At 46.8% G+C, this 71,457-nt stretch overlaps 2 protein-coding genes and 2 pseudogenes across 4 annotated transcripts; 1 reads left to right on the forward strand and 3 right to left on the reverse strand.

The window, feature by feature from the left end:
- Positions 1–9,022: 9,022 nt before the first annotated feature.
- On the forward strand, positions 9,023–17,149 carry LOC119322873 (protein RCC2-like). Of its 2 annotated transcripts, none has more exons than XM_037596412.1 (17): positions 9,023–9,322; positions 9,564–9,625; positions 9,692–9,759; positions 9,931–10,052; positions 10,428–10,533; positions 10,724–10,775; positions 10,855–10,972; positions 11,062–11,092; positions 11,268–11,291; positions 11,379–11,506; positions 12,797–12,878; positions 13,004–13,123; positions 13,231–13,284; positions 13,370–13,439; positions 14,039–14,078; positions 14,251–14,343; positions 16,499–17,149. In XM_037596412.1, exons 1-17 carry the CDS (start codon positions 9,112–9,114, stop codon positions 16,720–16,722), a joined length of 1,605 nt encoding a protein of 534 aa, XP_037452309.1. In that variant the 5' UTR covers positions 9,023–9,111; the 3' UTR covers positions 16,723–17,149. The 2 variants fall into 2 exon arrangements, with proteins under 2 accessions (XP_037452309.1, XP_037452315.1); XM_037596418.1 differs by having other exon boundaries at positions 16,502–17,149.
- Positions 17,150–18,986: 1,837 nt separating this feature from the next.
- On the reverse strand, positions 18,987–27,963 carry LOC119322887 (calmodulin-interacting protein 111-like). Of its 2 annotated transcripts, none has more exons than XM_037596435.1 (14): positions 27,701–27,963; positions 26,377–26,452; positions 26,217–26,266; positions 25,765–26,087; positions 25,216–25,377; positions 24,288–25,123; positions 24,012–24,201; positions 22,653–22,860; positions 21,693–22,150; positions 20,865–21,291; positions 20,090–20,170; positions 19,776–19,966; positions 19,473–19,680; positions 18,987–19,379 (listed from the first exon to the last, which is right to left on the reverse strand). In XM_037596435.1, the coding sequence occupies exons 4-13, from the start codon at positions 26,056–26,058 to the stop codon at positions 19,510–19,512; spliced, it is 3,018 nt and encodes a 1,005-aa protein (XP_037452332.1). In that variant the 5' UTR covers positions 26,059–26,087; positions 26,217–26,266; positions 26,377–26,452; positions 27,701–27,963; the 3' UTR covers positions 18,987–19,379; positions 19,473–19,509. The 2 variants fall into 2 exon arrangements, with proteins under 2 accessions (XP_037452332.1, XP_037452325.1); XM_037596428.1 differs by having other exon boundaries at positions 25,765–26,099.
- Positions 27,964–31,838: 3,875 nt separating this feature from the next.
- On the reverse strand, positions 31,839–38,787 carry LOC119350225 (annotated as a pseudogene).
- A 10,621-nt stretch (positions 38,788–49,408) lies between these two features.
- Positions 49,409–51,132, reverse strand: LOC119322901 (annotated as a pseudogene).
- Between the last annotated feature and the right edge of the window lie 20,325 nt (positions 51,133–71,457).

The raw sequence follows: 71,457 nt of genomic DNA on the forward strand, positions 1-71,457 counted from the left end.
TTCTATCATCATGACTAGGATGCATGACAAGTTTCGTGACTTTTTGCCATTTTTAGAATTTCCTATAATTTTTTCGGTCAGAAAACGTAAAACACTGACCGGACGTGAAGCAACATGCTCTTTGTTTCGAAATACGCTCACTTATTGGATTCCGTGTGTGAGTGGGCATACTGACTCACATGCAAAAATTCAGGCCATTCTGAAGATATCAAAAAATCGACCTCCTTCTCCGGACACCGTTCGGGTAGGAGCAAAGGCCCCATTCGAAAATGAGTTTTTTTTACATCCTTCAAATGAGCCCAATTTTTTTCTCTAATGTTCTATCATCATGACTAGGATGCATGACAATTTAAATCAGATGTGACAAATTTTATAAAAATGTAGGTATTAATGAAACAAACTTGCGTAAAGTGCTAAACTATTAAAAATAAGATAGATAGTAAATATATGATTTGAGTTTACAATGCTCAGGTAACACTATCACAGCTGTCCGGACAGTGTAACACTGTCCAGGCAGCGGCGGTAGCGCTGCCCGGGCAGTGCAAAGTCAATCCATATTTTTAGTAACTATCTTATCTGCTATGATGCATGGAACCGCCTATTTAAGCCGGTCAGGGCGCCCTTCGACGGGCGAGGTGGGACTAAAAACTACGGCGCACACCGCCCCCTGCGCCTTTGCGCCTTGTATCGTCCGTGCGCGCCTCTCAAACCGGCCCACAGCGTCCCTCTACGCCCTTTGTTAAGTTTTTCTTTTCTTTTCTAATGTTTAACTCATTTTTTATTTTAAAAAATTATTTTCATTCTATCTATTTTGCTAATATTATTTCATATTTTTATTGCTTCATTTTTATGTACTTTCTTTCATTTTTATAATTTTTTCAGTTCAACATTACTTCTGTTTTAATTTTCATTTTTTTAACAGAACCTTTTCATAATTTTTTGTACTATTATTTATTTTCCACCTTTGTTTCATTTTTTATTTCCTTTCCTAATGTTTATATTTTTTTGCATTCAAAGTTTAACTCATTTTTTTGCTTTATTTATATTTTTTTTGTTTCATTTTTATAATTTTTTCAATTCAACATTACTTCTTTTCTAATTTTTTAAGAGAACAATTTCATTGTTTTTCATACTTTTATTTATTGTCCACCTTTGTTTCGTTTTTATTTCCTTTTCTAATTTTTAGATTTTTTTAGTTCTAACTTTAACTCATTTCTGTTTTTAAAATTTATTTTCATTCTACTTTGCTAATAATATTTAGCTGTCCTCTTGTTTTCTTTTTTATTTTCTATCCTAATTTTCAAACTTTTTTGCAAACATAATAGTATTAATTCGAACATTCAATTTGCAAACAATAATTTAAAACCATGTAAACACACTCGATATTTTAGCATAGTTTTCATAAATATTTTACATAATACTAGAAATTAAACTTGACTCAACTAAACAACATTAGGAAAATAATTAAACATTACTAAATGTTATTTCAAAAATAACCTAAACTAAATTACTCGTCCTCGACGCCGCCAAAGTCCATCTCGTCATAGAGCCCGTCGCCGTCATCGCCGTCGTCGCTGCTGCTGTCGTCCAGGTCCACCACCGGCGCGGCTGGAGCGGTCGGTGCAGCCATCGAGTCGGCCACAGCGGCGTGGTAGCCGGGGAAGTCCGACGGGTCCTCCGGGTGGACGACGACCGGGGCGAGCTGCATGTACTCCTGCATGAGGGGTGGCGGCACCGGCGCGTTCTCCGACTCCCGGATCGCCGTCAGGTAGCCCGGCATGTCCTCCGGGTTGCCGGCCTCCGCCGCCAGCCGCCTGTACTCGGCCAGCAATGCCGGCTCATGTTCCGGCACCGGCTCTTGCGGAGGGGCGCGGCTGGACCCGGCGGCGTCCCACGCGCGCGTGCGACGATCGTCGCGGCGGTCACCGGCGAGGGTCCCGCGAGGCGTCGGGCGCAGGCCGACGTTCATGCGCGCGCCCACGATTTCGCGGGTGGACCGAGCCTCGCCGCGGCAAAACAGCGTGTAGCCGTGCCCCGGCGGAGCGGGCACGGCGCCGGCGGCCGCCTGCGCGCGGTACGGCGCGACGACCTCCTCGAACGTGCGCCCGTCCTAGAGCTGATGCCGCCGCGCGCGGTTGTGTTTCGTCGGCGGGCGCGGGCCGGCGTACGCGTGGAGGCGGCGCAAGTGGTCGTCGGCGAGGCGGTCCGCCCAGCCGGGGTTGTTGGGGGCGTACTGGGGGTCGGCGAGCTCCTCCGATGAGAGGCGCACCCGGTACAGGCCGACGGCGCGGGCGAAGAGGTGGGTGCCGACCTCGGGCACCGGCGCCACCGGCATGCCGTCGATGCTCAGGCACCACCTCGTCGGGAGGCGCACGTCGGGAGCGGCGGGGATGACGAAGTGGGCGAGCTCCTCCGCCTCCTCGAGGGTCAAGGTGGAGCGGGCCATCGCCGGCGAGAGGGAGAGGTAGGGCGCAATAGGGGCGACGCCGGTGGCAGGGGGAGAAGGAGAGGGGAGGCGAGGGGCGGTATGACAGCCGCGACGGGGCGAGGCGCGTTTATAGGCGTGGTAGGCGGGGTGGGTGCCGGCGATCAATGCCGGGGCTAGCCGAGCGGTCAAGGGCGCAGAAGGCCAGGCGGCGGCGTGCGAATCGGCGCCGGCGATTAATGCCGAGCTGTCAAAGGCGCAGGAGGCCAGGCGTCGGCGTGCGCAGGCGGTCAAGCGGTGGCGTGTGCAGGCGGGTGTGGGGCGGTGGCGTGTGAATCGACGCCGCCCGCGGACCGACTCCGTCGACGGGACGTCTCACTGCGCCGACGTCAATGGATTCCCACGCCGTACCGCGCCAGATTAATGTATTAGCCTAATTAGGGTTTAGTACCTGTGGGCCCGCCCTCCTCCTCACGCAGCGTACACCGCCCACGTACGGGCGTACAGCGGGCCGTACGGCCACGCACAGTCATGCGCCTCGCTACGCCGCGGTACGCCGCCCCAAACTTAATTTCCCATCCTACCCCTACTCACTTATCCTCACGAAGGGGTATCTTCTAATCTCGACCGTTGATGTGTCCAGGGGGGGTTGTACCGAAGAAGAAGTGTTCCTTACGAGAGTGCATGACGAAATCCATCTCTGGAACCTGGCAGGCGCTGGAATTCCTTTTGATCGTGGCTGAGTTTTTTTTTTTGAGATCAAGCATTGCTTGTATTACTTAATGGTGTTGGGGCATATCGCCCAGAGCACAAGTGGCCACAAGGCCAGGTACATCAGAGTCCCACTCAATAAATTGGTTGGGTAAGTACATACGACCAAGCTTAGCGAGTTCATGCGCTACGGTGTTAGCCCTACGTCCACAGTACATGATTTTATGTTGCGAGAACCATAGCTTCAGTTGAAGTTTGGAATCCTCGATCAAAGCAGCATAGGCCGAATAGTCCACCTTGCGCAGGTCAAGAGCCTCCACCAGTAGCTGGGAATCAGACTCGAAGATCACCCTGATCAGTCCCAGTTCAGCAGCAAGGGCAATTCCCTGTGACGTAGCAAAAGCTTCAGCACCAAACGCATCCTGGACATGATCCTGGCGGCCTGCACGGGCGCCGACAATTTTGCCTTCCCCATCCCGTGCCACCACGCCCCATCCTGTGAACGAGTCACCCGGAGTGAAGGCTCCATCTACGTTTATCTTGATCATGTCATCCCCAGGCGGTCTCCATCTGTCCAGCCGCCCCGGGTTTTGACTTGCGGACTGAAAGCTTCAGCATACTCCATTCCATACGCATATTCAGCATACTCCTACGTTTATCTTGATCCTGGCTGAGTTGTTCTAGGAGAGCAGGCGTTTCCCCCCCCTCTTTCCTTCTTCTTTGCTTTGGGTGCCTCACCCGCCTGGGTTTCTCTTGTAGCCCGTTTTTCTCCCCCTGATCAATGAATTTGGTAGACAAACTACCAACATTCAAAAAATAAATTTAGTAGTATCAGCAGAGTATCTAAATAAATCCCATCTGAATAAATTCTTCAGTTCAGTTAACCTGCACGGCCGCATATTCAGTTAACCTTGCCTGCATGCATCGTCCAGATGCAGAGACCGGGTGTACATCCTCTTTTTTGAAAATAACATATTCAGTTAACCTGCATCGAACATATTCAGTTCAGAGGCCATCTCCTTGCTCCCGCAGTCCCGCTCCCCTGGCGCTGCTGCTGGACGGCCATGCGCGGCTACCCCAACATCGGGGTCCCGTGGATCCAGCCACCAGCGGCGACTCCTGCTGGGTGCGGGTCGCTGGATCCAGCCCTCCTTCGAGCATGCTCCCCCACAAAGTTTTCTCCCTTCTAGCAGGACTATCTTATCACTTGGATTGGTAAGAGCATCTCTAGCAGACCCTTTAAAATCGTAAACTGTAAAACTAGGATACGGTCGAAAAAATGCATTTTAAGGGTTCATTTTAGCTACGGCTGAACAGATACTGTAAAACAAACTGTAAAACTAGGATAAAGGGCTCCTTCCTCCAGTCCGGCCGCTGCCATCCCTTCCCCCAGCCGGTCGCGCCGGCCACGCCGGCCGCGCCCAACCCCGTCGGTTGTGCCCCATCGATCGCCGGTCGTGCCCCGTCGCCTATCGGCCGCGCCCAGCCTCGCCGACCACGCCCCGTCGCCTTCGCCGTCCGCGCCTTGCTCAATTGCCAGCCGCGTCGGCCGAGCCGTGCTCCTTTTCCTGCCGCATCGGGAGATTTCGGCGGCCAGGCTGAGGTCATGGGAGGCCACGACGATGCCAAGCTCGTCCAATTCGAATCGGCGGCGATCAATTGCAGCGTCCAGCGGCCTTTACCGGTGTGCGGTGATGAATTCCGGCGAGTTTAGGGCGGATTCTGATCCGCGGCGGCGTGTTTGCTCCGACGAGGTTTGACCGGTATATAGGGCCCCCTTGGTTCGGCTTTCCAACCTCCAAACATAAGGGGTTCGAGTGTACATTTTCGGTGGCCCTTAACAAAATTACGGGTTGGACCACTTTTACGGTTTTTGCTCTGGACACTTTTTTCGACTAAAACTGTAAAACCTAAAAATTATAAGGGTTTTACACTTATACGGGGTCTGCTCGAGATGTTCTAACAGCTGGGTCAAATAAAGGTTTGACTTCTGATCAAACCAGCACCAGTACCCACACCTCTGTACCATGCCACAAACGAGCGCAAAAATGATACTCCTCAACAAGACGAGAAAAGATCGAGCAAAACACATGTCAAACAAGGTTCGTAACCTCTGTACCTTGCCCGTGAGCAGGTCAGGTACCTCCTGCCAGTGGGCGTTCGGTTCCCCCGAACCCACGGTTCGGTACTTCGGTGTTTTAGTTTTCTCGGTTCTTAGAAAACATGGACCGATCGGTCTCTAGCAATAAACAAAACCGAGGCTTCGGCGCCCTCGTCGATTGGTTCGGTACTCGGTTTTGCATCGAACAGACCGAAAAGCTGGCGGGTTGGGCTGGCCGGATGGGATAGCTGCTATACTTGTTTGTCGCGGTTGGGCTAAGAGCATGCTTGAATCCAAGGGACTATTTTTAGTCCGACTAAAACTAGTCTTTTTTAGAGGCTAAAGTTCCAATCACCCGTGACTAAAAAGAGGGTAGAACTAGTCTTGAGACTAAAAAAATTAGTTAGGGGAACCCTACTAAAATGTGGATTAGTCATCTCTCTTTTCATTTAACTTCTCTCCTTTAACACATGCGAGTTCTCGATTGGAGGATTTAAAGCATAATAAATGCTCATTAACTCAATTTTAGTCTATTTAGTATTTGTATCCAAGTATGAGTGAGGCTAGCAAGTCATGAGACTAAAACGTATCCAGACACCTTCTAAGAGATATGGTTTGTGTGGGCTATATAACAACACATGTTATGCTCAAAGACAAAAAAAGATAACATGCTGTGAGCGAGACAACACGCAACAACAAACAGCACCTAGGTTCAATAAAAAAAGAAACCAGGCGGGCGTCCAGTACACGTGACGAGAAGCATGGAGGGAACCTCGGGACAGCCGGCCAGTCTATGGCACTATTCGCCGCTCAATCACATTAACGCGCCATCATTTCATTTGATCTTTTTCAGGGGTAATTGATGTTCGTTGGTTGGTAGCACAAAGCGTACAAATGGGAATTAATTTATGGAGACGCGTGAGAATGTTGGTGGTGGGCCTCGGTGCTTCGGTCAATTCGGTTGATCGACTGTGCAAACCGAAATCACCGAACAAAGTTCGTTTTCTCAGAATTGCTAACCGAGCATGGTACCGAACAATTCTGTTTCGGTCACTTCAGCTTCGGTTCAGGTTAAATCGGTTCGGTCGTTCGGTTTTCGGTTTATATGCCCACCCCTATCTGTCGGGGTTTGACTCGTCAGTCCGGTAGGTCAAACGAGGCGCCTTGTAGTTGTGGTAAAAATACACAATAGGCTCGTAGTCCATAGGGCTCAGACGGTACGTAATGGGTGAGTTCCCTCTGCCCCGAAACCAAGATGATGCAGAACTGCTTCGGCTCACCGAAGACATGTTGAATTGGGCTTGAAGATGAGAGTTGGAGAGATGGGGGCGGGATTGGGGTTGCGTTTTATGCGCTCTGTATAGAAATGGTGTCAACTCTCCTCTAATTCTCTGGAAAAAACCCTATGAAAGCCCAATATCTGGGTTAGGCCTAAATCCCACATACTCAGAACCGGACAGGGCATGTCCGAAATATTCGTCATGATAAACTTACATCCCACGTACTCGAAATTGTACGCCGCGACACGTCGGATCACCATGAAGAGAGCCATGGGCCGGTCCAATTAGCGCGAGAGGCACGGTTTTACTTTCGCGAGAGGCACAGTCGTTCCTCTGAAAAACAGAAAAACACATTTTTTCGTTCGCGAGAGGCACGGATTTGCTTCAGCAAGAACGAAAAAAAACCGTATTTTCATTTCTTTTTTTTCGTGAGAGGTACGATTTTGCTTCCATGAGAGGCTCGGCTTTGCTTCAGTGAGAGGCACGGTCATGCCTCTCGGAAACGGCTTTCGGAAAAGAAAAAAAAAACTTCTGGTGTGGTTTTTTCATGAAAAAAAAGTTCGTCAAAACTTATCAACATAGGATCTAGTTTTGAAGACCTCGACACGAGGTATCCAATGGTGAAAACGGTTCGAGATTTGGACACACGGTTCAGGAGATAAAACATTTTGAATAAATGAATCTATGAAAAAAAAGGAAAATGTGACAAGTGGTGCATGCCACTTGTTGCATCCTTGGAAGGTGGAAGTGATATTTGAAAGGAGTACTCCTCAATTAGTGATTTCGAGCAAGGCAGTGGCAAACCCCCTCGCTGAAGCGAACAACCAGTTGGGCCGGCCTACGGCTGCGGGAAACACTAGCCTGTTTTCTGTTTAGTTTTTCCCTTCATGTTTTTAGTTTTTAGTTTTTTTACTTTTGTTTATACTTTAAAATATTCAAATGTATGTATTACATAAAACACTCTTCAAAAAACATTTGAAAAATATTGAAAAAGTGTTTTAAAAATGGTGAACAAATATTTTAAAAATGTTGCACAAGTATTTGAAAAATGTTGACCATGTATATAAAAATGTTGAACAAGTATTTGAAAAAATGTTGATCATGTGTATTAAAATGTTGAACAAGTATTTGAAAAATGTTGAACAAGTATTCAAAGAATGTTGAACAAGTATATAAGAATGTAGAATAAAAAAACAAAGAAAAACAAAAAATGAAACGAAAAAACAAAATAAACCTCAGGAAAAATATTGACCATGTATTAAAAAAATGCTAATCTTGTATTTAAAAATGTTAATCAAATATTTGATTATTATTTTTTGGAAACATGTATATAGAAAAAAAAATTTGACCTCATATTAGGAAAATGTTAAATTTGTATTATAAAAGTGTGAAACTTGTATTAGAAAAATGTTGTTGACATAGAGAAAAAATGTAGAATGAAAACCAAAAGAAACAATGAAACTAAAGAAATGAAAAATGAAAAAGAAACAAAATAAACCAAAAAAACTTAAGAAACAAATGCAAAATATGGAAAAAAGGGAGAAGAAAAAAGAAAAGGAAAAAATGTGGAGAAAACCGAATAAATTAGAAAAAACGGTGCAGAAAATAGGCTCATTTACATTAATCGGAGTTGCTAGCGTTGCTATCTCCTATCGAGGAGACCCGTGTTCAATCCCTGTTTGCAGGTCATTTTCTCCCATTTCCCTTTTTTTTAATTATTTTCTCCCATTTTCCGTGCTTTTTTTTGTGGCAAACACGCGAGCTTTATTACCGTGTCACAATGTTTATAGGGACGAACAAGAGGTCTTCAGAGTGGTCTAACCAAGTATGGCGACCAGAACCTAGAGTAAAAGAGTGTTTCGCGAGATTGTGTGCCTCTGACATTTGAGGCCCTAGTCTCAAAAACCAAAGAATAATAACAAAATTTCTAGATAAATCTATGATTTCATGTATAATGGCTCTGTAATGTGCTGCGCTTCTTCCTTCTATTGAATCGACCGCCACCTTGCAATCTGAGGATACTATGATCCTGCTTATGTAGAGGTCACTGGCCAGTGCCAGCGCCTCCCTGATCGCCATTGTTTCCAACACCGTTGGATCATCAATGTAGTTGAACTCGTCCGCCGATGCACCCTGATAAACTCCAGCTTGGTCTCTACAAACCGCAGCCACTGTACCTCGGCCTCCTGCCCTAAATACCGCAGCGTCGACATTGACTTTTACTAGCTACGTGCGCGCGAATGGGCCGGCCCAATATGACACGATGGAGGAAAAACCGTCAGCAAGAGCAAACTACCGTCTCGCTTAATGCGAGAGATAGTCGCAGCATCGGAGTGGACCCCCACGTTGTCACAGGCCCGGACGTCGATCTCGGCCCGTACTACAGTAGACACGGGCCATGTCACTTTGGGCCTGTCGCTTCATGGGGGAGGGAGCGAAGCCAGCCGTTGCGGCAGGGCAGAACACCCCGCGAATCGCGAAAAGTTCCGTTCTACGGAGCCGCACTCGGTTTCAAACCCTCTTCCCCACTCGCTTCCACAGTTCTCCGCTTCCGCCCACAGAAGCTAGGGTTTCCGGTCGGAATCGCGGAGAGGATGCCGGCCAGCGCGGCTGCGGCCGCCGCGGAAGGTGAGGAGAAGACGGCGGAGGCGGGGGGCAGGGAGCTGCTGTACTGCGGCACGGTGCGCTTCGACATCATGGGCCGGAAGGTGAAGGGCGGGGTGCAGGGCAGAGGCAACCTGGTGTCCCCGACGCGGCTGCGCCCTCTCGTGGGCGTGGATATCCGCTTCGTCGCCTCCGGCTGTGGTGAGTTCCTTCCTCCCCTCCTCCGCCTCTGAAATGAGTTCCTTACTTTCGTCCACTGTATTTCTTCATCTAATATGAGGAGGCCTGGGAAGTAGTGGGAACTCGCCCAGTTTGTGCGCGGAGATGCTGTATCGGTGGATGGTCATAGCATTTGTTCAATGCTGTCAAAAATAAGTAGTATTTGTCAAAAATTGAGTTATGGTCATATGGATTTTGCTAATGGATTCCTGCATTTTGCCAGCGGCTTGCCACTGTGTTGCTTTGAGCGCGGACGGCCGTTGCTTCTCATGGGGTCGAAATGAGGTATAAGTATGAGTCGATGCTTAATTTTTTGTTATGTTTCTTACTTAACACTGTTATTTCTAGCAGAATGGGCAGCTGGGGCATGGGGACACTCTCTTGCGTAACCTGCCAACTGTTGTTTCTAAACTATCAAAGTGAGATTCCTCTGCATTGCCCCTCATTTTAGTTTAAAAAGAAAGGTGTGTATGGTATTGCTGAACCCATGAATATGTACCATCCAACATACTTGAACTGAATAGCCCAACAGCGTTATATGTTTTCTCAACATGTTTCTAAATGCTAATCAGCACTTGTCAATTCTGCAGATACAACATAACCGCAGCAGGTGTTGGAAGAAATCATACGGTGGTCGTAACTGACGAAGGGAAGTCCTTTGCATTTGGTGACAACAGACATGGCCAGTTGGGGACGGGTTCACTAAGGAGTGGTTGACTCCCTCACCTTTTCCTTTACTTTTATGATTGATAGATGACACAACTAGAAGTGCAACAAATACAACTGGTGTGCGGAAATATCATTTTGTGCTAGGAGCATATGAGACATTGCATTAGTACTATAATCGACAGTTTTTGTTCTGTTACGGTGTTATCTGTTCTTGAAATCTACCTGTCTGGGTGATAACGAAACCAATAAAAATATTTATGCCATGAGCATACAGAACTTATATTGTTCAGGACGATGGGGTAGTTCTGACAATTTCATGGGAATTTGACCATATGGGAAGCTCATTTTCCTGCTGGGTTCTAACATTGCTGTTATTTTGTGTTGTCCCTGACTACGTGTTGTTCTAAATTTGGTGCAGGAACTAAGGTGTTGCCAGTCCCCTGCCTTGTTACTAAAGCAACTAATGCTGTTTGTGGTGCTGAATTTACTGTCTGGCTGTCATCAGTTGAGGGCTCTTCCATACTGTATGGCCTTGCTGAAACTATGAAACTTAAAGATTAGCAACCTCTTTCCTCTTTCAGAATAAGCAAAAGGCTTTGATCATCTTCTCATGATAACACCTTTCGTTTAGTATCTTATTTGGCTGTATTTAGTGGTTTTGTTCTTGTTCGTCAAATTTTTTGAATATGTATTTTATTCTTCTGTTCTATTCAGTACAGCAGGTCTTCCCCAGTACGGCCAACTTGGTCATGGAAGCGACAATGAGGTTGATTGCTACCCTGTTAACAATCACACCTACAAATTTGCTATCATCAGTAATTGTGATTTGATTTATGATGTTACAGTATAATGCCAATGCATCATCGGTAAGGCTAACATATGATCCCCAGCCCCACCCTAGGGCAATAGCTGCATTATCTGGGAAGACCGTTGTCAAGGTTGCATGTGGAACAAATCATACAGGTTCTTTTCCTTTCTTTATTTTTCTTGTTAATTCGAGTCTTGAGGATCAGTACTGATATTAAAACCTTTGCTATACTTGGATGTTGCAGTTGCAGTTGATTCAAGTGGTTTTGTTTACACGTATGTTCCTTCTCCACCATTTGTTTGACAATGTTACAAACTTACAATCCAGATGGTTATGACTAACTAGTGTCTCTATACATGTTGTATAAAAGTCCATTTCGGCATACATAAATATGATTCCTTCATGTCACATTTATGTTCTCTCACATGGTTCCTTTTTATGTTTTACCAGCTGGGGTTTTGGTGGATATGGAAGGTAACTTATTCTTGTCATGTATGATGTATCTTACCGTATTCATGATGTATCCTACATTGTTCATCTGTCCACTTCCTTACGATGTAGGTTGGGACACAATGAACAGAAAGATGAGTGGCAACCACGCCTCATTGAAATATTTCAAAAGAACAATATCCTATCTCCCAGTGATATTATCTCAGCTGGTTCTGCAAGTTCTGCGTGCACAGCCGGTGGTATGATGCATATATATCTGATGCACTTGCTATTTTATCATGCACTCTGGGATAAAATTACCACAGGAGTTTATTGCTTGGGCGATATGTCAAAATATACTAGAAAAAGATAGTTTTGAGAAATATAGTTTGGCCTAGGGTCACATATGAATCAAGCAGCTCTTGTGATTGGTTTACCTTGCACCTTAAGCTGATATTAAGTTATGTTTGTGTTGCATGTCTTGGTGAGCTGATTATACAATTCAAACATCCAAGTGAGATGGCATAGGACAATTGAGTTAGCAATGGAACTTAGCCTGTTAAAGACCAAACCTCTCAAGCGTGGCAAACATTATTGTATCATATGTTAGCATTTTCTCTGTGTTCGCATACATATGCCTGAAAGTTGTCAAACGTTGTTGCCTTTTAAGTTTATTCTTCTATGCGCGTTACTACTTGAAAAGGAGCTCAAAACTTGGGTACTTTCTGATAATATTGCTCTTAAATTATTTCAGTTAAAGGGAAACATCGTGTAAACGTTCACTATCATTTTCGTTTTCCTGTCATACTGCCGATACATAATTTCCTACTCCCTCCGTCCTAATTTACATGGTGCTCATGTATTTTAGTGTTTAACTTTGACCAATGAAATGATCCCCCGCAAAAAAAAAACAACTTTGACCAATGAAATGTAGATTATGTGCCAGAAAAAATGTACCATTACGAAAAAAGGTTTCAGTGGTATAATTTTTATGGCACATTACTTATTATTATTGGTCTAATTAAATCACAAAAGACAAGGACGACATGCAAACTAGGACGGATGGAGTGTAAGAGCAGCTTTTTATCATTAAAGTGGGGTGCTATAGACAGAGGGTCTAGATGTGGCTGAAGATGCAATGATATGTGTTTTCAGATATGTAAATCAAATACTATTGCACTGAGCATTTTGTAGAGCAAGACTATTCATGGAAATATCTGGTCACTTGATGTTGTGAGCATCAAATCAGATTGTCCTGTTTTAGGATGGGCATACCACTCTGGGCAAATAATTATCCAAACTAAGGAAGAACAATAGTCTTTATTTTCTATTGACTATTTATGATGTTTGGGTTTAGTTGCATTACAAAAGGAGTCATCCTCTTTTTCATCTGCAAGTTAGATCTCATATCGCATATGGTTGGAAAATAGTATTGTCGACTGTCGTTGTACCTTTGCGCTCTTTCAATGATTGATGTGTTGTTGATTGTGTTGCAATATTTGGAACAGCTATATTTTAATTAATCATTGGTCATTTGGTTTGATTTTTAGGTCGTGGGCAGCTGTATGCGTGGGGAAAGTTGAAGAACTGGGGCGATGAGTGCATGTATCCAAAGCCAGTTAGAGATTTAAGGTTCCTTACAAACTGTGAAACACCATAGTGATGAACAGCGTCTTAGAGCTATTCTCATAATCAGCTTTCTGTTGAAATAGTATTATCCTCACTTATCTTTTTAATAGATGATTTGTTTGCTTCAGCGGTTGGAACATCCGCTGCATGGCTTCTGGCGACATGCACCATATTGTTGGTGCAGAGGATTCTTGCATAAGTTGGGGTCTTTCTGAATATGGAGAGCTTGGTTATGGCCCTACACAAAAGTACATCTATTTAAAATGCTAATACCATGTGAAATACAAGTCTTGCAACCGCTGAGATTTCAACCATTTAACTTCTCTGACCAGTTATTGTTATGCATTATATACAGGTCATCTGTAAATCCTAAAAAGGTTGACATTCTTGAAGGAATGCATATTACAAGGTAATTGCACGAAATCAACATGTAAATGTAGTGGCAGCCTCTATTCATACTATTATTCTATACTAAGCTCAGAACAATTCTGCAGTGTTGGTTGTGGAGTTGGGATGTCTCTGATTGTTGTAGACAGGGCAAATATTGGTGATATGCTTGATCAGGTAACTAAGTGGGATTTCATGCACGAGCTGTTTACTCGCTTGAAGTTACTGACAGGGTAAAAATTTAATGCAATTTATTAAAATTATTTGTGCAAAACAAAAGAAACGGGTTGAATAAATCAGCAGCATGACTTTGGGTAATGTAGTGAGCTATGTCTGTTAACATGCATTAAACATCTCCGAAACCAACTAATCAAAGCATATTAATATTAGCAACAGCCAGGTGATTAATCACAGACACATGCTAATGACGAGGAGTTAACTTTTAGGAGGTAACAGTGAAACAAGAATGTCTTGGAGTTATTGATCCATAAACCTTTTTTGAGAAGTTGTTTGTCAGTTTAAAAAGTGTTATTTACTCATATACCCGCCTCCCTCTTCTCTTTGGTTGCCAGTTGTCACATCTTGTAGTGCTTAGATTGACAATAACATGTTTCAACACCCAGGAATGTGACTAGTTTACTTACTACCTTCTTTTTACGGGAACAGTAGAGTACTCAACAGGAGATACTAGTTAACTATACCCCATAATATGGATGTTCTTTTACGTCCTTCTATTACCTAGTGTCTAATAACATGTATTATTACTTTTGTCTCAGCTGGATAATTTTGATGGTGATATTGATGCTCTCTTTCAAGGTGTGCATTCTCTTATGTATTTTTACGATGACAATTATTAAAATTTCATTTGTCTGCGAACTTGGAAATTTGATGGGCCAATATCATTCTAGTCTTTCTTGATCTGTTGCAAAGGAAACTATTATCCTTGCCCAAGATATTGAAACTAGCTAACTGTTACTCGGCATTTTAGAGAACACGAAAAAGCTCTACTTTCTTCCGCGCCGAGACATTAAAGAAAAACCAAAACCAAAGACGAGCCAACATCCCGCAATCAAAGAAACAGGTACTTGCCAGGTCACCTCCCCTTGTATCGATTATACAGTATTTTTGTAGCCAGTTTCCCCATTTAAGTTCTCGGTTTATGTATTTATATTCAGACATCATCAAAACATATATGCATGTATCTCAAAATTTTGACGTAATATGAGATTAAATAGTTAAATACTACAAAACAATCTTGAACATTAAATGCTAAAAGGATGTTAGTGAAATCATGACTTGGAGATTTATCATGAAATTCAGAAGTTTTAAACTGCAAAAGGAAGCAACTAACAAGAAGGACCAAAATTTGAAATTGATATATAGTGTAGTGTATAGTACTCCCTCTGTTCCACTTTATAATGCGCCTTTGTGTGTAGCGTTTATACCAATGCGTGAGCTGGCGTTCTCATTTGGACAGGAATTGCCCTCCGACTGCTTGCTCTGTCACAGCACATGGGTGTATGCAGCTGCGTTCCTGTGAACAGCCGAGGGCTACTTTTGTCCAAAGCAGCTTATGTGCATTATATTTCGGAATCTAGGCAAAAATCTATGCGCATTAGAATATGGAATGGAGGGAGTAGCAGGAACCAACAATTATAAATTAGCAAGTGCATTTGTAAATAAGCAAATGTGCAGTAGCACATATATTCTTGCACCTCCAGTGTGCAACCATGCCATCACATATTCATACGGAAGCAATTTAGCGACATCACTGCACGCCAATCTCTGCTTCAAATTTAGTGATTCACACATGTGCTGCAGTCTGCAATATCCGGTCTACAAAATGGCATCTTGATTATACCACTTAAAACAGCCTGGTAAGCAGTAACCCCATGAAAACTTGTTAATACTCAGTTCTGGGTGCTCATAACATGGGTGGGGACTTTTTACTAGTATATGGTCTACAGGTCTAGACTTCTAGATGGTCTTGCCGACTTAGTTCCTTGCTCATAACTTTTTTTGTATACCCTCTTGTCCAATAAAATTAATTAGCTATCCTGCCAATAGTTATTTGGTGCTTAGTTTTAGTCTGTAGAGTTTGGAACTGGTATGATTGTGGCCTTATGTGTGCCAGCTTCTCCACATGTGAAGGTTAAAAACTTCTTAAAACAGCACCAGAGGGATCATAGAAGAATCGAGGAAAGTATGAACTGCAAATTCTGCTGTTACATCTCAATGGCGTTCCCTAAATTATTTAAATATGGCATGTACATGATGCACAGGTTACCATGCTGAATAGCCCATTACCCCCTTGTGCCACAATTTGTCGAGCGTAGTTCAAGCTGGCCCAAGTTTAGCTTAGTTTTGGGTTAAGAAAATCACAGGAGCCAGGAGAAAAATGAAAATATCTAGTAGGTTGTTGGTCATTATTAGTTTTGGCCTGTTCACACAATAGAATTATCTATGCAGCAGTGACCGCCACAGATTCAGGTGGCTGGTTTTGACATTCAAGTATCTCTCCTCCTAATGTCGACCCTAACGCTTTCGGTACAGAGAAGATGTTGATAAATTGAGATGTTCTCCACTGCCATGCTTTCAGCTCAACAATTGGTCAATCGTTTGCTGCATTTTGGTCTTTAAATTCCCTTCTTCTGTGGCCAACTATGTCGAGCACCAGCACTTAAGATGCATGAAATTCTGCATCCCATTCTCACTCACTCGAATAACTTGTCGTTATGTGGCCAATACGTTGGTCAGCCCGTTTCTTCTAAGGTTTGGGCAACTTTTCGCAGATCTCATGCTATTTGCTATCAGACTGGAAAACAGAAATTGCATTAGCGTGCAAAAGGTAGCCAAGGGTCGCGGTACGATGTTTGTCAACATTAGCCATTGTTGATCCAATTACAGTGCTCTGATATAGTGGGCTCAATTTAGCTTATAGCTTTCCTGATCATTTTGGTCCATCCAATTCTAGTGCTTCTTCCATGTGCGAAACATATGTAGTGCTCGTAAATGGCAGTCATGTACCAGATTTTCAAGCAAACTCCGTAGTGATGGTATGCCTAATAAGATGCTTCTCTCCTACTGTGCCTTCAGTGTAAAATGGTAAAACTGAAACTGAGTTGGGTTTACATTGGAATTGTTGCTGACTGCTAAAATGCCTACCATTTTATCTTTCACGGTCGCTAAACTGAAATCTAAGCGTGGATGGTTTTGAACCGTTTGTTTCACTGCAGCAGAAGAGACACCGGAGGTGGAGCAGGTAACCAAGGCGGCATCTCCCGCCACCAACTCACGCTCCAACAAGCGCAAGAAAGCCTCGGAACACGCAGAACCAGAAGCCGAGGACGGGATCAGACAGGCACCCAAGGAGGAGGCAGAGTGTGGAAGTCATGGTCGCGGGCGGGGCAGAGGCAGAGGCAGGGGGGCCAAGACGGCGACTCCGAAGCCAGTGCCGTAGGGAAGGGGCAGAGGCCGAGGCCGCCCTAAGAAGGGAACCGGGAGCCCTGGCGCTGCTCCTCCGCAAGCCGGGAGCTCGGGGCGAGGTGGGAAGAAGAGCGGGAAGCGAGGGAGGCCTCGCAAGTGATCGGCCGGGTGAGCCTCGGGCTTGGCAGAGTTTTTTTTGGTCAGATCAGCTGGCAGCGAGAGTGGTTGTTACTCTTTGGTGCTGCCATGCCACGTTGCTGCAGGTCCTAGTCATGCCATAGTAATCTGATGGCTTTGAACTCCTAGTCTAATGGAGATGGCAAGGGCTGGATTCATTACCCCCTGCAAATTGTGGATGCCAGCCATGGACACTGTAGGTACGAGCAGTGATGCTCTGGCGGCTTATGTTTTGTGAAGGAATGAACGGGCAATCCTGCAAGAAAATTTACCTTTTGCGAGAATGGACGCAGAACAGAGTAGCAAGAATGTTCAGTTTTGTGGCGCGAGAATCCCGGGGGCCGATGTTACCTTCCGTCAGAACCAAGAAAGCAAAAAATGTGCGTGATAGTACACCGATGAACGTCGGCGTCAAACCATCGAACTTACTATCTCGGCCGTCGATACGAAGATCCGAGTCCAAGCCGCTGATTACAAATAGTTTGCTACGGGCTGGCCGCTAGGGCACAAACGCCACCGAAATCAATCAACCAACGCCGGCACGCCGCCATGGCGTCCGCCGGCGCGGCTGCGCCACACCTGGACGACGGCATCGTCGCCACTACAATGTGTTCCCTTTCTTCAAGTGAGAAAGGCTACTGGTGTTCTCTTGAGAAACCATCCATCTTTACCGGTTGATGTGCTGATCAAAAGGTGCTCGATTTAAGATGATAATGTTAGAATAAATCCGAGGCGTTCCGTCGATCTACCGAGGACCAAACAATCACACAAGCACGACACCGGGATTTGTTAACGAGGTTCACCAATATGGCTTCATCCCCGGGGCATGACTACGGGCGCTCCTCCCCGTGACACCGTCACAATACCGCACCCTGGCCGCCCGGGCGCCGGCACACACCGCCGGCTCCCCCGCTTGCCCGTGCTATTATGTTGGCATAGGTTACATCGTGTGTCTACCCCCGCTATATAAGAGAGGCCTAGGATACAAGTGTCCTACTAGGACACGACTCCACATCCTATGTAAACACGATACAACTACAAGTTCAACTGTAACCTACCTTGTACACTATATTTGACACAACTCTAACAGATAATGCACTGTAACATGGTCCATTCTTAGATTATTCGTGAGTTACGACTAGAAGGAAGGTTCAATTTCACATTGTTAGTTTTTTAAATGGCCACGTGTTGTCATAAAACAACAAACTTAAGATATAATGATCAGCACATTGTCATAAATTTGCAACGTGTATATCGAGTGCGGCTTATAACAGGTGCAACAAATTGTTGACAGCAAAATAATTTGCGCGTGGCAACGATGATGATGTGAGTGATGTCGGCAAACGCGGCAATGGTTGCAGTAGACAGGCTCTTCTCCGGCGTATCCGCGGAATGGTCTCGGTTTGTTTGCTGTTATGGAGTCAAAGCTGCAGTGGTGAGCCCTGCGGTATATGATGATTGGCTGCAGGTAGCCCGTTTGGCGATCTTTCGTGGCGTTAGCCGTGCCTGGTTTTTGTCCTTGGATGTTCTCGGTCAAAGTTGGGAGCTGCGTTGCCTAGTGGGTGGCTGAGTTTTCGCGCGGATTTTCATTCAGCTTCGCGTCCGCTAAGGTGTGGGTTGTGTCAACGATCGCCTACGGTGAAGTAGGAGTCGTTTGCTTGAAATTTAGGGATGGTGATGACGCCTCTAGGGAAGGAGTGATGACGATGACGCATGCGTGTTGTCTCGACGAGGCCCTCTTTGGAATGGTGTGTGTGGGATTTCTTATGTGTGCCACTCAACAGTTGTGATGGTTTTTGCCCGGTTCTTCATAATAACTGGGCAATCTGGTTTGCGCAAATTTTTTCTTGTTGATGAACGCAGAAATTCTATCATTTCAAAAAAATAATAATTCAACAACACTTCCAATTCTCGAACAAAACAGGAATTTGGCCGGCTTCATGATGGCCGTCGCCGCCAGAGAGCGCCAGCACTAATCAAGATTGAGGGGGCGCTTGCGGCTGTGAGACGCGGAGCCGGCTGCGTCCATGGCCGGAGTGGCGGGAGACGAGTAAGGGAGTGGGGATGTTGCAAGCCTGACAGGCGTCAGGCAAACTGGTTCGGGCTTTTCACCTCGCAATCTTGTTTTCACGGGCTCTCCAGCTGGGATTCCAAACTCTCCGCGCCAAAGTTTCGCGTGCGCAAGATTCCTCAATGCCATTACTGGCAGTCAAGATGTGCACGCGTTCCTCGGTCTCTACAACAAATAATTCTACACACTCCACGGGTACATGAGTAGCAAAAAAATTGCACCAGGCAATTGTGTTCAGTAATCAGTATCCTCTCTCTTTCAAGAGCCACCACTACAAAATAGTACTACTAGATGGAACCATTGGACATCCAAGGAAAAAGATGCAACTCTTGACTTGCACTACCAGCCTCTACCAGAACCAAAAAGTATTCCAGCTGCAGGAAATGCTGGAGAGGATCATAATACTGCGACTGTCGACATAAATTCCTTTTTCCTTTCGTTTTCTGGTATTAGCGGAACAGATAAAGTACAAACAACATGTTAGGACCAAATGATGAGTGATCAAGGTAATAAGGAGGAGATAAGGAATGGCTTACAGTGAACTGCTCTCCTCTATGTACAGATATAGGGATACTAAATGGCAGTTTCGGTATGTATTCCCGTCGTTGTTGCTTTATCTGTGTCATCAACGAGTCGGCGGAACCGCGCCGCAAGTTCTTGGTAAAACTGCATATCTGACGGATTTACTCGGTCGATTGCCGACTTGAAGTGTACAATTGCTACTTCTGGGATGTCAAAGTTTTCCTGGTGAAAATCCAAATAGTTTGTCAGCAAGCTCCTAGTGAAGAAAACACATCTAGTCCTTGTATACCAGAATGGGCAAAGGGCAGGTAGCATACATCAAGAGCAGCTACGGCGGCTTCCCTGCAGACGAGCTTTATGTCGGCGCCGGTGTAGCCTTCTGTGAGTCTAGCAAGTTCGTTTAGATTGACGTCATGACTGCAAGGAATGCTGCGTGTATGAATCCGGAAAATATCCTCACGGTCAGCTTCATCTGGTGGTTGAACATCAAGCAGTCTGTCGAAACGACCTAGTGCATATATCATTCATGAAGTTAAAACCAACAAAAGATAGAAAGCATTGCATGTGTAACCCAACAAGGAACATAGACCATAAAATGCATGTGCATCTATGTGTAGTTAAGACAGATGACCTGGTCTCAGAAGTGCAATATCAATTTTGTCAGGACGATTCGTAGCTGCAATAACAGTGACGCCAATCTTCTGGTCCAAGCCTGTTGCAATCATAGTAATTAGGCCTTGTACAATGGGAGGTGCTTAGAGAAATAAACCAGGCTTTTCTTAAGCACCGGTGCTTATTTGTACAGGATAGACGCTTACTAAGCGTCTCTCCTGTAGAAATAGGCACCGGTGTTTCAGAAAAACCCGGTTAATTTTTCTAAGCATCTCTCTAAGCACCTCCCATTGTACAAGGCCTTACGGATGATCAAAACCTAACTGGCAAAGATATGTAACATGAGTCTAGATCGTAGGTTATCAGCATGTCCAACTAAGAATGAAAAGACAAGCAAATAGCACAGAGCCCAGTAACTAATAAGACAGTAAGATACCGGGGCCTCAATTTTGACTAGTAATTGTCCATTTTAAAGAATGTAACCTAGGTTTATTACATAAGATTATTCGGTTCATTGTATCAAGAAAGAACATGTGTGGAATCAATCAGTAGAACCTAAAGAAATAGTAGAAACGTCATATCTGATCTAATTTACATGCTTGACTGCTTGGTTTATGTAGCCATCAATTTAATCAATGACAGCCTATAACAGAAGAGTAACCCACTTTCCAGTATGTAACTACTTAATAAGAAATCAATGATTTGATCAAATAAAGACTGAGGTAACAAGTGACCAGTTGCTGGACTACCATCATGGACCAACCAACAGTCCCTAAGGAAGTACTAAGGCTTACCATCCATTTCCTGTAGCAACTGACTGAGTACCCTATCAGCAACAGATATGCCATTACTTCCATGGCCACGAGTTACTGCAAGCCCATCTATTTCATCAAAAAATAATATTGCAGGCGCATTATCCTTAGCCTTCGCAAATAATGATCTTACTGCCTTTTCAGAGTCACCAACCCATTTGCTGAAAAGCTCAGGACCCTTAACTGCAAGGAAATTCATTTTTGCTTCAGAAGCTACAGCGCGAGCCATCAATGTCTTACTGCAACCTGGTGGTCCAATCATTAGCAATCCTCTAGGAGGGCGGATCCCTAAGCGTTCAAACGCGTCTGGGCATTTCTGTGGCAACTGGATGGCTTCAATTAACTGCTTCTTGATCCTGGCTTGACCACCAACATCTTCCCATCGTACCTTCGGAAGCTCTAGCATTACCTGTACAGGAAATGATGGAAGCATTAACATTGTGCTACGTTCTGCAGAGCACACACATATTTTACTGATGTTGGTGTTTATTTCCCATAAGATAATAACACACCAGGGTGCATCTTAACCAACCAAATCAAGAACACCTTACATGAAACTGAATGTTATACCAGAATCTCATATCAATTGTTCTGAAATGTGCAACTTTTAGTTTAGTTTTCACTGCTCGTCAGTTGGAGTCCATGATGCAGATATTGACACAAACAGATGAAAAGAAAGAAAAAAAGCAAGAGAGAAGAAATGATGCTTACAAGATAAGAACTATTATGAAAGAAATTACAGCAAGTAATAAGAGAAGAAATCTGAGAAAGAAACACTAAATGAACATATAAGGTGGGTAAAAATGATACCTCGCGCATTGCACTTGGTCTAACTTTCATTTTAGCTTGTTCAAAGTCATCTTTAATCACCAACAATAACAAGTCATCTTTCTTATCATCCAGCTCGCTACTTTCTATGATATCGCCTCTATTGGTCCAGCAATGATCCTCCATTGACACGGTTAACTTTGAGAGAGATGATGATAATGAACTTATTTCATAACCCAAAAGACCATCAATTTCTTGAATATTAGTCTTTTCTGCATTTGTGTCACGATCACCAAGTAGTTGGGTTGAACTTTCTTTTACACTGATATAACGGCGAAGAGCACTCAATGCAGCCTCATTGCATAGTGCAGCTAGATCAGCACCCACGAATCCATGAGTGGCAAAAGCAAGAGACTCAACTTCCTCACTAGTGAGAGAGTGGTGAACTCCACTTAGAAGGTGGTGAAGTATGTCCAGCCTCTGTCCTGGAGATGGTACTCCTGCAAGTGAATCAACAACTGATCAACTTTGACTTGCTCAACAATTTATCAACTGGACAACCCTATTATTTCAAAATTAGGCTTATCATCGGTGATAGTCAGCTTGCATTTGACGCTATCTGTAAGCAGTCAACCTCAGTTTACCCGAAGTTCTGAAAACAGCTAGTACTAAAGTGATGCGGATAACAGTATATGGGGCATGATGTCTCTTTAAGTACCACAAAGTACTTAAAATGCAAGATAACAAATTGTCTATTTTTCGCCAGGGGAGGAGGGGGGGATTAATCAGTCGCCTACTATTATTTGTGGATACCACCCTAAATGGATGATGTTACCAGCAAAAGGAATCCTACATGTATTCGGCACATATACTAGTATTGGTTTTAGTTGGACACAATACCTTTTGTTAGGGGATGATTGCACACAATACCTTAAAAAAGAACAGCACTGACCTAGAATAGATATAGAACTGTGGTACATGAAAAACATCAGAGATCTCTACCTATTTCAATTTCTTGATCGAATCTTCCTGGTCGTAGTAATGCACGATCAATACTTTCAAGACGATTTGTAGCAGCAATCAAGATAACACGATCATTACGGCCAATCTCATCCATTAGTTTTAACAGAGTGGCCACCATTCTAAGAGACAACTCCTCGCCTCCATCCTTCCTGGCTGGAGCAATCGCATCCAATTCATCAATAAATATCTAATATCAATGAAGATACATATTATCAATCCTCAATATTGTTATTAATTAAGACATTACATACTTCCTCATTGTAATATAGAGAAACCATTGGTAATTAAATAATTCAATTCATAAACATCAATAATCATATTGCTAATCATTCATAAGTCCTCATCGAAGTATAGAGAAACCATTTGTAATTAAATACTTCATTCAATCCATAAACATTGATAACAGGAGCTATTACTAAATTTGATCACTAATAACTCAAGAGATAATGGATGATAACACCTAGCTTACACAAAATCTAGTTCATAAGATATACTCCCTCCGTTTTTATTTACTCCGCATATTAGCTTTGGTCAAAGTCAAACTTTCTAAACTTTGATAAAGTTTTTAGACAAAAATATTAACATATACAATAACAAATCAATCACATTAGATTCATTGTTGAATACACTTTCACATCGTATAGATTTGCTATTGTAAATGTTCATACTTTTTTCTATAAGGTTGGTCAAAGTTTATGAAGTTTGACTTCAGTCAAACCTAATATGCAGAGTAAATAAAAACGGAGGGAGTATTTGTTTTTTATCTTCTTCAATTTTTGTATCTTCTTCAATTGCAGTAACAGTGTTAAATTGATTTTAAAATGGTAGTAACTTCCTATGTTTTTAAAGCGTCCCTAAGGCGACGCCTAGGCGACGCCTAGGCGTCGAAGCGCTCCCCCTCCGCTTTGGAAAATCGACCGCTTTGGGCGCCTAGGCGTCCAAAGCGCCCGCCTAGGCGTCGCCTAGGCGCCAAAGCGCCCCCCCTCCCTAAGGCGGTAAGGCGTCGCCTTAAAAACATAGGTAACTTCTAACTTCACTTAAAATGTTAAAAAAAATGGTGTAAAGGATGAGGTTCCTCTAAAAGATGGATGACCAATGTTTTCATCTAGAATACTAAGGGTAACCATCTGAGGATAGGAATCATTTTAACTCAGGTTCTAGAAGTCATGAACAAAAAGATTGCTCATTTTTCTATCCCACATGATACAGGGTGAGGGAGAAAAGGTTAAGAAATTGTGACATTAGCTTCCTAAAAAGGTACTAGTAGACTAAGAATATTTCAAAGTGCTGTTGACATGACAATGAAAAGAAGTGGTTGGCATTAGAAGAAAATCTAACCATAGCAGGTGCAGCTTGCTTAGCTGAAGTGAAAACATCATACAATGTTTGTTCACTTTCACCGTGATACTGACTAATGATCTCTGGTCCATTGATTGTAAAAAGATTGGCTCCCAGATCATAGGCACATGAAGAAGCAAGAGAGGTTTTCCCTGTTCCAGGTGGACCATAAAGAAGAAGACCTTTATACCTGAAATGAAACAAAATAGTATATTGTTAACTAACAAATAAATGTGTTTGCAATCTAGGGGGAGGGGGGACAAGTTCACACTATACCTTGGTAAATCATGCAAACCATTCCTTGGCAGACCAATTTGGTCTGCCAGCGAAAACGAAATCATTTCTTTTACTTTTGCTGACACTTCAGATAACCCACCAAGCCTTTGATCATGATTGGCATCTTCACTTCCTGTATCAGCACAGATGGAATATTCTGGTGGGAACCCTAGCTTATCTGACCCAAACTCCTTTGAAGATGACAAATCAGAAAGGTGCACTTTTGTGGTTCTCTCGACAAGGAACAAAGCAGGGGTTTCAACCAATTTACCAGAGACATCTGCATTAGACATTGAATTTCTTTTCTCATGCACTACATCCAGGGCAGAACCATCTGTTTCTGCTCGCAAAACTACGAACATAGATACTTTCCCGCACATTGAGAGAGGGACATAGTTTCCTTTCAGTAAGTGCCTACCATCAAGCCACCGTGATGCAGAAGTCTGCAGCAAGTCATTTATTTTATCATCTGCTAATGCTGATTTTGCAGTGGCTGGATCCAAGCACAATGAAAAGCCACTGTTAGATGCACCATCATGGGATTCATTTCTGCATGGAGGAGTTGAAGGAATCCTTTTAGGTGACTCCATAACCATCACATTTCTTACAGGAAGGCAATCAGACTCCGACTTATTATGACTGGAGGGTACAACTTTCGTTGGAACTAGACTGAGATAAAGATCGCTGCATTTTATCACACGCAAAAACTCGCCAGAATCAGCTCGCTTTGGGGCTTGGGATGTATATAGGGGGCTAATTAGCAAAGAACGACCTACTACAGGGTATCCCAGTGTGCAGGCAAGATCCCAAGAGAGCTTGATGCCATTCTTTTGAACCTGATAAGAGTGACCATCCAATCAGAAACTTTTACAGTTTGGCATTCGCGGCATTTATACACCAAGAGAAGAAAGATAACAAAGGCACATACCTCACGTGAAGGGAAAACTGTGGCAGTCACAAAGTTCACCCCAGCTTCATTAGAGATGAGATCATTGTCCACATCAAGATTAAAGAATCTGTTGCACTCCTCAAATAAACTATCAAGTGGGAAGCCATCTAAACTGTTACTACTTGAAGAAATGAGTGACACCTAAGAACAAGGAGACGAAGCTCAGATGACTTGAACAAAACAACACATAGACACTGGTAAGCTGAAGTTTTATCTTTATTGGAAAATCCATGGGAAGCTCGAATGTCAGTTCTACAACCAGGGTACCGCAATCCACTGTATGTGTTAATCTTATTTTCAGCAAGCTGTAAATATGACTCTTTGCGGCCGTATTGAAAAACAGTGTGGATCAATCAACGTATATTCAATTGACCAGATGTTACGCCAGTAGAGCAAAAGATACATCTACAGTCAAAGGTGGGCACACAATCGAAACTGTAATAAGCAATAATTGATGCTACATGGAGCATGGGTTGCATTGAAAACACAAGTGTAGTGCTTAGTTAACAAGTTCAGTGAGGAGCATACAAAGACGAGGCACCCAGGCCGTAGCCCGGTGCTGGCCATGGAGGGCTCGGCAAGCCAGAGCCTCCCCTCGCCGCCGCGACTCCCGCCCCTGGAGACCACATCGGAGACGGTGCCGGCGAAACAGCCCACACCTCCGCGGGGTACGAGCGCCGGGTACCGCGCCGCCGCCGCTGCAGCGGTGGACGAGAGGTCCAGGATGCAGTCGCCGGTGTCTTCACGGGCGCGAGAGGGAGGGGTACGAGGTGACGGCTGCGGGGATGCCGACGGCTTCTTCTTCTTGCCCTTCGAAGACATGGCAGCAGTTCCGGCAAGCTTCTGGGAACCTAACACCGATACTGATACATGGATACATAAATTTGCCATTTTGGAAAAGCTTCAATATGGGGATACGTTTTGCTATTCTTTTTAATTCACAAAAAATATATGTATAGAAGCTAGGAACAGCAGATCACCTTCTTGCTTGCTCTCCTGAGCTAAAATGCGCCGATACGTGTATCAGTATCTACAGATACGTAAATTCGTCATTTTCGAAAAGCGCCAATAAAGGGATACGATCTACTATTTTTAAAATTCACAAAAAAATATGTATAGAAGCTAGGAGCAGCAGATTACCTTCTTGTTTGCTCTCCTGAGGATGCCGAAGCAGCTCCAAGCCTCTCCAATTGACAATGTTGGTGCCCTGTTCCAACTGCAAGTTCCAAAGGGATAGAATTAGGGTGTGTTTGATTGAGCTGCGAGTTCTGAGAAAGCAGCCGTGAGCTGCGAGCTGTGAGAAAGCAGCTGTGAAAAGGCTGGAAGTTGTATGGTTGAGACAACAGTGAAATTGTAGATTTGGCATGAATTGTCCGTAATGCCCCTCGGGGCTGAAAGAATGTTTATGTGCTAAGCAGTGACTTTTACATTGTTAGGCATTTCAACAACCATTTTGGAAAGGAAAATTAGACAATTCATGGCTAACATATAGGAAATTCAATGATTATATTGTAGTGTTTCATACTTCATGCGTATAAATATTAATAAAAAAGATATGGACCATACAGAACACATATTGTTCACATAATGATGGCCTTCATCAACATAGCTAACCTATCTTGCTCTCACAAAACACGCATTGGCTATCCTACTACGAATATTGTTCAAGATATCTTCGCTCTCCTCCTCTTGAACGTGATCCGCTTGTGTTGGTGACACCCCCTTTCGTAGCACTGGGAGGTACGCACACATGCAATTCAATACCTTCCTAGCATATATACTGAAACATAAATTAATGTTAACATCAAACCCAGAAAATGAAGCCTTGTGTAACATTGCTAGTGAGGTTGACTAGGTGAAAACCTGAAGAATGATTGACTAGTGTAACAGGAAACACATAATTGTAGGAGAAATTGTTATATTGTAGGAGTATGAATAAACAAGAAAACCAAAAATGAAAGGCTTGCAGCATGGCATAACACGAATGGTGGAACCTGAAGATCAATCAACTAACATGCAAATGGAGAAACAATCACTTTAAACGGTAGTATTTTAGGTCTGACTGTTCAAATCAACAACACAGCGTAATAGTACCACCATATTCCCAATCACAAACAAGATTTGAGACATCAATCATGGCAATAATACCACCAACTAAAATTCAAACTACAATTTGTAAACATTTGCCCCTACAAGCATTATCACAAACACCTATCAAGCAAAATCCTTTCACATGTAAACTTGAACATGCAGTGGAAATATCATGCAGCAAGTACTCATCAAGAAATAGCCATCATTATACTCACAATATCCAATCTACAGCAAGTACTCGTCCAATACAAAAATCAGAAAATCAGAAGAAAAAAAATGAAGAAACAAGGATGCAAGAGGAAGGAGGGAGGGGGAATGAGGGAAGAGAGAGGAAGGAGGGGGAGGGGGGGGCAGACGAAGGAGTGGTGGCTACCTGCCTAAGGACTGGTCTACGGCGTAGCTCCGGTCGGCGGCGTGCTGGGCGGGAGCAGCTGCTCCAGGGAGGGAGGCGCTGCTTGTGGGAGCGGCTGCTCGGCAGAGGGAAGCGCTACTGGGATCCCGTACCGACGGCAGGGCAGCGGAGGCTTCGGCCGGCTTAGTGCGCCGCGGCGGCGGGCCGGCGGCGGCTAGGAACTAGGGAGCGTCAGCTCGTTTGCTTTTCCGTTTCCTCGACTACGATTTTTTTTGGTTGTACTTGACGGAGGAGCACCTAGTCCAGCTTGGCCTCTGCGGGCCCACCTGGCAGCCACGCACGTAGGGCCTTGTCCTTCCCCTCCCCAGCGCACCCCTCGGTGCACTCGTACCGACAGTTGGTCTGGTGCCCCTAGGTGACGGCCAGTACAACATTGCCACGTTGGCGGAGATGCTCTTGAGCATAGAGTTTCATCCGGAGTAAGTCGGAAACACTCTCACCCTCCTAGTACATGAGGACCTTCACCTATAGGCACCACGTGGTCGACATGGCGCGACCATCGATAGAAGCCAGAAACTCTGATGGCCTCACGGTCATTTCTCCCCTGATGATGTCCGACTGGATGTTCCACATGAATGTGTAGTTATTGTTGGCCAGGCAATGGATGTGTGTGTTCTTCTGGACAGCTAAGCTAAGGATCGGGTTAATGGATGGCGGTGCTTGGTAGCGTGGAACAAGATTTGCAGACCGATCGGCTTTGGGGGGCTGGGTGTAAAGAACCTGCAATTACAAGCGCTGGCACTTCGTGTGTGATGGGAGTGGCTCCACAGAACGGACCTGGATAGACCCTGGCAAGGAATTCCTTTGAATGTTACAAGGAGACGAGGCAGGTGTTTGATATCTTGATTAAAATCACGGTGGGAGATGGAGCCATGACCCTATTCTGGCGCGATAGATGGATACATGGCTTCGGGATTGCGGATGTGGCCCCTCTGATTGATAGCCGCGTCCGAGCTAGAACTAAGAATAGGAGGACAGTCTGGGAGGCGTTACAGGATGGACTGTGGACAACGAATGTTGAGGGAGATCTATCGTTCACGGCTCATATCCAACTCATGCAACTCTGTCATGTGATTGCCTCTGTCCAAAGGGATCCGCTGGCTGCTGATAGCTTCACCTGGCCTTGTGATCCATCGGGGAGTTACATGGCGCGATCAGTATATGGCAGACTCAACCAAGGGTTGGGGCGTGTATCGTACGCCTCGTGCATCTGGTGGAGTTGGGCCCCTCTCAAGTGTAAGATACATGTGTGGCTAACGGTGCAACATCGGATTTGGACGTCTGATCGAAGGGCAAGACATGGCCTACATGACCAACCTTCGCAGTGCTACTTGTGTTTACAAGAGGAGGACAACGCCGAGCACGTCCATATCCAATATGTGTACTCAAGGGAGGTGTGGCATAGGTGCTTAGACGACCTCAATCTTCAGGTAATGCGACCTACACAGCAAGACTCCTTAGATTGGTGGCTCTCAGCTCGGGAAAGCTTCCCACGCCGAGAGAAGAGAGGATTTGACGCGTTCATTATCGCGGTAGCTTGGTCGCTCTGGAAACAAAGAAATGCGAGGGTCTTCAATCGGGAGCACCAATTCATGTCAACAGTTCAGCTGCACGATCACATCTTAGACGAGCTCAAGGAGTGGAAGGAGGCAGGTCTCGGAGTAGGTGTTCTTGAGCATTTTGTAAGAGAGTAGACTCTTTGTATCTGTAGGTGTTGTGTGAACTGCGCCCATCTATGTTCGCATAGTATGGGTTGCGTCTTGTACATTGCTTTCTGCCTTCTATAAAAATATGGTACGCCTTTGGCGTACTCTTAAAAAAACTGTTAGCCAGGCCCCACCCAAACTCCAGCATATATGACACTTATGTAGTTGACGTACGCGACGGCTCTAGCATCGTGCACATCCATCGAGCCGCTCGACGAGGTCGACCTGCTCCTTCAAGTGGTTGGAGCTGAGTTTGTCGAGCGGGGTGTGGCGAGGGGGGGCGACATTTCTGGCATGTAGATGTAGCGGATCGATGATGTACAAGGGCGGAAGGATGGCGTGCATGGCATCGAGAACCGGCTGATCAAGGGCGTCAAAATGTGTTCAGAAGGACGTCGTCAAGGAGCGACAACCTTCCAGCCTTGCGCATGACGTTGTTCGACATGAAACCTCACGGGAGACGGTGCAGATCATCGTTGGAAGTCGCCCAGCCATATGTCGTTGCACATGTCGCTCATGTCATCGACCGACGTGTCGAGATACCAATTGTTCCTTAGCTGCTCCTCATTTGCAAAGTTAGGCAAAGGCAAACAGTGAAACAGTAGCCCTAAATGGAGGTTGGGCAAAGGTTATCAACCCGCTCTTCCTCCTTGTTCTTCACTCTTCCTCATCTTTTTCATGTAAAGAGCAATCAATTTCAGTAATTTCTTCTTCCATTGGTACCTGCAAAACATAAATCTCTTCTCAGACGACGAAGACTTTCTTAATATCATTAGTAATATAAGGATTCTTATTGAAATTTTTTGAAGCAATATTTAAGTATAGCAAAGTTTTTAGATTTACAAGGAGCATCATTAGTTTCAAATTTAGGCAAAGAGGCAATTTCATAAGCACCCCTAAAAGCAATAGATTCTTTAGTTTGTTATATATCATAATAATCATATGCATCCTCAATATAAAAAGCCAATGTGTCATTATCATTGTACTCAGATTGGAACCGAGGGTGTTTAGTATCCTTCCTAAAGCAACAAGTTGTATGATCTTGAGCACACAAAGTTCTAGAATAACAGTGCAACCACAGGTTGGTCCGGATGCTTTGTTGAATTTGTTGCGCGTGTGCAATAGGAGTCAGGGTTTTATTTCTGTGCGAGACGAGAAGCGAATGACGCAGCAAGGCACTTCCAACGTTGACAACAATCTCAACTGTGCGGCTTAGACAGGGGGTTGCCCCGGTCGACCGACACAGAGTGCTGGCCCCCATCTTTTTTAACAATCCCCGTGAAGCTTTGTTTAATGGGCGTGTCTAGAACTCAGTCGACTGAGACTTAACGAAGTCTCAGCTGAGTGACGTCGGCGTGGTTTTTTGCTACAAGCCGGCACGACTGGATGTTACAAACGGGGACAAAAAATGTTACGATGGTATTGCAAGCAATAATAATAAATGCGACAACCATTATAAATGAACTGCTATAGCCGTCAATGAAGGATGTTGCAACCGGTGATATGACGTGTCCTACAACCGATGAGGGACGACATGCTCAATAGAGACAGTTTAGTTAAGAGGCAAACTGTTTTTGATCTAACTTGTGTGTTCTGCTCTAAGCTGGAATCTTGCTACCATTTATTTTTTGGCTGTGTTGTTGCTACTGAATTATGGAGATCTATCAATAGGCTAACTGGTTTTGCGGGGGACATCAAGATGATGTCCTTCTCTTCCTGTTGGTCTAGAGGAGATAGATTTGCTGCAATCAATATCATACATGCAGCTGGCCTGTGGGCTATCTGAAAAACTCGCAATAACATGGTTTTTGATGCTATTGTCTAGCCTGGGATGCAGGCTATATGGCGAAAAACTGTGTGGAATCTATCTTCGTGGGAATGCCTACCCTCAGTTCATGCCAGGAACGAGCTGGAAAAATGGTCAAGGGAGCTGGAGCAACTGGCGAGGAGCCCCCCTCTTCTGATGTGGCCAGATCCTGGCTGAAGTGGGACAATGCTCACTGAAGATCTTCTGGTAGCTGGGGAGTAGATGTAAAATGGGGCTCCCCTGTACCTAGGCAACTATGGTGTAAACACAGGTGAACTTTCGTTTATGTAATAGGCCAGCTAGTTTCTGTTTTGTACTTTCCCTTATGGGGCGCATTTCTGCATTACGGCTGAGGCAGTGGGTTTGTTGCTCCTCTATGTGCTACTTTTGTAAGATCTAAACTCTGTGTTTCATTTCCTAATGGAATGGAGCTGGGGCATGTTGCCCTTTTCCTCTAAAAAAATGGATATTGCAACTGGTTGAGAAAAATGTTGCAAACGATGACATAAAATGTTGCATGGTTGACTAATACTTAGTGAAAAATGTTGCAAATGATGACATAAAATGTTGCATGGTTGACTAAGACTTAGTTAAATGACTGATTTTTAGCAGGCGCGTTGTACTTTGCAAGGAGCACGTTACGAATCACCTCGTCTAGGTTGGCCTCTGTGGCCCCACCTGGCAGCGATGCACGCAGGGCCTTCTCCTTCCATTCTGCCCCACGCCGCTTCATCACCCGTCCCTTTTCCCCCACCATCGCCTCGCATATCATAGCCGCCACTTCCGCCCGCTTCACCTCTGATGAGGACATGGCTACCTTGGATAAAACCAAAAATATTGCATACATGCATATTTGTCACGTGATTTCTAGTGCAAACTATTCAATAATCTATTTATGTTATCCAGAACAAAAATACTTCACATACTTTTGTGTTTTGTCTAATTGCAGGTGTATGGGACATTTGTACAATCCACATATGAAGATAAGGGAAAAGTAGAAGTTTAGGTGCTGTTCAAAAAGTCCTCTCACGTCGCTTTTGGGCCAAGAGAAGATAGAGTCCAAGTCTCTCACGTTCTGGATTCAGATTCAGACTGCACAGACATACCTGACTCAAAACGCCAACAACTTTTTCATACGGACTCCGAATTGGGTGATTCTTTTTTGTTAGAAAGTAGATTTCATGCTCTTTCCAACCCAATTGGAATCACCTTAAAATCCGTCCGGAGCGTTGAGTTACGGACAAAACAATCTGATGCTACACCAGAATCCGAGTCAAACTATAAGTCCAAAGGTCTTACGTCACCTCCACTTGGTCCCATTAGCCTTGTACGACCTAGGGTTAGTTTTAGGCTGCCTTGGGACGTCCTCCCACCTCCTTGGCCGCCACCCCTTGCTCCTATATAAGTAGATCCATCTAGTAGCTTTTCCCTTGGGATTTGTTTAGTTAAAAGTTAGCCATTGCAACTTCTTGTACTTCGTTTGTGTCCAACGACCAGACCAAGACCGCTTACGGATCCCCACCTTTATCAGTACTTCATATATATTCCCTATATTCAGATTGCTTTATTATATTCTTGCTTGTTCTTCGATTGCTTGCAGGAATAGACCTTCATGGTCAGGTTGATCGTGCTCCGGCATGGTCAATAACCTCTCGGAGTTGGTTTAGCGATTGCTAAGGCGCAATGTCGTGCACGTTTGTAGTCGGATCGTCAAAGTCATCTCCACCAAATCGATAGTTATCATCTCATCGAAAGATCGGGACACCCCGCCTCTATCAAGTGGTATCAGTTTTCAGGTTGCTCGGTGAGAATTTCTAGTTTTCCTAGATTAGATTTATTTTCTTACCTATTGTCCAAAAAAAAGCCACAAAAAAAGTTAGATCTATTCATCATTTGTCCTAGCCAGTCCAAGCCTTTGCAATTTTCTTTTCATTGTTTGCATTATTGAATTATTGGTTGCATTGTCGTGTCGAGTTGCTGGTCTTAGTGTCTAGTTCCTTTAGAGTTTCGAGTTCTGTTCACATTAGTCACGCCGCCGCTGCATCATTATCCCTTCCGCTGTCCACCATCCCATCCATCAATTTCCACCATGTGCTACAGACTGTTCATTGTCATAATCATAGTTGAGGTCAGTCACATCTTCGCCTGATCCAATCTGCATCTTATCTAGCTTGTCTTGGAAAGAGGGAGAAAAAAAGATAGAAAACAAAGAAAAAAAGGAAATAAGAAAAAGAAAAAGAAAAAAAGTGTGAGAAAAAAAAAGTGAGAAGAAAAAAATTCAGATCTATCTAGAATCAATCCCGTACCTGAATTCGGATTGGAATCTATTTTGCACACTGTTCAGTAAAACAGGTGTGTCTTCCTCATACGAAGTCCGTTTTGGCTCCGTGAGTACTCAAAATAAAGCTAGCGACAAGCCGTATCTAAATAGTTACAGAAGCTAGTTCAATATTTGACACCTCAAAATCGTCTTCTAAATGGGTCTTTTTGCCCTCCGAAGTTCGTGAACACAGCTTGTTCCAATTTTTCAGGCCAGTTTTAGAATTCTTTGACTCCTCATATCAATTCGGAATTGAGTGATTTTTTTTGCATTGGAAAACTTGAGTTAGTAGCATTCTTTGAAAATTTACCAAAAAATTGGCTCAAACTTTTCAAGAGGAAAGTTGGAGAGAGTTGTTGTATATCCTGCTTGGCAGTTGTTTTTCATTATTATCTTCACTGCCGTTGTGATCTACACTTATATCTTGCTGTCCAGAGCTACTTAGTATCCTTCATTGATGTTAGTTGTGCTACGTCGTGACCTCATTAGTGTTCTAGGCTCGCGTCTCTAGTCTGGTCTAGCCTAGGACCAGCACAGTACCGTCGTTGAGCGTTTATTCAACATTGCATCTTTGAATTAATTATTGCTACTTTTTTTTGCTACCATATATAGCCAACCCAGCTCCACATATTTCTACACCGTGTATACATATGTTCACCTGGCAATCGCTTTACACAATCTTCAGAGTTACTTGACACTGCTGGTTGCCTGTCACCACCTGCCGCATGGTAAGAACTTGTAAGATATTGATATTTGCTTTACTGTGAGCACTTTACAACCACACTCTAGTAGTTCATAGGAACATTATTCTCGAATTTTGTTTCTTGTTTCTGTTGGAAATATGCCCTAGAGGCAATAATAAATTAGTTATTATTATTATATTTCCTTGTTCATGATAATCGTTTATTATCCATGCTATAATTGTATTGATAGGAAACTCATATACATGTGTGGGTACATAGACAACACCAAGTCCCTAGTAAGCCTCTAGATGACTGGCTCGTTGATCAATAGATGGTTACGGTTTCCTGACCATGGACAATGGATGTCGTTCATAACGGGATCACATCATTAGGAGAATGATGTGATGGACAAGACCCAATCTTAAGCCTAGCACAAAGATCGTGTAGTTCGTATGCTAAAGCTTTTCTAATGTCAAGTATCATTTCCTTAGACCATGATATTGTGCAACTCCCGGATACCGTAGGAATGCTTTGGGTGTACCAAACGTCACAATGTAACTGGGTGGCTATAAAGGTGCACTACAGGTATCTCCGAAAGTGTCTGTTGGGTTGGCACGAATCGAGACTGGGATTTGTCACTCCGGTTGACGGAAAGGTATCTCTGGGCCCACTCGGTAGGACATCATCATAATGTGCACAATGTGACCAAGGGGTTGATCACGGGATGATGTGTTACGGAATGAGTAAAGAGACTTGCCGGTAACGAGATTGAACAAGGTATCGGCATACCGACGATCGAATCTCGGGCAAGTACAATACCGCTAGACAAAGGGAATTGTATACGGGATTGCTTGAATCCTAGACATCGTGGTTCATCCGATGAGATCATCGTGGAACATGTGGGAGCCAACATGGGTATCCAGATCCCGCTGTTGGTTATTGGCCAGAGAGCTGTCTCGGTCATGTCTGCATGATTCCCGAACCCGTAGGGTCTACACACTTAAGGTTCGGTGACGCTAGAGTTGTTATGGGAATTGGTGTGCAGTTACCGAATGTTGTTCGGAGTCCCGGATGAGATCCCGGACGTCACGAGGAGTTCCAGAATGGTCCGGAGGTAAATATTTATATATGGGAACTCCTATTTTGGCCACCGGAAAATGTTCGGGATTTTTCGGTATTGTACCGGGAAGGTTCTAGAAGGTTCCGGAGTGGGGCCCACCTGCATGGGGGATCCCACATAAACATGGGTAGTGGGGGCAAGGCCCCACACCCCTGGTCAAGGCGCACCAAGATCCCCTCTTAGAAGGAATAAGATCATATCCCGAAGGGATAAGATCAAGATCCCTAAAAAGGGGGGATAACAATCGGTGGGTTAGGAAATGATGGGATTTCTTTCCTCCCACCTTTGCCAACGCCCCAATGGACTTGGAGGGCAAGAAACCAGCCCCCTCCACCCCTATATATAGTGGGGAGGCGCATGGGAGCTTCACCCTTGCCCCTGGAGCAGCCCTCTCCCTCCCCAACACCTCCTCCTCTGTACTAGTGCTTGGCGAAACCCTGCCGGAGAACTGCAAGCTCCACCACCACGCCGTCGTGCTGCCGGAGTTCTCCCTCAATTTCTCCTCTCCCCTTGCTGGATCAAGAAGGAGGAGACGTCCCCGGGCTGTACGTGTGTTGAACGCGGAGGTGCCGTCCGTTCGGCACTAGGATCTCCGGTGATTTGGATCACGATGAGTACGACTCCTTCAACCCCGTTCTCTTGAACGCTTCCGCTTAGCGATCTACAAGGGTATGTAGATGCACTCCCCTCTCTCTCGTTGCTATTTTCTCCATAGATAGATCTTGGTGACTCGTAGAAATTTTTTGAATTTCTGCTACGTTGAGTTACCTGGTGGTTTGAGCACATCATCTATTTTAGAGAATCTTGATACTGTCATGAATGCGTCATGTGATCAAACAACTGAAATACCAACAATTTTGAGTGCGCCCATTGAATTAACCGTTGATGTCAAAGAACCATGTGAATCAGGAAATAATTCAGATTTGGATCAAATACATTTTAAAATAATTGTGCCAATGTTTAATCATTTTGATATGACCTCTAATCTTGGTGATCATTCTGTGTCAAATGAATTATTGCATGTTTTCTTATTTAAGCATGTTGTAGCATGTAAATTTGATGCACATAAGGTTTATTCACCAATGCTGGGATGGTTTAATGATGAATATTGCCAATCTTTTGATATGAATAAGAGCTTCACTTATATGTGCAAATTGAGTTGCAATATTTTCATGCATTCTACTTATGATAATATTTTGGCTTTATATTTTATAATCTATGAAGGTTCCTCATATATACATGTGTCATATGTGCAACAATCAAGGAAAATAAAAATAGATGACGTATACATATACATATGTACACCTTGTTTGTTTTGTTAGCCACATTTCAGATTAAGCAACGCCGAGGACGGCTTTGTTTTCAAGAAGGGGAGGATGATGGGGACATGACTACCTTGGATAAAACCAAAAATATTGCATACATGCATATTTGTCAGGTGATTTCTAGTGCAAACTATTCAATAATCTATTTATGTTATCCAGAACAAAAATACTTCACACACTTTTGTCTTTCATCTAATTACAGGTGTATGGGACATTTGTACAATCCACATATGAAGATAAGGAAAAAGAAGAAGTTTAGGTGTTGTTCAAAAAGTCCTCTCATGTCGCTTTTGGGCGAAGAGAAGATAGAGTCCAAGTCTCTCACGTTCTGGATTCAGATTCGGACTGCACAGACATACCTGACTCAAAACGCCAACAACTTTTTCATACGGACTCCGAATTGGGTGATTCTTTTTTTTAGAAAGTAGATTTCATGCTCTTTCCAACCCAATTGGAATCACCTTAAAATCCGTTTGGAGGGTTGAGTTACGGACGAAATAATCTGACGCTGCACCAGAATCCGAGTCAAACTACAAGTCCAAAGGTGTTACGTCACCTCCACTTGGGCCCATTGGCCTTGTACGACCTAGGGTTAGTTTTAGGCTGCCTTGGGACGTCCTCCCACATCCTTGGCCGCCACCCCTTGCTCCTATATAAGTAGATCCATCTAGTAGCTTTTCCCTTGGGATTTGTTTAGTTAAAAGTTAGCCATTGCAACTTCGTGTACTTCATTTGTGTCCAACGACCAGACCAAGACCGCTTATGGATCCCCACCTTTATCAGTACTTCACATATATTCCCTATATTCAGATTGCTTTATTATATTCTTGCTTGTTCTTAGATTGCTTGCAGGAATAGACCTTCGTGGTCAGGTTGATCGTGCTCCGGCGTGGTCAAAAACCTCTCGGAGTTGGTGTAGCGATTGCTAAGGCGCAATGTCGTGCATGTTTGTAGTCGGATTGTCAAAGTCGTCTCCATCAAATCGATATATCATCTCATCGAAAGATCGGGACACCACGCCTCTATCAAACTCGCCGCCGATCTCCACCCCAATCCCCCACTCGGTGCGCTTGTACCGGCAGTTGGTCTGCTGCTCCCCGGCGAACGACCAGCACAGATCGACACGCCGACGGAGATGCTCTCGAACGTGAGTTCCAGCCTGAGTGCGTCAGGAACACCCTCACCGCCTCGTGCCTGAGGACCTTCGCGTGCGGGCACCACGTCGTCAGCATGGCGCGGCCGTGAACCGATGCCAGGAACCCCGGTGGCATCACAGTCGTCTCTCCCCTGACGAGGTCCTACCGGATGTTCCATATAAACGCGTAGCCACTGTCGGCCAGCCCCCACCCAAACTCCAGGAGCTGCTCGTTCGTCATCACGGCGACGCTTCCGTAGTTGACGTACACGACGGCTCCGGCGCCGTGCCCGTCAAGCCACTCGAGGAGGCCGTCCTGCTCCTTCCAGAGGTTGGAGCCGAGGTCGTTGAGCGGGGTGCCGGTAGGGATGACACTGCTGGCTTGGAGATGCAGCGGACCGACGATGTACATGGGAGGGAGGATGGCATGCATGGCGCCGAGAACCGGCTGCTCGAGTGCTCTCTTCAGGTAATGCGACCCACACAGCAAGACTCCTTCTTAGATTGGTGGCTCTCAGCTCGGGAAAGCTTCCCACGCCGAGAGAAGAGAGGATTTGACACGTTCATTATCGCGGTATCTTGGTTGCTCTGGAAACAAAGAAATGCAAGGGTCTTCAATCGGGAGCACCAATTCATGTCAACAGTTTAGCTGCACGATCACATCTTAGACGAGCTCAAGGAGTGGAAGGAGGCAAGTCTTGGAGTAGGTGTTCTTGAGCATTTTGTAAGAGAGTAGACTCTTTGTATCTGTAGGTGTTGTGTGAACTGCGCCCATCTATGTTCACATAGTATGGGTTGCGTCTTGTACATTTCTTTCTGCCTTCTATAAAAATATGGTACGCCTTTGGCGTACTCTCGAAAAAAACTATTGGCCAGGCCCCACCCAAACTCCAACATTGATGACACTTATGTAGTTGATGCACGCGACAGCTCTAGCATCGTGCACATCCATCGAGCCGCTCGACGAGGTCGACCTGCTCCTTCAACTGGTTGGAGCTGAGTTTGTCGAGCGGGGTGTCGCGAGGGGGGGTGAGGGAGTCCTGGATTAGGGGGTGTCCGGATGGCCGGACTATGACCTTTGGCCGGACTCCCGGACTATGAAGATACAAGATTGAAGACTCCGTCCCGTGTCCGGATGGGACTTTCCTTGGCGTGGAAGGCAAGCTTGGCGATACGATATGAAGATCTCCTCCCATTGTAACCGACTCTGTGTAACCCTAGCCCTCTCCGGTGTCTATATAAATCGGAGAGTTTTAGTCCGTAGGACGAACAACAATCATACCATAGGCTAGATTCTAGGGTTTAGCCACTCCGATCTCGTGGTAGATCCACTCTTGTACTACCCATATCATCAATATTAATCAAGGAGGAGTAGGGTTTTACCTCCATCGAGAGGGCCCGAACCTGGGTAAAAACATCGTGTCCCTTGTCTCCTGTTACCATCCGCCTAGACGCATAGTTCGGGACCCGCTACCCGAGATCCGCCGGTTTTGACACCGACATTGGTGCTTTCATTGAGAGTTCCTCTGTGTCGTCGCCTTTTAGGCCCGATGGCTTCTTCGCTCGTCAACCGCCACGCGGTCCGGGATGAGACTTTTCTCCCTGGACAGATCTTCGTATTCGACGGCTTCGCACTGCGGGCTGACTCGTTCGGCCATCTGGAGCAGATCGAGAGCTACGCCCCTGGCCACCAGGTCAGGTTTGGAAGCTTGAACTACATGGCCGACATCCGCGGGGACTTGATCTTTGACGGATTCGAGCCACAACCGGGTGCGCCGCACTGCCATGATGGGCATGATTTAGCTCTGTCATCGGACAATGCCCAGAGCGTCGCTCAGGTGTCCGCTCCGACCATTAGCTCGGAGCCCACTACGCCAGTCGGGGACGGACGGTTAGACGCCACCCCGGAAACTGCAATCTCTACGGCAATAGAGTCGGATACCAGCCTAGTCCCTCGCAAGGCCCGTGACTCCGAGGTGCCGGACTCCGATCCGGACTCCGTAAATCCCGCACCTCTCCCGGTTAAGCCCGATTGGGCTCCGGTCATGGAGTTCACCGCCGCGGATGTCTTTCAGCACTCACCTTTCGGCAACATCCTGAATTCGTTAAAGTCTCTCTCTTTGTCAGGAGAGCCTAGGCCGGACTACAGCCAACACGGTTGGGATGCAGACGACGAAGAAATTTTTAGCCCACCCACCACCCACTACGTAGCCATTGTCGACAATTTAACGGACATGCTAGACTTCGACTCCGAAGATACCAACGGTATGAACGCCGATAAAGGAGACGATCAAGAACCAGCACCTATAGGGCTCCGGAAAAACACCTCATCATGCGATGTATACATGGTGGACACACGCAACAGAAGCGACTACGAGGACCAAAAGGATGCGGCCAGAGATCGCTCCCCCGAGAAACAATCAAAGCGGCGGCGTAAGCGCAAGGCCAAGCCCTACCTCGACAAAAACCCAGCCATAGAGCAAGGCGACTCAACGGACGATGAACATGCCGTCGAGCATCCGTCCAAGTAGGGCGGACAATCCGAACAACCAATCCCCGGGAAGGATAATAGCCCGGACGACCTCACACCAGACAAATTGCTGGAACATCAGAACCTCCACCAAAGGCTCATCGCCACTGCATGTAGCCTGAAAAAACAGAAGTGGAGGCTCAAGACAGCGGAGGATGCACTCAGGATCAGATGGGGCAAGGTACTCAATACCACACACAAGTACGGCAGTAGTCGCCACACAAAGAGCTATCCGAAGCGGAAACTACTACCGGAATTTGACGAAGAGGCCATAAAGCCCCCACAGTCAAAAAATAAGGACACCACGAGGTCGGATAGACGACCCTACGATCAATCTCACATGTCAAAGGACGCCGCACTCAATATAGCGCGCGATCCGTCCAAGAATCCGCATCAGAAAACTGGCCCTACCAGATCCATTTATAGGCCAAGAAAGCAAGCTCCAATGAGTGATGCGACGCAAAAAATACCCAAAAATCATGGCACGCCTAAATACAGGGGTGCCGCACACCCCCTATGCTTTACTGATGAGGTGCTGGATCATGAATTCCTAGCCGGATTCAAGCCAGTGAACATAGAACCATACGACGGAACAACAGACCCTGGAGTCTGGATCGAGGACTACATCCTCCACATACATATGGCCAGAGGAGACGACCTCCATGCCATAAAATACTTACCCCTTAAGCTCAAAGGGACAACCCGACATTGGCTTAAAAGCCTTCCCGAGAACACCATGGGAAGTTGGGCAGTGCTTGAGGATGCTTTCCGGGCAAATTTTCAAGGGACCTATGTCCGGCCCCCGGATGCAGACGATCTGAGCCATATAACTCAACAGCTCGTAGAGTCAGCGAGGAAGCTCTGGAACAGATTCCTTATCAAAAAGAATCAGATAGTCGACTGTCCGAATGCAGAGGCCCTAGCAGCTTTCAAACATAGCATTCGAGACGAATGGCTCGCCAGACACCTCAGCCAAGAAAAGCCGCGAACAATGGCCGTGTTAAGAAGCCTCATGACCCGCTTCTGTGCAGGAGAGGATAGCTGGCTGGCAAGAAGCAGCACCAGCGACCCAAATACGTACAAACTCAGAGATGGGAACGGGAAGCCGCGCTGTAACAACGAACCGCACTGGATAAGGGACAAAAGCCCGATGAGCACGGCAGTAAACGCCGGATTCAAAAGTCCTCGGCAAAATCAGAACAAGATGCCCCCCAAAGAAGATAGGGACGAGCTATCCAACCTCAACAAAATTTTGGACAAAATATGTCAAATCCACAGCACTCCGGGGAGACCTGCAAACCATACCCACCGAGATTGTTGGGTTTTTAAGCAGTCCGGCAAGCTCAACGCCGAACACAAGGGGCTCAACACACCAAGCGAAGATGACAATGCACCCCACGAGCAGATCACCGGAGAACAAAAGAAGTTCCCACAAGAAGTCAAGACAGTAAATCTACTTCATGCGACAAAGAAGAATAGAACGGCACCTACAATGACACGCGCCGTACAGCCAGCCCCGGAGGAGCAACCCCACTGGTTGTTACAACCAATCACCTTTGATCATCTGGATTACTCTAGAGGAGACTAGAACGCAGGCTGGACTGCCTTGGTCTTAAATCCAATCATTAACGGACTCCAATTTACAAACGTCCTTATGGACGGCGGCAGCGACTTGAACCTGTTGTGTCAGGACACAGTCCGCAAACTCGGGGTACACCCAGTCGCAATCCACCTCGGCAACACTTCCTTTCAAGGAGTAACGCCAGGTTCGGATACCCCAAGTATGGGTTCCCTTACGTTAGAAGTCACGTTCGGATCACCCGACAACTTCCGAAGCGAAAAGCTAACATTCCACATCGCCCCATTCGTAAGTCGCTATCAAGTGCTACTAGGACGTGAAGCTTTCGCCCGCTTTAACGCAATACCGCACTACGCATCCCTTACACTTAAAATGCCTGGTCCAAAGGGCATCATCTCATTACAAGGGAACATAAATTGACCCCCAAAGTACGGGCAGGGGTGCGGTTGCCTAGGCAGCCGCCCACAAATCCAGCCCTACTATTCCGGACACGCCTCGACGAGTCCGGCGTCAACATGCTTAAATTACCGCATACCCTAGTGCAAGGGGCTCCGTGTGCTCACGCCCGGAGACAATACGGCCCAACTCTTGCTCCAACTATATTTTGTTTATTTCGATATAGATTTCTCGCACACTTTTTTTTACTAAGTTCCTCTCTTTTGCAGACGAGCATCGTGCTACGCCCGTCCAGGATACGGCACGACGGAGACACAGGCGCAGACGTGTAGCAGGGACCCGTTCCAAGGATTCTCTTCAGATTAAGACCCTGCATAAACCTTTTTTACTGTCTCTTGTTGATAACATCCCCCGGTTTTCTCTATAGCCGAGGAGGAGGCTGGCGTCTTGGCATGTGGCCACGTCAGAATTTTTTTTTGCACGTACCTGGACACTAGGGGCTTTTTACCAAGGGCTCTATTTTGGCCCGTCTTCATAAAGACCGAACACCTTAGGGAGTGTTCGGCGTCGCGAGTTTGGCCCTATATGCACCAGCTCCGAATCATGTCTTTGGTCAAATGTTGGGTTTGCCCGACTCCTGTGTTTTGCTGCCTTACGTTCCGTTATATCGGCTAACGCGGCACCAGGAGAACTACCGCGATTGTGCCCCGGTTCAGCCGGGTGAGAACCTCAGTAGAGAAAGTCGAAAACTGACTGTCATGATATAGCGAGAGACTGGTCAACCACTCGATGACTTTAGGAATCTTTAGGATTCCCCCGCATTAACGAAGGGCCGCTTCCCGGTCAGGCACACTCGCGCCCCGAATTCGGGCGAGCGCGGTGCCCCTAGGGGCTATTCAGTAGTCCCACTGTTAAACTCCTATGGCTAAGTGAAAGTAATAAAGCATTATAGTCCGGTTGCCTAGTTCGCCGTGCTACCACCTCCTTTATAGGACCAAGACGTTGGATTAAGTGTGAACAGACGCCTTTTTGCAAACACCCCCGCATTCTATGTGTGGGGGCTGAAGCCAACGACTGCCATCTTTCAGTTTACATACAAATATATACATTAAATGGCCGCACAAGAGGTATCATGATTCTTGCAAGCACAAGTATAAAAAAGCTTTTTTCATAAAAACACAATTCGTCTTACAAATAGTATAAGCTATTCGAACACAACATCCTTCGAGCACTGCGACTCTATTATACGAGCACCAGGAAGAACTTCCTCAAAATAGTGCTTGGCGGGTACTCGGCTTTCGTCCGAATCTTGGGACGCAACAATACTGGCCTTCATATCTGCCCAGTATGTCTTGACACGGGCAAGAGATATCTGTGCGCCCTCTATGCACGCCGACCTCTTCATTGCATCAGCATGCGGCACCGAACCAAGAAATTGTTGCACCAAGCCAAAATAGCTCTTCGGCTCCGGCTTCTCCGGCCACAGACGACTCACAACAAATTTCATGGCGAGTCCGGATAATCTGTTCAGCTCCGCCCAGGTGGCTAAACGGTCGGAGACTGACAGTGGGCGCTCTGGATTGTGGTACTGCGACCAAAAAAGCTCTTCCAATTTATGGTCACCTCGGCTGCGGAAGTGTTCGGTCGCGTCCGACGCACTTGCGGCCAAATCCAGATAAGCGTTGTCCGAACTCCACTGCCGGTCTAATGGAGCATACTTAGGGTCTCCAAACTTCATCCGCAGCATATAAGGCTTTCCAGCCATGATATCTCCGGCCTGCCGCAGCTCCTCCATCATCGCTCTCATGGCAGAGCGAGTATCCTTGGCTTCGGCCGTGATCTTTTCAAGATCTTTCTGAGCCTCCCTATCTTCTTTCTCAAGCAATCTATAGCGGTCGGTAGCATCCCTCAATTCTATGGCCATCTCGGCCATTTCCTTCTTGCTCTGGCAGTGAGCAGCCTGTTCGGCTTTTAGCTCTTCAGCCGCTTTAAGGACAGCCGCATCACTTTTCCTTGCTTGCTCCTTGGCTCGAGCTAGTTCCGCCCGAAGGTTCTCCACCGCAGCAGCACCATCTACATCCAGTATATATATAAGGCCTGAGCATCAAGATCCTATTATTGGGTGTCTTTTGAACATACCTTGAGCCTCGTCTAGCCGCTTATTTACAAGCGCGATGTCGGCATCGGCCACGTCAAGTTGCCGCTTTAGTTCGACAGATTCACCAGTTCGGCTAGCCACCGAGCGCCTCGCCACCTTCATGGAACAAGCGACATATTATACTTGGGATTATGATCCTCTGTGCACCGTCATTCATGACGACACACAGAGTCTCAGGGGCTACCATTCATACAGGGCACATTTAATATGCGGCTCTACCAAAAGGTAGACCTTTTTACATACCTCAAAGCCTGTTAGTAAACTCCTGGCAGCTTCGTACAATTCGCTTTCGGCGGATGAAATCCTTCCAATCACCGTATCAATCAACATATGGTGTTCTTCTGAGATGGACGCCCTACCAAGCAGATCCTTCAGCACCTCCACCGGCGCGCAAGAGGGTGCCGGACTAGTCTAACGACCTTTCCCAGGGTCCGGACTTGAAAAAGCCCTCCGGGACGATACCTCAGGGTCGCCAGCCTCGTAGGACGGGGGAACAAGGGGAGGCGTTTCGCTCTCTTTCATCTCTGGATGAAGATCCCCTGAAGATGAGCTCTGCTGAGAAGGGTTGAGATCCGAACTGCAAGATAATGCTTCGGTTATTTTCCTCAGGAATAAAACATGAATGTGATTCATTATGGAACCCCTCCCCTCACTTAAGCGTCGGGGGAGAGCGGGTCCCCTTTAGGGGGCGATTCGACTGAAGCGTCCACCGGAGCCGAATCCTCTGACGAAGATTTCTTTCCCCGTTTTGAGGTTATCACCTCCGGGTCTTCAGATGCAGTCCTTTTCTTTCCCTGGTCGGGAGAATTTTCGATTCTTCCCTTCCCGATGGCCTCCTTCGTGGAGGCGGTAGCTCCTTGGTCCCCCCCTTTTCCCTCCGCCAACGGCGCAGCCTCCAGCATCCTGGTCAGCATAGGATTCGGCACGGTCTCGGGCAAGGGGGCTGGACACCTGATAAGCTTAGCCTTTGCTATCCACTCCTGTTCAAAGGGCAACTCTGCTAAAGGGTAGATTTGATAAGAATATGGATGGTATGTGCAAATATGGATCTACTTACTTTAGCATCTGGGCGGTTGCAGCTCAGACCAGCGTCCTCGGACAGATCCAGACACCTTGCTTGTGATCCGAAGAACAATTTGTACATCTCCACGGGCGTCATTCCCATGAAGTGTTGTAAGACCCGTGGTCCCTCAGGATTAAATTCCCACAGGCGGAGAGGTCGACGTTTGCAGGGCAGTGTGCGGCGAATCACCATGACTTGCGCCACCACGGTCAGATTGATATCTCTTTCTAGGAGATCTCGAATACGGCCCTGCAGCAAGGGCACGTCTTTTGGCGGCCCCCGGATAAGTCCTTCATTAACCCATGATGCCAGCCGTGGTGGGGGACCCGAGCGAAAAGTAGGCGGTGCCACCCATGTGGTGCCCCTAGGGGCTGTGATGTAAAACCAGTCCCGTTGCCATAAGCCGAGCTCCTCTTGAAAAGAGCCTTCGGGCCATGGAGCGTCGGCCATCTTGCTTATTATAGCTCCTCCGCACTCAGCGTGCTGCCCCTCGATCATCTTCGGTCCCACCTTGAAGGTTTTTAGCCACAATCCGAAGTGAGGAGTGATATGGAGGAAGGCCTCACACACAACAATGAATGATGAGATTTGGAGGATGGACTCCGGAGCTAAGTCGTGGAACTCCAGCCTGTAATAAAACATGAGCCCCTCATGAAGGGATCAATCGGGAAGCTTAGCCCCCGAAGGAAGTGAGATGCGAACACCACGCTCTCACCGGGCTGGGGAGTGGGAATGGCCTGCCCTTGAGCAGGCAGCTTATGCGAGATTTCGCCGGTTAGATACCTGGCATCTCTCAGCTTTCGCACATCTTCTTCCGTAATGGAGGAAGGCATCCACCGGCCTTCAAGGTCAGAGCCGGACATCGTCGAAGGTCTGAAGCGCCTAAAACTAGAGCTTTGGGTGTTGGAACTCGAAGCAAGGGGGCGGATTCGATTGGATTGAAAAGAAGGGAGCCGAGACTTGGTCCCTTTATAAAGGAGTTGAATACCAAGAGCCCTCCCCGTAACTGTTTGAGACTCGCTTTCAATTAGGGAGTCATACCAAAGGCACAGTTGGGTTACCCGCACCCGTATTGATGAGAATCCCGGAATAAGGGGACACGATCTCTGCTTTGACAAGACATGCCAAGTAAACCGCCTCGCTAAACGCGCTGAGATGGAACAATGAAATAAATAAAGAGCCTGGCTGTGGCATGATGTCACGCCACGGAATACGTCAGCAGATCCGATTAATACAAATATTATTCTCTCTACGAAGGAATGTGGAACTTATTTTGCAGAGCCGGACACTACCCTGGTGTTCAACATCTTCTATGAAATATTCGGAGGAGGAACCCGCCTTGCAATGCCGAAGACAACTTGCGCGCCGGACTCGTCGTCATTGAAGCCTGGTTCAGGGGCTACTGAGGGAGTCCTGGATTAGGGGTGTCCGGATGGCCGGACTATGACCTTTGGCCGGACTCCCGGACTATGAAGATACAAGATTGAAGACTCCGTCCCGTGTCCGGATGGGACTTTCCTTGGCGTGGAAGGCAAGCTTGGCGATACGATATGAAGATCTCCTCCCATTGTAACCGACTCTGTGTAACCCTAGCCCTCTCCGGTGTCTATATAAAGCGGAGAGTTTTAGTCCGTAGGACGAACAACAATCATACCATATGCTAGATTCTAGGGTTTAGCCACTCCGATCTCGTGGTAGATCTACTCTTGTACTACCCATATCATCAATATTAATCAAGCAGGAGTAGGGTTTTACCTCCATCGAGAGGGCCCGAACCTGGGTAAAAACATCGTGTCCCTTGTCTCCTGTTACCATCCGCCTAGATGCACAGTTCGGGACCCCCTACCCGAGATCCGCCGGTTTTGACACCGACAAGGGGGGCGGCGTTTCTGGCGTGGAGATGTAGCGGATCGATGATGTAAAAGGGCGGGAGGATGGCGTGCATTGCATCGAGAACCGACTGATCAAGTGCGTCAAAATGTGTTGAGAAGGACGTGTCGAGGAGCGACAACCTCTCAGCCTCGCGCATGACGTTGTTCGACATGAAACCTCATGGGTGACGGTCTGGATAATCGTCAGAAGTCGCCCAGCCATATGTCGTTGCACATGTCGCTCATGTCATTGACCGACGTGTCGAGATACCAATTGTTCCTTAGCTGCTCCTCATTTGCAAAGTTAGGCAAAGGCAAACAGTGAAACAGTAACCCTAAATGGAGGTTGGGCAAAGGTTATCAACCCGCTCTTCCTCCTTGTTCTTCACTCTTCCTCATCTTTTTCATGTAAAGAGCAATCAATTTCAGTAATTTCTTCTTCCATTGGTACCTGCAAAACATAAATCTCTTCTCGGACGACGAAGACTTTCTTAATATCATTAGTAATATAAGGATTGTTATTGAAATTTTTGAAGCAATATTTAAGTATAGCAAAGTTTTTAGATTTACAAGGAGCATCATTAGTTTCAAATTTAGGCAAAGAGGCAATTTCATAAGCACCCCTAAAAGCAATAGATTCTTTAGTTTGTTATATATCATAATAATCATATGCATCCTCAATATAAAAAGCCAATGTGTCATTATCATTGTACTCAGATTGGAACCGAGGGTGTTTAGTATCCTTCCTAAAGCAACAAGTTGTATGATCTTGAGCACACAAAGTTCTAGAATAACAGTGCAACCACAGGTTGGTCCGGATGCTCTGTTGAATTTGTTGTGCGTGTGCAATAGGAGTCAGGGTTTTATTTCTGTGCGAGACGAGAAGCGAATGACGCAACAGGCACATCCAACGTTGACAACAATCTCAACCGTGCGGCTTAGACAGGGGGTTGCGCCGGTCGACCGGCACAGAGCGCTGGCCCCCATCTTTTTTAACAATCCCCGTGAAGCTTTGTTTAATGGGCGTGTCTAAAACTCAGTCGATTGAGACTTAACAAAGTCTCAGCCGAGTGACGTCGGCGTGGTTTTTTGCTACAAGCGGCACGACTGGATGTTACAAACGGGGACAAAAAATGTTACGATGGTATTGCAAGCAATAATAATAAATGCGACAACCATTCTAAATGAAATGCTATAGCCGTCAATGAAGGATGTTGCAACCGCTGAGATGACGTGTCCTACAATCGATGAGGGACGACATGCTCACTAGAGACAGTTTAGTTAAGAGGCAAACTGTTTTGGTCTAACTTGTGTATTTTGCTCTGAGCTGGTATCTTGCTACCATTTATTTTTTGGTTGTGTTGTTGCTACTGAATTATGGAGATCTATCAATAGGCTAACTGGTTTTGCGGGGGACATCAATATGATGTCCTTCTCTTCCTGTTGGTCTAGAGGAGATAGATTTGCTGCAATCAATATCATACATGCAGCTGGCCAGTGGGCTATCTGAAAAACTCGCAATAACATGGTTTTCGATGCTATTGTCTGGCCTGGGATGCAGGCTATATGGCGAAAAACTGCGTCGAATCTATCTTTGTGGGAATGCCTATCCTCAGGTCATGCCAGGAACGAGCTGGAAAAATGGTCAAGGGAGCTGGAGCAACTGGCGAGGAGCCCCCCCTCTTCTGATGTGGCCAGATCCTGGCTGAAGTGGGACAATGCTCACTGAAGATCTTCTGGTAGCTGGGGAGTAGATGTAAAATGGGGCTCCCCTGTACCTAGGCAACTATGGTGTAAACACGGGTGAACTTTCATTTATGTAATAGGCCAGCTAATTTATGTTTTGTACTACTTTTCTTTATGGGGCGCATTTCTGCATTGTGGCTGAGGCAGTGGGTTTGCTGCTCCTCTGTGTGCTACTTTTGTAAGATCTAAACTCTGTGTTTCATTTCGTAATGGAATGGAGCTAGGGCATGTTGCTTTTTTCCTCTAAAAAACCCGGATATTGCAGTTAGTAGAGAAAAATGTTGCAAACGATGACATAAAATATTGCATGGTTGACTGAGACTTAGTTAAATCTCAGTTGACTGATTTTTAGCAGGCGCGTTGTACTTGCGAGGAGCACGCTACGAATCACCTCGTCTAGGTTGGCCTCCGCGGCCCCACCTGGCAGCGACGCACGCTGGGCCTTTTCCTTCCACTCCGCGGGGCGCCGCCTCATCTCCCGTCCCTTTCCCCCCACCATCGCCTCGCGTATCATCGCCGCCACTTCCGCCCGCTTCACCTCGCCGCCGATCTCAATCCCGATCCCCCACTCGGTGTACTTGTACCGACAGTTGGTCTGCTGCTCCCCGGCGAACGGCCAGCACATCATCGAGCGTGGAGTTCCATCCGGATTCCGGAGTGCGTCAGGAACGCCCCCACCGCCTCGTGCCTGAGGACCTCCGCCTGCGGGCACCACGTCGTGAGCATGGCGCGGCCGTGAACCGATGCCAGGAACTCCGGCGGCATCACGGCCGTCTCTCCCCTAACGAGGTCCGGCCGGATGTTCCATATGAACGCGTAGCCGCTGTCGGCCAGCCCCCACCCGAACTCTAGGAGCTGCTCGTTCGTCATCACAGCGACGCTTCCGTAGTTGACGTACACGACGGCTCCGGCGCCGTGCCCGTCGAGCCACTCGAGGAGGCCGTCCTGCTCCTTCCAGAGGTTGGAGCCGAGGCCGTCGAGCGGGGTGCCGGTGGGGACGCCGCTGCTGGAGTGGAGATGCAGCGGACCGACGGTGTACATGGGCGGGAGGATGGCGCGCATGGCGTTGAGAACCGGCTGCTCCAGTGCGTCGAAGGTGTTGAGCAGCACGGCGTCGGGGAGCGACAGCCTCTCGGCCTCGCGCATGACGTAGTTGAGCATGGTGTCGTCGCGGTCGGTGGTGCGGATCATCGTCGGGAAGTCGCGCAGCCGTATGCCATCGCACATGCCGCTCATGCCGTCGACCGGCGTATCGAGATACCCATTGTCCGTCAGCTGCTCCTCGTCTGCACACAAGCGGCAAAGGCAACACTCTGTTAATACTCATGACATCATGGCGCGCCAAAAAATGAAGCAGCAGCCCATGCACGGTGTAGATAGACCTTTGAAAGGCACAAGACCACGGTCGATAAGCCGACGGAAGTGGCGGTAACCCATGAACCCGCAGGCACTGGACGTCCACAACGCGGCGCAAGGCACGCCGAGCTCCTTCGCGGCATCGTAGCTGAACGATGCGACACCGTCGACGACGAGGCAGGTGATCGGCGGCACCCCGGAGCTCGGGTCGTTGAGCTTGGCAAGAAGGGCCCGTAGGCGGGGGAGAAAGGTGGTCATCATGGCGTAGCACAGGGCTGGGACGTCCTGGGTCGCGTCGGCGTCTGACGCGGGGAGTCCGTCTGGTATCGCGGCGAAGCGGAAGCTCGGGAGGCCGTCGAGTGCCGCCGTCCCGCGGGAGTGGAGCAGCCGGCGATGGTTGAACTCGGTGTTGACGAAGGTGATGTGGAAGCCCCGGGCGTGGAGCAGCTTGGCCATCTCCAGCATCAGCGTGATGTGCCCTTGCGCCGGTGCCGGCAGGCACACGGCGTGCGGCTTCTCGCCTCGCTCCAAGCCCATCGCCGGCGGCACACTTTCCCCTAGCTATCTGGATATTCAGAACAACAACCTTCGTCGCTGCCGGGCCACTGGAAAACTGCACACTGTTGTTGTTTTATGGACGCAATTCCAGAAAAAATCCTGGCATTGCACGTGACGAAGACTTTTTGGTCTGCTTATCTATTCAGAATTCAGATGGACCGAACACATAGGTGTGGCTAAAAAAAAAGAGCACGACATAGAAATACCCAAATAATAACGCTCACATGTGTTGTACACATCTTGAATTTTACCGTCTGAAGATGGATTCATTCTCTTACCCATTTCTAAGTTAAGCAACAGACAACTCATAATCTGATATGCACTCGCACTCGCACAGAACCTGGTGATAATTACTCACTCCTTCATCCTGAGAAAGGATCTTGGCTATGAAAAAAAAAAAACGACCACTAGCTTGCGCAACAAATTGAATGAAATTTTCGTCCGAAGTAAATATTTCAGTCTGATGTTCGTTATACCATTTAAGGGCATCGTCTAAGTTCAGTAACTTTTGATACTTAAAGGCCGTAGCACATGCTAAGTGTTGACTGAGATTCTTTTTTTGTGACAGGTGGTGTTGTGACGCGTGTCACTTATTGATACGTCTCCAACGTATCTATAATTTTTGATTGTTCCATGCTATTATATTACCTATTTTGGATGTTTATGAGCTTTACTAAACACTTTTATATTATTTTGGGACTAACCTATTACCGGAGGCCCAACCCATATTGCTGTTTTTTTTCCTATTTCAGTGTTTCGCAGAAAAGGAATATCAAACGGAGTCCAAACGAAATGAAACATTTGGGAGAGTTATTTTTGGAACGGAAGCAATCCAGGAGACTTGGAGTAGACGCCAGGGAAGCAACGAGGAAGCCATGAGGCAGGGAGGCGCGCCCTACCTGTCGTGGTTCTAAGTCTGACAGTAGAATAGGGGGGTAGGAATGGAGAGGCAAGATCCTAGCTATGGAGTAGTTGTATACGCAAGAGGTTTACGAGTTCAGGCCCTTCTCGGAGGAAGTAACAGCCCTACGTCTCAGAGTCCGGAGGCGGTCGACTGGATTATGTGTATATGAGTTACAGGGGTGCGAACCATTTACACTAAGGAGGGGGATGGCTTATATAGAGTCAGCTAGACCCCTCCGACCCTCAGTTATGCAGGGTTTAAGGTACATTAAGATCGGGCGTTACTGGTAACGTCACAAATAAAGTGCTATGATGACCATAAAAGCTACTTAATGACAGACCGTTTGCATGCAGAGTGACTTTAGGTCTCCTGGAGTCGAGTGGTTGGCTTCATGGTCGAGTGTCTTCGAGCCGGTCGAGTGGAACCCTTCCAGGTTGACTGAAAGGCGGTTTCTTCTAGAGATGTCCTTGGGGAGGGTATCTTGGACAGGTCCATGATCCTACCCTAGGTACATGGCTTCATCATTAGCCCCCGAATAGATCGAGGTTTGAGTGGGGAAGTAGTTGAACACACTTCCGACCCATTTTCGTGCTATGAGTATGTCTTGTTCTGGATCAATGAACTTAGGTGACGGCACCAACTTCTTTTTCAGTCGCCTTGATCCATTCTTTGTATCCGTCGAGTGAATTTCTTTACTTGGAGAACTCCGAACGACAGGGCAGAGGAAATCTTCCGTCTGACGAGTTGCTCTGCAGCCCGCGGATTTAGCGGGATTTGAATTTTGGGAAGCGCGCGGGGCGGAGGAGGCCGCAGTAATTGGATGGGATAAGGCAGGGATGCCTCGATCTCCGCGCCACCTTTTTCACCACGTATCGCGCGTGCGACTGTTGCGGGATTTGACAGGATCGCCCGGGCCTACAAGTCAGTCACTCGGAAGTAACCTCATATAAGGCCTCGGACGGGGGTTTTTGAACAATGCGCTCTCATTTCCTCCTCTCTTCCTCAGACTTATCTGCCGCATTCACTTCCGTCTCAGCACCGCCGCTCTGTGCGCATCTCGCTGGCGACGATGGTGAAAGAGAAGACGGCAGCCCTGGAGCGAGCGAAGAAGGCGACGACGAAGGCGAAGGGAAGGGCGACCAGTCGGGGCGGATCTTCATCGAGGGCCGGCTTGCCGCAGGGCTGGATCCAGGGCGACTGGATCCGCTCGACGATTCGTCAAGAAGATCTTGACGACCTGGCCAATGGAGGACTGATCCCCCATGGATCGGCGCGGCTCCTGGGGAAGGAGTGTGAGCCGCAACCTCTGGAGGGTGAGGTCGTTCTCTTGGCCACCCATGTCGACCGTGGGTTTTCTTTGCCGCCTCATCCTTTCTTTCGGGGATTTCTGAATTTCTTTGGGGCGCAACTCCACCACTTCACCCTCAACACCATTGTGTACCTCGCTGCTTTCGTGTCTTTGTGCGAGAATTTCCTGGGTTGTCGACCCCATTGGGGTCTTTTCAAGCACATTTTCACCTGTCGCTCCCAGACAGTGAAAAAGTCCAATCCGAGTGACGAGAGAACGCAAGTGATTCAGATGTGTGGGGGTCTTGGGGTTCAAATGAGGGGAAAAAGTGCTTTTTCGGCAATGGTCCTACCCGACTCGGACCGTGGATGGCAGTCGACCTGGTTTTACGGCAAAGACCAGCCGATGCCAGGGCAGTCGACCGGACTCCCTCCTTTTTCTATGGACCGAGTGAGGAAGCCTTCATCTTTGAAGGTGATCCCGGAAGAGAAGGTGCAGGTTAAGGTGTTGGTCGAATGTGTTGTCCAGCTTATCCGTGACGGGGTGACTGGCATGGACCTCTTGGAGGTCTTCCTCCGACGACGCATCCAACCGCTTCAAGCTCGAGACCATCCGATGTGGCTGTATTCTGGCACTGAGGACACCACTCGGATCCACACGGAGGAGGTCGAGGAAGCCACACTGGAGAGGTGGATGCCGGCCATCACAGGGAACAAAGACAACCCCCGAGGAGCCAGGAGGATTCCTCCACTGGACCAATCATACGAAGTAGACCAGGTCCGATTCTGCATCTCCGACTGTGACCTTGTTTTCTTCATTCTGTTTGCTTAAAATTAGTCGACTGACTTTTGTCTTGTTTGTTGTCTTCTAGGCCACTACTGAGATGTACTCGATGCCCAATGGGGCACAAGAACAGGCCGAGGAGGAGGAGGAGGCGAGCGGAGGCGAAAGTGAGGAGGAGTGGCAATCTGATGGTGAGGGGGAAGATGATGACGATGGCTCCAGTGAAGAGGAGGAGGAGGAAGTCGATCCTCCTCGCACGGAAAGGCGATCCAAGCTCACCCACGACCCCGCGAGCGAGCGTGGCAAAGCGACTGCGCCTGTTGGGCAGTCGTCAAAGCGCCCTCGGACGGCTTCTCCGACGCCGACTGAAAAAGCGCCGAAGCATCCACGAGCGGCATCATCAAAGCCACCGAAGGCCTTGCCCAAGATGAGGATGACCATTCCCACCATTTCCAGGTAATAGCAGAACTTGCAGTTTCTTGTTTAGCATGGAGAGACTCTTGGTCGACTCATTGACTAACCGACTGGTTTCTGAAATCTGCAGTGTTGCTACCTCCGAGACCTCCGCCAAGAACGAAGACCAGGAAATGGAAGACGCTGCCACCTCCAACCTTGGTACGCTCTCCGTAATTTCACTTTTGATCGATTGGATTCTCGATTTTAACTTTGTATTTTTCCTGTAGCTCCTCCTCATGTCATTGATCTCCCTGATGATGACGACGAGGCGACACTGAGGCCGAGGAGGAATAGAAAGGCGCCGGCTGGCAAGACCGCTCAGGTTGCGTCAGTGCCTGAGACGCTGGTTCAGGAGGGTGGCAACATCTCTCGGACTTCCGTGTCCTTCGCTGTGCCGCTGACGAGTGCTCGACCTTCATCGTCGACTGCTGACCCGCCTTCCCTTTTTGCCACACACCACGTCCCAGAGGACCAAGCAGGTGCTGCTAAGGAGGCTATACGCTAGGCGGGGATCATGATGGAGCAGGTGAAGGCGATCCGGGAAGCCAGCCAGGCGGCCTATGATGCTAGCTCAGCCCTTCAGAGAAACGTCCAGGTTAGTTGGTCACCGCTTGTTCTGTTAGGATATGCTATCTGAAGACTTTCTTTCCGAAGATCTTTGTATCTGTACACCCACTGGGTGTGTCGATGGAATTTTTGGATTGGTGGGGGCACGCTGAGTGCACCCACTGGGTGTAGTCCCCGAGACTATGGTGGACTACTGGCAGTCGACTATAGTCTTTGTATTTTGAATTTCTTCACTCTAACTTCTTCACTCAGTATGGTCGGACCATGTCGAATGGAATCTTGGAACCAGTGGGGGCACGCTGAGTGCACCCACTGGGTGTAGTCCCCGAGACCATAGTCGACTGCTGGCAGTCGACTAAGGTCTGAAGAACCATTTTTTTTGAGATCATGATGAGACCGTGGCTGACTACTGGCAGTTAGCTATGGTTTAGGATCATAACCTTTTTGTCTCTTTTGGTCGACTTATCGGACCGAGTCGGTAGAACCAGTGGGGGCACACTGAGTGCACCCACTGGGTGTAGTCCCCGAGACTACTGTTGAATATTTTGATTCAACTGTAGTCTTAGAAATGCTACGATTTTTCTCTTAGTCACTCGGAAGCAACCTATCTTTGATGTCTGTCGACTGACTCTTCGTAGAAATCTTGCGAGCTTGTGGCTCGTTACACTTAATTGGAAAACAAACACATCCAGCTCGACCTTGACTTGAAGCTTGTTCAGGAGAACTTTAAGAAGGCGAAAGATGAAGCGAAAGGTATGGTTGGTGAGAATCTTGACGACTGTCTTTATCTTTCTGCCCATTCCAGATTCTGATCTCATTGTTACTTTGCAGATAAAATGAAGGAGGCTCTGAAGAAGAAGGACCATGACCTCGCCGAGGCGCAGAAGGCGGCTTTGGACAAAATGAAGCTTACGGAAGAAAAACTGGCTTTAGTCGGTAAACTTGAAGAGGAGAACGCCAATCTGAAAGCTGCTCTCGACGCGGCCAACAAGGAGGTCAGCCGTCTGAAGAATGATAAGATAGCTCTGAGTGACAAGGCTAGCGAACTGGCGGGGAAGAAGAACAATCTGGAGGCTTATCTGGGAGGGCTCGCCAAGAAGTTAGTCATCATGCTTGAAGGTAATCTCTTCTATCCGACTGACTGGTTATCATCGACTCATCATAGAACTGTTGGCTTAACTTTGAATTGTGTTTATAGAATTCTGCCAAAACTTCGAGGAGGAGACCAGTCGAATGGAGACAAGCTTGGACCCCATTAACTCTCCTGTGACAGATGAAGTCGCTATGAACGTGCTCCGACTGGAGTCTCGTGTTGCTGGAGTTGTTGACTACCTTGCTCGACTGAAGGTTGCAGCATCGTGAATCGACACGACACTCTGGCCAGGAGAGACGCTCCAAAATGACCTCGAGCCTCTAATGACTCGACTGAATGACGTTCCAGGTCGAGTGCGAGAATGGAAGAAGTCTTCTGCCAGGTGAAGTGCTGATGTTGCTCTGTCCCTGGTCCGTGTTCACTGCAAGGATGCGCGAGAGGACAAGCTGGCGTCCATCAAAGTGGCCAATACCAATAAGCATGACTTCCAATCTTTCATGGAGACCTTCATTGCTGCTGCCACTCGGATTGCTGACAGAATCGACCTGGACCAGTTTGTCACGCCCTCCAGTCCTCCACCTGAGGAGTAAGAAAAACTTGTATGCTTCGCCTTAAATTTGCCTCGGAATGCCGAGTGGTTTTGTAACCGATAAACTTTTACAGGCTTGACGCCTGAGCACTTCTGAATCCGTAGGATGTTATCTGAACTTGGCTTATCATTGAATATGCTTGTATTTGCCTTCGAGCGAACTTTGTTCTTCACTCGGAATATACTTTGTGCTCGAGACACAGCTCTGGTGGAAAGTCCAGTCGACTTGCACTTCATCGCTCTTGCAGGTAGAGATGTAGCACAGATTGTAGTCGACCTGCATCCTTGCGGATCAGGATGGAGCGCACGTTGTATTTGTGGCGTAGCTCCGATGGAGAAGGCAACAGTCGTCCTGCACCTCTTCGTCCTTGCAGAGTGCACGTTGTATTTGTGGCGTAGCTCCGAAGGAGAAGGTAGCAGTCGACCTGCACCTCCTCGTCCTTGCAGAGCGCACATTGTATTTGTGGCGTAGCTCCGAAGGAGAAGGTAGCAGTCGACCTGCACCTCGTCGTCCTTGCAGAGTGCACAATGTATTTGTGGCATAGCTCCGAAGGAGAAGGTAGCAGTCGACCTGCACCTCGTCGGCCTTGCGGATCGGAATGGATTAAATACTTAGGCGAGTACTAGACTGCAGCTAAGCCTCCGAGTGGGAGGGTTGCTCTCCACTCGGTAGGATTTTCGAATACTTAGGCGAGTATTGGACTGCAGCTAAGCCTCCGAGTGGGAGGGTTGCTCTCCACTCGGCAGGATTTTGAAATACTTAGGCGAGTACTGGACTGCAGCTAAGCCCCCGAGTGGGAGGTTTTCTCTCCACTCGGTAGGATTTTCAAATACTTAGGCGAGTACTGGACTGCAGCTAAGACCCCGAGTGGGAGGCTGGCTCACCACTCGGTAGGATTTTCAAGTACTTAGGCAAAACAGATTCACAGCTAAGCCCCCGAGTGGGAGGCTGGCTCACCACTCGGTAGGAAAGATATTTTTACAAGCTTAGGCGGAACGGATTTGCGGTTAAGCCACCCATTGGGGGATTTCTCACATAAACAAAAGCAACAACAATCACTGGGAAAATCATAACACTCGTGTCTTTGATAAATAAACTACAGAGGTACTTTTTATTACATCTCATCTGAGTGAGTACTTAAGTATAAAAGGGGCGGAGCAGCTCCGCATTCCAAGCTCGTGGCTCATCAATCTGGCGATCGACATTGTAAAGACGGTACGCTCCAGTGTGGAGAACTTTGGTGACGATGAAGGGGCCTTCCCAAGTAGGAGCGAGCTTGTGTGGCTTCTGTTGATCCACTCGGAGGACCAAATCTCCTTCTTGGAAGGCTCGACTCTTCACGTTTCTAGCACGGAATCGATGCAAGTCCTGCTGATAAATAGTCGATCGGATCATGGCCATCTCTCTTTCTTCTTCCAGAAGGTCGACTGCGTCCTGCCGGGCTTGTTCTGCTTCATCTTCAGTGTAAAGGTCGACTCGGGGTGCATTGTGAAGTAGGTCGCTCGGCAGAACCGCTTCAGCTCCATAGACCAGAAAGAATGGAGTTTGCCCAGTCGACCGATTAGGAGTGGTTCTCAATCCCCAAAGAACTGATGGATATTTGTCAACCCACACGCCTGCTACGTGCTTGAGATCACGCATCAACCGGGGTTTCAGTCCTTTGAGAATTAGGCCATTTGCTCTTTCTGCTTGTCCATTCGACTGGGGGTGAGCGATGGAAGCGTACTCGACTCGCATGCCTTGCGAAGCGCAAAAAGCTCTGAATTTGCTGGAATCAAAGTTTGACCCATTATCAGTGATGATGCTGTGCGGAATTCCATATCTGAATATCAACTCTCTGATGAAGCTGATAGCAGCACCGGCATCAAGATTCTTAATAGGCTTAGCTTCAATCCACTTAGTGAACTTGTCGACTGTCACTAGTACATGGGTGAAGCCGCTCCTGGCAGTTCTCAGTGGTCCAACCATATCCAATCCCCAAATAGCAAAGAGCCAGACGAGTGGAATGGTCTTCAAGGCTGAGGCGGGTTTGTGCGACATATTGGAATAGAACTGACATCCTTCACACTTGTCGACTATCTCCTTCGCCATTTCATTTGCTCTTGGCCAGTGAAATCCCGCTCGGTATGCTTTAGCCACAATGGTCCGAGAAGACGCATGATGACCACAGGTCCCCAAGTGGATATCGTCAAGAATTATCTGACCTTCTTCTGGTGTTATACATTTCTGGCTGACTCCAGTCGCGCTTTCCCTGTACAACTGTCCCTTTATCACAGTAAAGGCCTTGGATCGACGGACGATCTATCGAGCCTCTTCTTCGTTCTCCGGGAGCTCTTTCCTTAGGATATACGCGATGTATGGCACTGTCCAGTCGGGAGTGATGACCAAAACTTCCATGATCAGGTCGACCACAGCCGGGACATCAACTTCAGTCAGATCCGTGACACTTTTTGGCTGCGGGGCTTCTTCAGTGAAAGGATCCTCTTGAACTTATGGTGTGTGGATATGCTCCAAAAACACATTACTGGGAATGACTTCTCTCTTGGAACCTATTTTTGCCAAATCATCAGCCGCTTGATTTTTCAGTCGGGGTATATGATGGAGCTCTAACCCCTCGAATTTCTTCTCTAGCTTTCTCACTGCATTGCAGTAACCAGTCATGGCTGGACTTCTGACATCCCACTCCTTCATCACCTGATTAACCACCAAATCTGAGTCGCCATAAACCATGAGGCGACGGACGCCGAGTGAAATGGCCATACACAACCCATACAAAAGTGCTTCGTATTCTGCTTCGTTATTGGAGGAATCAAAGTGGATCTGGAGCACGTATCCAAGCTTATCTCCTCAGGGGGAAACCAACACTACCCCAGCACCGGAACCATTCAGCATCTTAGAACCATCAAAGAACATGGTCCAGTGCTCCGAGTGAACTTGAGTCGGTAGTTGCTGTTCAATCCACTCGGCGACGAAATCTGCTATTGCTTGGGACTTGATGGCTTTCTTTGCCTCAAACTTGATATCAAGGGGAAGGAGTTCAATCGCCCATTTTGCCACTCGACCAGTTGCATCTCTGTTGTGCAGAAGCTCTGACAATGGGGCGTCGCTGATGACTGTAATGGAATGGTCAGAGAAGTAATGAGCAACCTTCTTCGTGGTCATATAAATCCCATATACAAGCTTCTGATAATGAGGGTATCTTTGCTTTGATGGGGTCAAAACTTCAGAAAGATAATATACTGGGCGCTGAACTTTAAAGGCTTTTCCTTCTTCTTCCCGCTCGACCATAAGTACTGTACTGATGACTTGTCCTGTGGCTGCAATGTAAAGCAACAAAGGCTCTTTGCTGATTGGGGCAGCAAGCACCGGCTGGGTGGAGAGCAGGGCTTTTAGCTCTGCAAACGCTGCATCAGCTTCGGGAGTCCACTCGAACTTGTCTGACTTCTTCATTAGTCGGTAAAGAGGCAATGCCTTTTCACCGAGACGAGAGATGAATCGACTTAAAGCGGCCAAGCATCCAGTAAGCTTCTGGACATCGTGCACACGCACAGGGCGTTTCATTCGGAGTATAGTACCAACTTTTTCTGGGTTGGTGTCGATTCCTCGTTTGGAAATGAGAAAACTGAGTAACTTTCCGCCAGGAACTCCGAATGTGCACTTTGATGGATTAAGCTTGATACCATACCTCCCGAGGTTGGCAAATGTTTCAGCAAGGTCAGTCAGCAGGTCGGAACCCTTCCGTGATTTGACCACAATATCATCCATGTATGCTTCCACATTCCGACTGATTTGAGTGAGCAAACACTTCTGAATCATCCTCATGAACATGGCTCCGGCATTCTTGAGGCCAAATGGCATGGTGACGTAACAGAAGCACCCGAATGGAGTGATGAAAGCTGTTTTGATCTCGTCAGGTCCATACAGACGGATTTGATGGTAACCGGAATAGGCATCTAAAAAAGACAGGCGCTCACATCCCGCAGTCGACTATTTGGTCGATGCGGGGGAGAGGAAAATGATCTTTCGGGCAGGCCCGATTGATATGTTTGAATTCAATGCACATGCGAAGTGACTTGTCCTTCTTGGGGACCATGACAACATTGGCGAGCCACTCGGAGTGGTAAATCTCTCGGATAAACTCTGCTGCTAAGAGCCGAGCCACCTCCTCGCCAATGGCCTTTCTCTTCTAGACGGCGGACCGTCGAAGATGTTCCTTGACAGGTTTCACTTTTGAGTTGACTCGTAGACGGTGCTCAGCCAGCCCCCTGGGAACACCTAGCATGTCAGAAGGCTTCCATGCGAAGACGTCCCAGTTCCCACGGAGGAACTGGACGAGCGCTTCTTCCTATTTGGAGTCGAGTGTTGTAGAGATATGAGTCGGAGCAGCACTGGGGTTAGTCGGGTGAATGTGAATCGGTTTTGTCTCACCGGACGACTGAAATGCTGATTCCGTAGCGGGCTTCTTGGCTCGCAACAAATCACTCGGGTCTGCAGTTTTCTGGTATTCCTCCAGCTCTACCACTGCCATCTGAGCATCGGCGATCTTTGAGCCTTTCTGAAAGCACTCTTCCGCCTTCTTCCGATTGCCAGTAATTGTGATCACACCTTTGGGACCAGGCATCTTCAATTTGAGGTACACATAACATGGTCAAGCCATGAAACGTGCATAAGCTGGCCTGCCCAAAATAGCGTGATAAGCACTCTGGAAATCCACAACTTCTAACGTTAACTTTTCTTTGCGGTAATTCTTGGAATCACCGAAAACCACATCAAGGGCAATTTGGCCGAGTGACTCAGCCTTCTTTCCGGGAATGACTCCATGGAAACTCATGTTGCTGGTACTGAGTTTGGACATCGGAATGCCCATCCCTTTCAGCGTCTCTGCATACAATATATTCAGGCCACTGCCACCATCCATCAAAACTTTAGTCTGTCGAGTGCCTTCGACGACTGGGTCGACCACCAAAGCTTGCCTCCCAGGGGTGGCTATGTGTGTCGGATGATCGGACTGGTCAAATGTGATGGCAGTCTGAGACCATTTCAGGTAATTGGGTGTCGCCGGAGCAACCATATTCACCTCTCGGTTGATAACTTTCAATCGACTTTTGCTTTCAACATCAGCAAAAATCATCAGGGTGGAATTGACCTAGGGATATCCATCATCACTATCTTCTTTCTCTTCAACTTTGTCTGACTCCTTTTCCTTATCTTTGGGCTATTTCCCCTGGAATTGCTGGATCAAGAGCCGACACTGTCGAGTGGTATGTTTCGGATAAATGAATTTACCCTCCTCATCTTTCTTCGTGTGGATGTGGCACGGCAAATCCATCATGTCATTCCCTTCCTTGTCTTTCACCTTCTTAGGGTTCCAAGACCCTTTGGGCTTCCCTTTAAACATTCCTTGAGTCATAGCCAAGGCTTCTCCAGGAGCAGCTGGCTCGGCTTTCCGCTTCTGCTTCCGACTGGAGTTCCCTCCTTCGGTTTCGTGGGCGACTGACTTGTGCTTGCCACTCCGGAGCCGATCCTCTTCTTCACCATTGGCATACTTGGTGGCAATCTCCATCATTCGACTCAGAGACATGTCTCCGGTTCGACCGAATTTTAGGTTTAGCTCTCTGTACTTAACGCCTTCCTTGAAAGCATAGACCGCCTGGTGATCAGATATATTCTCTACCGTGTGATGCAATGTGATCCATCTCTGGATGTAATCCCTCAGAGTTTCATTCGAATTCTGCACACAAGATTGCAGCTCTGTCAACCCTATTGGCCGCTTGCAAGTTCCTTCAAATGTTCTGACAAACACTCGGGCGAGATCTTCCCAAGTGTAAATGCTGCTGGGTGCTAACTGATTCAACCATGCTCTGGCCGAGCCCTCCAACATAAGAGGCAGGTGTTTCATGGCCACCTCATCGTTGCTGCCGCCAATCTGAACAGCCACTCGGTAGTCTTCAAGCCAAGTATCAGGCTTGGACTCACTAGTGAACTTACTGACTCCAGTCGCCAACTTGAAGTTGGGGGGAATCACCGCAGCCCTGATGGCTCTGCTGAAACACTCTGGTCCTGAGATGTGTACTCTGTTGCTGGTGGGTACATCTCTGTCATGACCTTCTCGGTGAGCTCTGTTCCCGTCGACCAAACCTTGAACGATAATGGATCTCGCATCAAAGCCTGGTTCCCTGGGGTCGACTGGAATCCTTGGCCCAACACTGTGATGGCGTCTGTCATCCTGCTGTCGAGGCGCGTACGATCCACCCCTTGGGGGAGGGGTGGGCACTCGACATCGATCATCGCGATCGAGTCGGTGATCATACTGCTCGCGGTTCTTGTACTGATCATGCCGGTCTCCATGTTCCTCACGCCTCGGGGGCGATCTTGGGCTATGGGCTGACTGGACTGTATTTGCAGTGACGGATCTGCTGTGAATCCTATTCCGTGACTGTGATGTAGCTGAATTTTGATCTCCTGCTGCCCGGAGTAATGCTCTGATCTGTAACAAGCCTCTGCCAGCCTCTGACTGGGAAGGCTGAATCGACTCTGCTATACGGGCTGCAGCTGCTAGATTCTGAATCGGAGTTTGATATACCTGAGTCGGTGGCGGAAAGAGTTGATGTTGACTGGAGTCTAGAACCCGTTGCCGCGCACGCTCGTCGAGTGCTCATTGGAGGTTCTCCAGTCGACTGCGCTCAGCCAAGTTGGCCAAGCGCGCGTCCTCTAAGGCACGAGCCTCGGGGGTTTCTCCAACAATAGGAGTGCGTAGCACATCCATGTTTTGGCGGCGAAGTTCTTCCCTCTGCAGCGAAGTGAGGGGCTCGGGGAGATACTCTTCATGGACCTACGCCGGATCGCCTCCGCCGACGTCTCCGTCGGCGCGGGGAAAGCCGGGAGGACTGCGTGGTCCATTGACCATCAGAACCTCCACCGCTGGATCACTGCTGTCGCACTCGAATGTAGTCTCTGCGAAGCCAGTCGACAGGTCGAACAGGCCGTAGAGAGATTCGTCGGGCTCGATCACCATGACTTGGGGGTGGCCGACTGGCGAGGCACCGCATGCCTCACACACCGCTGAAGCCTCAACCGACCGGAGCACTTGCGCCGGCGGGATACTGGGAGGGAGGACGACACAGGAGCCGACCGATACTGGGTCGACGGTTGCCTCAGGAGGACGCCATGGACGCACGCGCGAAAGTGTGTCGCCCCGCGGACAGGGAGCGCGTCGATGTCGCCTCCTGAAGCCAAGCGAAGTCGTCGGCGATGAACGTAAGCGCGCCGAGACGGATCTCGCGGCCCTCGACCAAAACTCCGGCCGAAACCATGATGAAGGAGATCGGAAAAATCGCAACTTCTCCAATAAGTCGCTAAGACACCTGCCCCAAGGTGGGCGCCAACTGTCATGGTTCTAAGTCTGACAGTAGAATAGGGGGGGTAGGAATGGAGAGGCAAGATCCTAGCTATGGAGTAGTTGTATACGCAAGAGGTTTACGAGTTCAGGCCCTTCTCGGAGGAAGTAATAGCCCTACGTCTCGGAGCCCGGAGGCGGTCGACTGGATTATGTGTATATGAGTTACAGGGGTGCGAACCCTTTACACTGAGGAGGGGGGTGGCTTATATAGAGTCAGCTAGACCCCTCCGGCCCTCAGTTATGCAGGGTTTAAGGTACATTAAGATCAGGCGTTACTGGTAATGTCACAAATAAAGTGCTATGATGACCATAAAAGCTACTTAATGACAGACCATTTGCGTGCAGAGTGACTTTAGGTCTCCTGGAGTCGAGTGGTTGGCTTCATGGTCGAGTGTCTTCGAGTCGGTCGAGTGGAACCCTTCCAGGTCGACTGAAAGGCAGTTTCTTCTAGAGATGTCCTTGGGGAGGGTATCTTGGACAGGTCCATGACCCTACCCTAGGTACATGGCTTCATCACTACCCCCTGGGCATGCCCCCACCCTCGTGGCCCCCTCGTGGCTCCCCTGACCGACTTCTTTTGCCTATATATATCCCTATACCCTAAAAACATGAAGGAGCACAATAGATCGGGAGTTCCGTCACCGCAAGCCTCTGTAGCCACAAAAACCCTCTCGGGAGCCTGTTCCGGCACCCTGTCGAAGGGGGGATCCCTCATCGGTGGCCATCTTCATCATCCCGGCGCTCTCCATGACGAGGAGGGAGTAGTTCACCCTCTGGGATGAGGGTATGTACTAGTAGCTATGTGTTTGATCTCTCTCTCTCTCTCTCTCTCTCTCTCTCTCTCTCTCGTGTTCTTGATTTGGCACGATCTTGATGTATCGCGAGCTTTGCTATTATAGTTGGATCTTATGATGTTTCTCCCCCTCTACTCTCTTGTAATGGATTGAGTTTTCCCTTTGAAGTTATCTTATCGGATTGAGTCTTTAAGGATTTGAGAACACTTGATGTATGTCTTGCGTGGGATATCCGTGGTGACAATGGGGTATTCTATTGATTCACTTGATGTGTGTTTTGGTGATCAACTTTCGGGTTCAGTGACCTTGTGAACTTATGCATAGGGGTTGGCACACGTTTTCGTCTTGACTCTCCAGTAGAAACTTTGGGGCACTCTTTGAAGTTCTTTGTGTTGGTTGAATAGATGAATCTGAAATTGTGTGATGCATATCATGTAATCATACCCACGGATACTTGAGGTGACATTGGAGTATCTTGGTGACATTAACGTTTTCGTTGATTCTTGTCTTAAGGTCTTATTCTAGTACGAACTCTATGATAGATTGAACGGAAAGAATAGCTTCATGTTATTTTATTACGGACTCTTGAATAGATCAATCAGAAAGGATAACTTTCAGGTGGTTTCGTACCCTACAATAATCTCTTCGTTTGTTCTCCGCTATTAGTGACTTTGGAGTGACTCTTTGTTGCATGTTGAGGGGTAGTTATATGATCCATTTATGTTATTATTGTTGAGAGAACTTGCACTAGTGAAAGTATGAACCCTAGGCCTTGTTTCCTAGCATTGCAATACCGTTTACGCTCATTTTTATCATTAGTTACCTTGCTATTTTTATAATTTCAGATTACAAAAACCTATATTTACCATCCATATTGCACTTGTATCACCATATCTTTGCCGAACTAATGCACCTATACAATTTATAATTGTATTGGGTGTGTTGGGGACACAAGAGACTCTTTGTTATTTGGTTGCAGGGTTGCTTGAGAGAGATCATCTTCATCCTACGCCTCCCACGGATTGATAAACCTTAGGTCATCCACTTGAGGGAAATTTGCTACTGTCCTACAAACCTCTGCACTTGGAGGACCAACAACGTCTACAAGAAGAAGGCTGCATAGTAGACATCACTTATCAACACGGCCACACGGCCCCAAGCAATCAATGTCGTTCGGTCCATTTACATGATTTTTGAAGCAGTTGCCATCTGGATGGAGAGCCACGTAAGCACCCAACATCGTGTGAGCGTTATCATTTAGTGCCACACGTGTGGGTGCTTCTCGCCCGAATGGACACAAGAACGCTCGCCCGAACATGCGGGCGAAACTGCTCTTCGCCCACATGACACTGACACGGTGATAGATGTCAATTACATTTGTGCATATGTGGCAACTAGTTAATCACACACGGCAACTATAGTTGTCCATACATGGCAACTATGGTTTAACCATACACGACAACTACAGGTGTGCATATATGGCAACTAGTTAATCACACATGACAACTATGATTGACAATACATGGCAACTATGGTTTGACCACATGTGGCAACTCCAATTAGTTCATGACAACTGTATTTAATGATACATGGCATGACAACTACAGTTAATTACACATGGCAACTATGATTAATTACACACACGTTCGCGCTTACGAGGTGTGGGTGAGCAGTTGCCAAACAGGGTTGTGTGGGCCGTTGTAGCTGCGCCCAAATGCGTATGCAGTTTTAGTGTTTGCCCACACATGGTTGTTTGGGATTTTTCCTAGGTAAGACCACATGACTCGTGTGGTCGGGCATCCATTGTGCAACACGCTGTGGCAGTTATCGGCGTCCTAGAAGTAAGGACAAAGATTTGCTGGTCTATGAGCCGTCGATGTGATGCAATCTCCAAGTCGAGCTTCATTGTCACTTTTGCAACAGAAGTCGTGTTATGAGAACCCAAAGGACTTGTTGTAGAAGTCGTGTTATGAGAACCCAACACACATCATTACCTCGCCCTTAACTAGTCTCTGTTTATTCTCCAACTCCTGTTTTGTGTTACTAATCTCAGCAACTAAATCAGTACCAAATACCCAGGGGCTACTACGAGCACCAGTAAGGTACACATCAATAACATGTATATCAAATATACCTTTGGTTACTTTGCCATCCTTCTTATCTGCCAAGTATTTGGGGCAGTTCCACTTCTAGTGACCATTTCCTTTGCAGGAGAAGCACTCAGTTTTAGCCTTGGGTCCAGCTTTAGGCTTCTTCACGGGAGCGTCAACTTGCTTGCTGTTCCTTTTGAAGTTCCCTTTCTTTCCCTTGCCCTTTTTCTTAAAACTGGTGGTCTTGTGAACCTTCAACACTTGATGTTCTTTCTTGATTTCTACCTCCGCCAATTTCAGCATCGCGAAGAGCTTGGGAATCGTTTTTTTCATCCCTTGCATATTATAGTTCATCACGAAGCTCTAGTAGCTTGGTGATAGTGACTGGAGAACTCTGTCAATCACTATCTTATTTGAAAGATTAACTCCCACTTGATTGAAGCAATTGTAGTACCCAGACATTCTGAGCACATGCTCACTGGCTAAGCTATTCTCCTCCATCTTGTAGGCAAAGTACTTGTCAGAGGTCTCATGCCTCTCAACACGAGCATGAGCCTGAAATACCAATTTTACCTCTTGGAACATCTCATATGTTCCATGGCGTTCAAAACTTATTTGGAGCTCCAATTCTAAGCCATAAAGCATGGCGCACTAAACTATTAAGTAGTCTTCAGATCGAGTTTGTTAAATGTTCATAATGTCTGCATCAGCTCCTGCAGCAGGCCTGTCACCTAGCGGTGCATCAAGGACATAATTCTTCTATGCAGCAATGAGGATAATCCTCAGATCACGGATCTAATTTGCATTATTGCTACCGTCATCTTTCAACTTAGTTTTCTCTAAGAACATATCAAAAAATGTGGAAGCTATATCGCAAGGTATTAAACTACAACATAATTTGCAAAGACATTTTGACTATGTTCATGATAAATCTTAGTTCAATTAATCAAATTACTAATGAACTCCCCCTTAAATCAACATCCCTCAAGTTGTCTAAGTGACACATGATCCAAATAAACTAAACCATGTTCGATCATCACGTGAGATGGAGTAGTCTTCAATGGTGAACATCTTTATGTTGATCATATCTACTATATGACTCATGTTCGACCTTTCGGTCTCTAGTGTTGCGAGACCATGTCTGTACATGCTAGGCTCGTCAAGTTTAACCCAAGTATTCTGTGTGTGCAAAACTGGATTACACCCGTTGTATGTGGACATAGAGTCTATCACACCCGATCATCACGTGGTGCTTCGAAATGTCAAACTTTGGCAACAATGCATAATCAGGGAGAACACTTTTATCTTGAAATTAAGTGAAGGGATCATCTTATAATGCTACCATCATTCTAAGCAAAATAAGGTGCATAAGAGATAAACATCACATGCAATCAAAATATGTGACATGATATGGCCATCATAATCTTGTGCTTTTGATCTCCATCTCCAAAGCATCGGCATGATCTCCATCGTCACCAGCTAGACACCTTGATCTCCATCATTGCTTTGGATTCGTCTCGCCAACTATTGCTAACACATAGCAATAAAGCAAAGAAATTACATGGCGCTTGCATTTCATACAATAATCAAAAGACAACCCGTCGGGGATATACCCCGCGGTATGACCCGGCTGGGATTATGACCCGGTCGGGCTTGGCATTTTCATTGGTAACCCGCCGGGGGACTAGCGATTCACGAGTCTGGCGGCTCACTGGTCTGATGACTCACGAGCCTGGCGACTCACGGATGGCCCTAATGGCGGGTCAGATAGAAGACTAGGCCCAAGGCCCAGAAGGCCGGCACATGTTATATATGGTGGGTTGGTTTAAAAGGAAAGGCATAAGGAGTTTTCCCTTAAGGGGGCAGACTAGGATTCCACTTGTAATAGACTAGTCCTAATCTTAATAGGACTCCACATGTAACCCGCCCCTTCAACTTATATAAGGAGGGGCAGGGCACCCCAAGAAGGACAAGCAAGAAGAAACAATCCCTAGGGCTAGACACAAAGATCCGGCTTACCGACGACTCCCTCATGATCATAATGAGACCTAGCCACAAACAACATGTAGGGTTATTACCAGATGATGTTTCCCGGGGCCCGAAGCTGTCTAAATCCTTGTCTTGTGTGTTGATCCATCACATGTCTCTCGTCCCGACCAACCCCTCTCAAGCTACCACATAGATGCGTTGGCCTCACGACTAAGTCCTCAGACTAGGACATCTGTCGTGTGCTACGTCTTGAGCTTGCGTTGGTTTTCCTCGAAGAGGAGAGGGTGATGCAGCACAGTAGCATAAGTATTTCCCTCAGTTTTTGAGAACCAAGGTATCAATCCAGTAGGAGGCTCCTCAAAAGTCCCACGCGCCTACACAAACAAACTGAGAACTCGCAGCCAACGTAATAAAGGGGTTGTCAATCCCTTCATGGCCACTTGAGAAAGTGAGATCTAATGAAGATAGTAAGATAAGATAAATATATTTTTGGTATTTTATAAGATAGATGCAAAAAAGGTAGATGCAAATAAAAGTAGATTGAAAGCAAATATGATAAGAGATAGACCCGGGGCCATAGGTTTCACTAGAGGCTTCTCTCAAGATAGCATAAGTATTACGGTGGGTGAACAAATTACTGTCGAGCAATTGATAGAAAAGCGCATAGTTATGAGATTATCTAGGCATGATCATGTATATAAGCATCACGTCCATAACAAGTAGACCGACTCCTGCCTACATCTACTACTATTACTCCACACATCGACCAACTCCTGCCTGTATCTAGAGTATTAAGTTCATAAGAACAGAGTAACGCATTAAGCTAGATGGCATGATGTAGAGGGATAAACTCATGCAATATGATATAAACCCCATCTTGTTATCCTCGACGACAACAATACAATACGTGCCTTGCAACCCTTTCTGTCACTGGGTAAGGACACCGCAAGATTGAACCCAAAGCTAAGCACTTATCCCATGGCAAGAAAGATCAATCTAGTAGGCCAAACCAAACTGATAATTCGAAGAGACTTGCAAAGATAACTCAATCATACATAAAAGAATTCAGAGAAGATTCAAATATTATTCATAGATAAACTTGATCATAAACCCACAATTCATCGGATCTCGACAAACACACCGCAAAAAGAGTTTACATCGAATAGATCTCCACAAGAGAGGGGGGGGGGACATTGTATTGAGATCCAAAAAGAGAGAAGAAGCCATCTAGCTAACTATGGACCCGTAGGTCTGTGGTAAACTACTCACAACTCATCGGAGGGGCAAGGATTTTGATGTAGAAGCCCTCCATGGTCGATTCCCCCTCCGGCAAAGTGCCAGCGAAGGCTCCAAGATGGTATCACGCAGATACAGAAGGTTACGGTGGTGGAAATTGTGTTTCGTGGTGCCCCTGGATGTTTTCGGAGTACGTAGGTATATATAGGAGGAAGAAGTACGTCAGTGGCCGCCCGAGGGGCCCACGAGACAGGGGGCGCGCCCTACAGGGGGGGCCCTCCTATCTCGTGGGGGCCTCGGCTGCTTCTTGACTTGCACTCCAAGTCCTCTGGATCATGTTCGTTCCAAATATCACGCTCCCGAAGGTTTCATTCCGTTTGGACTCCGTTTGATATTCCTTTTCTTCGAAATACTGAAATAGGAAAAAAACAACAATATGGGCTGGGCCTCCGGTTAGTAGGTTAGTCCCGAAAATGATATAAATGTGTAAAATAAAGCCCATAAACATCCAAAAGGGGTAATATAATAGCATGGAACAATAAAAAATTATAGATACGTTGGAGACGTATCAAGCATCCCCAAGCTTAATTCCTGCTCGTCCTCGAGTAGGTAAATGATAAAAAAGAAATTTTTGATGTGGAATGCTACCTAGCATAATTCTCAATGTAATTTTCTTTATTGTGGCATGAATGTTCAGATCCAAATGATACAAAATAAAAGCTTATAAAACATAAAAATAATAATGCTTCAAAGCATCCTAACAAATAATCATGTCCTATCAAAATAACATAGCCAAAGAAAGCTTATCCCTACAAAATCATATAGTTAGGCCATGCTTCATTTTCATTACACAAAATACTCCCATCATGCACAACCCCGATGACGAGCCGAGCAATTGTTTCATACTTTTTAACGCGCTTCAGCTTTTTCAACTCTTACGCAATACATGAGCGTAAGCCATGGACATAGCACTATGGTGGTATATGGTGGTGGTTGTGAGGACAAAAAGGGAGAAGATAGTCTCACATCAACTAGGCGTATTAACGGGCTATATAGAGATGCCCATTAATAGATATCAATGTGAGTGAGTAGGGATTTCCATGCAACGGATGCACTAGAGCTATAAATATATGAAAACTCAACAAAAGAAACTAAGTGGGTGTGCATCCAACTTGC

This window comes from Triticum dicoccoides, chromosome 1B (assembly GCF_002162155.2).
Source record: "Triticum dicoccoides isolate Atlit2015 ecotype Zavitan chromosome 1B, WEW_v2.0, whole genome shotgun sequence".
Taxonomy (NCBI): Eukaryota; Viridiplantae; Streptophyta; class Magnoliopsida; order Poales; family Poaceae; genus Triticum; species Triticum dicoccoides.

What these genes read in the sequence shown, in the direction of transcription:
- LOC119322873 (XM_037596412.1), top strand. Translation starts at nt 9,112, where the DNA reads ATGCCGGCCAGCGCGGCTGCGGCCGCCGCGGAAGGTGAGGAGAAGACG. An exon ending in GTTGTTTCTAAACTATCAAA is followed by an intron (nt 9,760 to 9,930) that starts GTGAGATTCCTC and finishes TCAATTCTGCAG; the next exon opens with ATACAACATAACCGCAGCAG. An exon ending in GTTGAGGGCTCTTCCATACT is followed by an intron (nt 10,534 to 10,723) that starts GTATGGCCTTGC and finishes TGTTCTATTCAG; the next exon opens with TACAGCAGGTCTTCCCCAGT.
- LOC119322887 (XM_037596435.1), bottom strand. Translation starts at nt 26,058, where the DNA reads ATGTCTTCGAAGGGCAAGAAGAAGAAGCCGTCGGCATCCCCGCAGCCG. An exon ending in AGCAAGCTGCACCTGCTATG is followed by an intron (nt 22,861 to 24,011) that starts GTTAGATTTTCT and finishes CATTGATATTAG; the next exon opens with ATATTTATTGATGAATTGGA. An exon ending in CGATCAAGAAATTGAAATAG is followed by an intron (nt 22,151 to 22,652) that starts GTAGAGATCTCT and finishes ATTCACTTGCAG; the next exon opens with GAGTACCATCTCCAGGACAG.